A 59,881-nucleotide genomic window follows, 5' to 3' on the forward strand; every position below is an offset into this window, starting at 1 on the left:
GGTGGGGTGTGGCTGCTGAGGCGGTTGATAAGGTTAAGAGTATCCCTGCTGCGTGCATAACCTTGGCGGGTCCCAACAAGAGGGCGGTGGTGGCGAGTACAAATCTGTCTCGTAGGACGATGGTTGCTGACATGCAGTTTCCTGGCGCAGCCATGGCGGGTCCCAGGAAGTGGGTTGACGGGCTTGGTAGGGATGGTGTTGTGGGTGGAGTCTCCCATCCTGTGGATATGGATATGATGGTTGTTGATCTAACGCTCTGATCGGATGGAGCAGGGGTTGAGGTACGGGCTGCCATGGGTGGTAATCCGCCTGCCGGAGTTGATATCCGGTGTAGCCGTACGTCATGTAGTCAGCGATTCGGAGGAAGAGCTCACAATGAAAGCACCAATTGTTAAGGATAAAGTTCCTCAACGATAGGAAATCGCGTCGAACGTCGCGGGAGCTTTGCCCGTCGATCAATCCGGCGTCGAATTCTAGGGTTCGTGCTTTGTGCACGAGAGAAAAAAACGTTAAATTGCGTAAAAGAAGTATTTTATTTCTTGAATGAATAATATGAATAACAATGTCCACTATTTATAATAGTGGATACTAACTTAATGAGCAAGACAAAAGATATGGAAAAGATATGCAAATCTATAATTAACTAACTAAATAATAATAATAATAATAATAATATCATCGTGCCTCCTCTGTATATCCAACGATCTCTTCTTTATCCCTTGGAGATCGAAGTTCTTGCACACCCAGATGATATCCGCCACGTCAAATTCTCCGAAGATCTGCGTCACCTCGCGGACCACCGTCCTCGCCATCTCCCCCTCCGTCCTCGAGCACCTTATGCTCAACATCATGTTCGATATTACATTGCTGGTCAGCTTCACCAGCTCCTCCGTCAGGTTGAAGCTCTCCCCCGATATTCCTACTCGTCATCACACTGATTAGCGGATTTTATTATAGCCAAATTACATGCCTTCCCTTAACTATTCATTATTCTATTAGAAAAGAAAATTATAAAAAAAATTAATGCAATAAAATTAGGAAAATGTCAACATAATGACATAATTAAGTCAATACAATTATATATTTACATGTATAAGATTGACATTCACTTGATTATAAAAAATATTTAAATAAAATTATCAAATTTTATCATTTAAACATGTGTAATTAGAATCTCATTAGATTTTTTTTATAAAACTACCTTTAATTTTACATCCCGATTGACATTTTTTGCACTGAAGTTGACATCATGCAGAAATTGAATACTGACCACCGATTTTCAGATCCAACGGGATCAGGATTCGTTGTAGTTAGCACATTAAGAGATAGTATATGGTTATCATCCTAATAGGACTATATACATACAAATACTATGTAGTAGTATAAGGCAATAATATATGAAAACCACTACTTAAATGCATAACTAGACATTAAAACACGAGTTCACTATAATAGCGTTTTGGTTCACTTCGTATTTTTAAATATGTGTAGTTCAATTATAATGTAGGGGCGAGTGGGGTTCATGCCCCCTCTCGTCATGGCAGGACGAGAGGGGACGTGTTTTTTGGGCAGCATTGCGGATGCTCTAATCATAAGATGGACTGATTAAACGAAGGCGGTCGTACCCTTGCGCATAAGGATTTGCAGGAAGGAGTTGACCTCGAGGGCGCGGAGGGGCTGGAAGTGGAGGAGGTTGCGGGCGCCGAGGAGCTCGTAGGTGCAGAGCTTCTTGACGAATTTCCAGTAGGAGGTTATGGGGCCGAAGGCGAAGGAGGAGTAGTAGGTGATGATGTCGATGGCGGTAGATTGCTTGCGGGACGAGAACACCAGGTCCTGCGTCTTCAGGCATTCCTTCACCAGCTCCGGCGACGACACCACCACGAAGGTGGTGGAGCCCAGGCGGAGCTGCATCAGCGGCCCATAATGCTTCGACAGGTCGTGGAAGGTCTGGTGGAGGTGGAGGTGGCCGATCACAGGCAGGGGGAAGGGGCCCGGAGGGAACCGCTCCTTTTTCCTCAGGAAAATGCGGGTCAGAGCGGAGGAGATGAGGAAGATGGCGGCGAATACTGCGACTTCCACTTGCTCCATTGATGATAGATAGTAAGACTAGTTACTTTCTCTGCCTTTGCAACTCCTTTTATTTATATAAAAAAGCTAGTAATACCATTACTTTCTCTCATTTTCAATTCCTTTTGAATATGCGCACATGTTAAAGTTTTACTCCTTTTGGTGTAAGATAAAGCCACATATAGAATTGAATAAGAATTCAAAAGGTTACATTTGTGGGAGCAACCGACGTATATACGATTCGAAATTGATTTGTAGGAACAACCACCCACAGCACTACTAATTCGAAATATACTCTCCCTCGTGTAATACTACTCCCTCCGTCCCAAGGAAGATGACCCCTTCCTTGGACGATACGAGAATTTATGCAATTTTACTTTATGTGTAAAGTGAAGAGAGTAAAGTAAAAAAAAAAAGAATAATGTAGAGATAAATATGTTTCCATTTTTAGTAATGGATCGTCTTGGTTGAAACATACTAAAAATAAAAGTGAGTCATCTTCAATGGGACGGAGGCAATAATATATTACTACCACTTTTGTCATTTTAGTCCTCTATAAAAATAACAATTTTTGTTTTAGAATTTTTTTTCTAATGAGATAAACTCATTTTACATTAATACTAGTATTTTAACTGTTTTTCTTTCTCTTTTTTTACCATAGCAATTAAGTAGTACATATTAAAACTCATACTAATTTAAAAATAATCTATGGAATGCAATGAGTATTAGTATTATTTCATCTAAAAAAGATGTTTCCTTTTGTCGCAATATCATATGCTTCAATTACTAATTAGACTACGTCTTCAATCGCCCTCAGAGCAATTAAGGGTATGGTGTATGAGGGCACCCGCAACGCGTGCCGCCGGCGTTCCGCGTGCCGTTCCGCCGGAACGGTTTCGCCGCGGAACGTGTTGCGGCGCACCGTTCCGCTCCCATTCCGTTCTCATTCCGTTCCGCGTGCCGACGGCACGGAACGCGGCACGGCTTGTGCCGCCACGCGCTCGGGCGACGTGGCGCTCCCCGCTTCGTGCGTGCTTCCCACTCGCCGGCCCGCGAGTGGGACACGTCAGCGATGACGCAATAATTAATTTTTTTTTAAAATATATTTTTATAAATTTTTTTTTAAACGGTCATATTACCGTTTTTTTAACTTTTTTTAATTTTTTTAATTTTTATTTTATTTTCTTATTCTATAAATACACCTAATTTATTACATTTCACACACAACTACACATCTACTCTTCCTAAACCAACATCAATTCCTCTCCAATTTTCTATTTCAATCTCCTTCACAAAATGTCCGGCGACGGGAATTACGGCGGTGGTGGCTCCGGTGGGTGGGATCTCAACGCGTTCGGCGATTGGGAGACCATGTACAACACACTAGGTGGTTCCGGGTCGTCGACGCCGGGCACCCAGGGGTCGGCGACGCCGGGTGGGTACCAACCACCCACTTTCGATGTGGATGCCTACGCTCGACCACCCGGCTCGCGGCTTTCTCAGGGTTTGTCCCAGATTCGGGAGGATATCCCCGTAGAACCCACCCAGGGAGGAAGCCGAGGCGGTGGAAGCTCTAGGGCTGCGTCTGAGGCACCCGAGGAGGAGGAGGAGGAGGAGGAGGATCTGGGCCGGCATCCGTACAACAACGAAGAAACTAAGGCGGTGTACACCGCCTGGCTCACCGTCTCGTACGATCCCATCGTCGGGAACGAACAAGCCGCCAAGTGCTTCTGGGAAAAGGTCCGTGATGTCTACCACCAGACTAAGCCGAAAGGGGCCCGGAAGCGCAAATATACAATGCTCCGTGCTCACTTTGGCCGAGTCGACGCACAGGTCAAAAAATTTTGCGGCATCTACTCGGCCGAAGCGGCGAACTACCAAAGCGGAGCTGCGGGCGCCGACATTCTGAGGGCGGCTTTGCGCGTCTTCTACCAGGACACCGGTCTACAGTTCAAATATGTTGATATTTGGCAGCTCGTCAAGGACGAGGAAAGGTGGGCCGGCGGTGTCCGCTCGAGCTCGGGCTCAACCTCAAAGCGCACGAAGCACACGGCGAGCGGCCACTACTCGTCTGGTGACACCGGTGAGGCCAGCGAGGGTACACCGCAGGTGTTTGGGGGTACTGGGGATCCAACGCCCGACGAATACGGGGGATCCCGCCGTGGGCGCCGTCGGCCGCAAGGGACGAATGCGGCGAAGACGGCTAGAGCGAGGAAGGGCCGAGGCGAATCAAGCCAGTCGGCCTCGGGATCGGGCTCGCGGGGAGGCTCGGACACACTTACGGTGGCGTACATGACCGCCACAATGGCGGACACTTCCCGCTTCTCGTACGCCCAATTCACGGCCTGGTGGAACGGAATTGTGTATATGGCAGCACAACTTGGCCTTCCGACTCCCCCTCAACCTCGACCTCCTCCGGAGGATGATTCGCCGGCGGAGTAGTTTTTTTATTTTCCCACGTTTAATTGTGTGTTTTTTATTTTGTGTTTTTTATGTTTTTAGGATTTTAATTGTGTGCTTTTTTTATTTTTTTTAAGTTTAAGTTTAATTTTTTTTAATGTTGTGTGTTTTTTAATAAAGTGTGTTTGTTTTTTATTAAAGTGTGTTTATTTAAATTGAATTGGGTTGGAAATAAAAAAAATGAAATTGAATGAATAGTAATTTAAGGAACGGTTAAGGAACGGTTAAGGAACGAAAGGTTGCAGGTTCCGTTCCTTAGTTAAGGAATGGAGTAAAAAAGTACAGTGGGGCCCTCAAATAGTGGTTTAAGGAACGGTATAGGAACAACGTTGTGGATGGCCTGATAAGCGACATATATACTACTCTCCCAGTCCCATAATAATTGTCACTTTTATTGTGAACACAAATTGATTGGAAAAGTTAGTAAAATGTGAGACTCATTTTTTATATATTGATTTTATAATAAAATGTGAGTGAAGTGAGTTAGTGGAATGTGAACCTAATTATCATTTATGATAAAATTGAAGTGTGACAATTATTATGAGACGAACCAAAATAAAAAAGAGTGACAATTATTGTGGGACGGAAGAAGAGTATAAAGAGTGACAATTATATAAAGTGACTGCACTACTAATTAAATAGTCTTGAGTAGATATACTAATTAAAAACCGTACTATTTTAAAAGTACAATACAAATTTTACATTTGTGGAAACATCCACTGACTGCAGTACTAATTAAATAGTTTTGAGTAGATATACTACTAATTAAAAGCTGTACTATTTTAAAAGTAATCTATTTTTATAAGAAAAATAGAATGAAAGATATTTTCTACTGGTAAAGATCTTTTATTTTTGCACCTTATCATTTACTTCAGTTACTAGTTGGGCTACGCTTCAATAATCACATGGAGTACTTCAATTCATATCATAATTTAATTTAATTTAATTTTCAAATTCTTTTTAATTATCACTCACTTTGTAATTTAATAATACTATAAATAATAAAATACTTCATTCAAATTAATAAGACAAAATTAATTAAAATTTCTAAAAATAAAAAATTTTAATTCATACAAATAATAATCGAAGTTTAGTGTAGTAATTTTAATCAAATAAAAGTATCATCATTATTGTTTTTTAATCGCATTGACATTTTAATTTATGTTATTTGATTTCTAAATTAAAAAAGTAAAATATGAAAAATATTAAAATAAGAAGTGATTGATTTTAGCTCTGAAAATATAAAATAATTAAAAACGCTAATTTGTGTTCCTAGATATACTACCAACGCTTCAAAAAGCATCTTTATTGTTGGTGTCCCAACTAAAATTAGAGGACGCAAATGGAAACGTCATAAAAAACAAAAAGATTAAGTTAATTTATTCTTAATTTAGGGATGCTTTCTTTTGCGCGCTAAATTGTTGTTAAACTTTCCAACGCAAATGATTGCATCTCAATTTTTGTGTCCCTAAAAATAAATTTTTTGTAGTATATATATATATATATATATATATATATATATATATATATATATATATATATAATGTCCTGTTAGGTTGAGATTTTTTAGCTTAATTGAGAATTGAGATGCATTTTCAGCCATTCATCCACAATATTTTCGAAATGTCAACTACAAGTAGATTATGTCAACTCGGGGGTATTATCGTCAATAGCATGCACATCAAATATCAACAACTTATAGTTGACCGATTTTTTTATTGAATGTCATTATCCCCATGTTATAAAATTTTAATAATGTACCCAAACTATTGAATGAGAGTAAGTTGGTAGGATGGTTGGTTCAGAATTTGAATTTGAGTAAGTTGGTAGGATGGTTGTAGAGATGCCCACCGGTTCTGGTTCCGGTTCCGAACCGAAACCGTGGCGATTTCCTCGAACCGGAACCGTCGCAATTCGGGTCGCGGTCCGGTTCAGGTTCAAGATTTTTCGAACCGGAACCGTCACCGAACCGCCGGTTCGGGACGGTTCGGAACCGCCAGTTCGGGCGCGGAAACCAAGGCATCAGGTAGGACAGCTTTTCGAGCGTGAAAACCGGCCGGTTCCGGCGGTTTTTGGACCAGAAACCGGCGGTTAACCGCCGTTTAACCGTGAAATCCGGCGGTTAACCGGCGGTTTTCCGCCAAAGTCCGCCGGTTTTTTTTTTCATATTTCAAATTCGAATTCTTCCATTCCCCCCCCCCATTTTTATCTATAAATACTCCAATCTATCCTCATTTACATTTACCCCACTCGTGTGTTAATAAGAGTTTCTCTTTTCAATCCCTCAATTATCTCTCTTTGTCTCCAATTTATCATTTGTGCTATTGTGCTTCCATTTAATTACTCAAGTGCTACTCTTATTACGCATTGTTATACACTTATACTTGTTCCCGTAGTTCTATAAGTTGTCTTTCTTTCTCAATTGCTTAAACAAAAAAATATATATTGTTCCATATTTCTACATTTTTATTATATAATGTTGTATACTTGTATATGTATTGTAAATTGTAAAGTATCGTTGTCCGTTACAACTCAAATTCAATAAAATTGATATCATTTTCATCTTATTCATCTTATTTCAATTTAAATTATCCATTGTCTTGTTCCAATTTATTGTATAAGTCCAAATTTCAAATTTATATTACATTATTGTATGTTGTATACTTGTATATGTATTGTAAATTGTAATGTATCGTTGTCCGTTACAACTCAAATTCAATAAAATTGATATCATTTTCATCTTATTCGTCTTATTTCAACTTAAATTATCCATTGTCTTGTTCCAATTTATTGTATAAGTCCAAATTTCAAATTTATATTACATTATTGTATGTTGTATACTTGTATATGTATTGTAAATTGTAATGTGTCGTTGTCCGTTACAACTCAAATTCAATAAAATTGATATCATTTTCATCTTATTCGTCTTATTTCAACTTAAATTATCCATTGTCTTGTTCCAATTTATTGTATAAGTCCAAATTTCAAATTTATATTACATTATTGTATGTTGTATACTTGTATATGTATTGTAATTTGCAATGTATCGTTGTCCGTTACAACTCAAATTCAATAAAATTGATATCATTTTCATCTTATTTCAATTTAAATTATCCATTGTCTTGTTCCAATTTATTGTATAAGTCCAAATTTCAAATTTATATTACATTATTGTATGTTGTATACTTGTATATGTATTGTAAATTGTAATGTATCGTTGTCCGTTACAACTCAAATTCAATAAAATTGATATCATTTTCACCTTATTCGTCTTATTTCAATTTAAATTATCAATTGTCTTGTTCCAATTTATTGTATAAGTCCATATTTCTAATTTTTAAAAAAATCGAACCGCGAAACCGCAGGTTTTTGAACCGGAACCGTGTAAACCGCCGGAAAACCGGCGGTTCCAAACCGGAAAATGGAACCGGCGGTTTTCGAACCGGAACCGGAACCGTGAAATAGCCTCACGGTCCGGTTCCGGTTCCGACTTCGACCAAACCGGAACCAGCGGTTCCGAACTGGAACCGCCGGTTTTGGAACCGTGGGCAACACTACCATCGTTCAGACTCATCCATATGTCGTTACTAGTTACTACTACTAGTGATGTCGCCCTCAGAGCATCCATATCTGCGATTTTGCCAAAGAACACGGATGTGAGCCCAAACCCACTTTTATTACTTTTTTACTCCCTACTCTTTCCCAAGAGCACAACACCCACATCCATGCTCTTCCGAAAGGACATGTTCAAGGGTCTCACCATTCCATTATTTAATTTAAATACTTCAACTACTAAAAACATTTTCACAATATTAAAATGCATTAAAAATATCCGAAACCGTTACAAATTACTAAAAAATTAAAAATTACATAATTAAAATCCTAAAAATTAAAAATTACATAATTAAAATACTAAAAATTAAAAATTACATAATTAAATTCATAATATTAAAAAAACACACTACTCGTGGCTGAATTTCGCCCAAATGTGTTTGATTAGGTCTTCTTGTAGCTCAGTGTCGGTTCTGGTATCGCACATTGTGTGTCTTGTTTCGATCCTCTCGCCCACCGTCGTATGCACACCTCGGCGTGTGGGAGACCTCGCGGTTGAGCTTCCGGCTTCATCCTTATCGTAAAAGTTAGCCGCCCTCGGTCCTTCGTCAGCTATAATCATGTTGTGCAAGGTAATACACGTGTACATGATGTCGGCGATATTCTTAACGTACCACAGCCGAAATGGGGCCTTCACAATATTGAATCGGGCTTGAAGGACCCCAAAAGCTCTTTCGACGTCTTTCTGAGCAGACTCTTGACGCTGCGCAAAAAGAACCCGTCTCGAGTCTTGCGGATTGTTGAACGTCTTCACGAAAGTAGACCACCTTGGGTAGATACCATCGGCGAGATAGTAACCCATGTGGTATGCATTTTCGTTGACGGTGAAGTCGATCGCATACCGGGAAAACCGTGGACTGTTTCGTGAAGATGAAGCAGCCATTGACAATCTTCGGTGGTGGGTGCCCGAAGGAATTCCTCACCGAAAGCAGAACGAATGCCGTCGCAGAAATTTTTGAGGCATAGGATTCCTGTAGACTCACCCACATGAAAATACTCGTCGAAGAGGTAAGTCGTTTTCCCAGTAGCAAGTTGTCGGATGGCACAAGTACACTTCTGCAACGCCTAGAGACTTTGCCGACCGGTTGTGTCTCTACTTGATTGAAATTATTCAACACGGACGGACAATGTGTTGACAATATGCATAAACAACCGTTTTGACATGCGAAAACGCCGCCGGAAGTAATCTTCCGGAAACCGCGGCTGGTCGGATAAATAGTCGGCAATGAGCCTTTTGTTGGCTCCCTCCGGGTCACGAGGTATGTAGCGGCGAATTGATCTAGTTGGTCGAGGATGAGAGGCGGGGGTGGTTGCGGCGATATTGTTCATAGTATTCTTGTTCTTCGTGCTCCGCTTCAGCCATGATATCGGTGAAATCCATTTTTAGAGAGGGTTTGAGTGAGAGAGGAAGATGTAGATGAGTTGTATGAAAAATGATGAATGAGAGATAAATTTGATGTGAAAAATGGATGATGAATGTGTGTATTTATAGATGATTTTGGGGTTTTAAAAAATTTATAAAAAAATCAAAAAATTCCAAAAAATGGTTAAAAAAAATGGCTATATTTTGGGAATCTGAATATATATATATTTTTAAATTTTTGGTATTATTTTCGGTATTATTTTCGATTAAAAAAATTCCAACGGAAAATGGTGAATAGAAACGCGCCACGTCGCCTGCTCAGTGGCACAGATGAGCTCGATGCATCAAGCAGCGTCGTGCCAGCGGCGAGCAGGGAGGTGCTGCGCCATCAGCACGGACGTCGTCCGTCCCAGCGAGCACCGCTGCGGATGTTCTCAATGCAGCAAATTTAGGACCCATCATTGCATTACCTATGTGTTTTTACTAATATATTTCAAGTTTTACGTTTAAAACATATTTTAAATCGTAATTATATTTAGGGATGAACAAAAGTATCAAAATATTGAAATAGCGCTCTTATAGTATCAAAAGTAATTAATTTGTAGTATATCACATTTTCGGTAAGGTATGATACTTTATCAATTTATTTCAAATGATAATGGTATGAATTTTCATATATTGTGGTATACCAAAAATACAGTATATACCAAAAATAGAAATGTTCTACTCCCTCCGTCCCAAGATAAACGAAGCATTTCATCTGGGAACGGGATTTAAGGAATTGATAATTAAAGAGTTAAAGTAGAGAGAGTAAAGTATGAGAGGTGGAAAAGTAGAGAAGTAAAGAGAGAATAAAGTAGGTGAAGAATAAAGTGGGAGAGGTGATTTTTTGCTAAAAAAGAAAATGACTCACTTATAGTGGGACATTCAAAAAGAAATATGACTCGTTTATCTTGGGACGGAGGGAGTATTATTATTGGACGGATGAAAAAAAATTGAAAGAGTTTCTATTTTTATGAGATGGAGGAAGTATATGAGTTGAATACGTGCAGTTGTTAACAATATTAAAAAAGTGTTGGTATTTTATTAATTCGGATGTTCCCTAACTACTTTTAGTTCTTGAGCCACCTATTGATTTTCCACGTATTTAGCCATATGATCGTTTGAATTTTATTATAACATGTTTAAAGTATTTTAATTTTTAAGTTAGTGTAATTTTTTTTTGTAATTACTAAGGGTGTCTATCAGTGGACCCAGTGACTAATCACCGCGCTGATTTGTAGGCACCTCAATAGGTGTGACAGTTGACCAAAAGATTTAAAGCTGCTTCATACCCAAAGGCAGGGATCGATTCCATGACCATTAGTGTATTTTTTTAAATATAAAGTATATTTAATACTCACTTTGTCCTAACTAAGTTGAGTTATTCATTTTTTGACAAAATACAAAACTTCGAATCACCCTTACTTTATTCTATGTTTCTACTTTATTCTCTCTTTTCTCTTCTACTTTATTCATATCTCCTATTTTATGTTATCTACATTTATTTCATTTTACACAATTTCTTAATCTATGTGCGCAATAGAATTACCCCAACTTAATTGGGACAAGGGGAGTACATAAATATTTTAATAAGAAAAAATTATTTAATTAATTATTTTATATTATAAATTATTGATAAAGTGTTGTGGGATTAATGTGAAATGTATGTAGGTATAATTGAAAAAGTATAAAAGTATGTGAATATGGAATATTCTTTCGGATTGAGTTTGATGTAAATGAGTGGGATAAAATTATTTTTTGTTGTGACATATACTCATAAATGAGCTTGAGGTTAACCAATATGGTTGGCATGGTGGTCCAGCACCTCATCCTTTAGAGTGTCTCCAATAGGAAGGCCGCCGCGGCGCGCTATTGCTATGGACGAGGGAATCGCGGCGGGGTGGGGAGGAAAGAAGGTCGCAGGAAGGGACAGTGGGGTCTTGGCCGCGGCGGTCTATTGCACCGCGGCGGCGGCCGCGGCGCGCTATTGCTGTGGACGAGGGAGTCGCGGCGGGGTGGGGAGGAAAGGAGGTCGCAGGAAGGGACAGTGGGGTCTGGGCCTCGGCGGTCTATTGCACTGCACCGACTCATTTCTTTTTTAAAAAAAAATTTATTTCTTAATTTATTTCTATAAATTAACACATTTCTCTCATTATTTTTACACCATTCCAATCTTTGCTCTAAAATTTTATTCCACTTTCAAAAAAATGGATATCAACGATTATCAACAATTGATCAATGATGCGTTTGATGCGGTGGTTGAAGAGGTGGAGCGGGAAGCTGAGGAGGAAGCGGAGCGGAAGAAGGCGGCGGCGGTCCCTCTTCTGATCCATCGTCATCGGAAAATCCGACGTGACCATGCCGAGGCTAACCAGCGGCTGATGGATGACTACTTTGATGAAAACCTCCGTTATCCGCCAGAGCTTTTCCATCAGCGTTTCAGAATGTCGCAACGGCTCTTCCTCCATTTCTTGTTATTTTTTCCTCTTTCTTGCATGTTTTCCTCTTCATGCCTTCATTAAATAGCCTTCAAACCTAATGCTCCATCCCTGCCAAAAAGTATCTTCTTATACAAATATTCAACTAAATAGGGTGAAAAGTGATCAGATCTGATGGACGAAAACTAACCTATCATTTTTCTAAGACAAGAAGATTTGAGAAGTTTGCAAATAACAGTATCGAAAAGGTATTCATGTTGATCCAAAAGCTACTCTTTGTTTTTAATGTTAAACATGTTGTGAAAGCCATCTGCGTTCTGTTTCATGCTTCGTGAAAGCCATCGAAACATTGCGGAAAACAACATAAAAATGAAATCATCGTAGAGACATTATATGTGTATTACTCGAATGCTACAATGGCTTGATTATTCTATGCTACATATGAAATATAATCAAACACATTAAATTCTTGATATTTTCCTTTCTTAATTCAACTCTAATTATGGATGATATCACTATGATTTTTCAATCGATTCTTGCCTGGATTCCTTGATTTCTCTTAATTTATTTCTCCATTCTAACACTCCCTCTCAAGTTGGGTACCGAACTTTTCGATATTTAACTTCCACGATCTTCAGTTAGATAAATAGTTTATACTTATATTTAGGAGTCATTCAATTTTGATTGAATTTTAAGCTTGTATATCATGGAGCTTCTTCAATTCATCATTGATAGTTTAGATTTATTGTCATGACCGCCCTGTCTAAGGTTAATAAATGCGGGCAGTCGCAACTGATGGGACTTTTAAAAAAAAGGAATTTTCTAGGGTTTCAATAAAGAGTTTGACCCAAAGTTTAATATCCGAATAATATAGGAAAAAATCAGAGTAATGCTTAACATTTAAATCAAAGGTCAACAGTTATCATAATTAATAATCCAAGAGTAAATGGTGTTCAAAACATAGTTGTGAAAAATAGTATTATCTCAGCGGAAGCATTCAAGAGAAAGAGTGACATCATGTGTGAAGACATGTCGACCCTCGAAGTCCAAAATAAAAACCAACAAGACTTTCAGGTTCAACTCAACACCAACCAAAGCTCGCCGCCGCTCAACCTGCACATAAGGAAAACACATGCAGGGCTAGTACTATAAAATACTCAATGGACTTATGCCGAAAACACAGTTATCAAAATATTTATCATGCCATCATCAAGTAACCATCGGAGTTTTTGCTTTAGAAAGGTCCGAGACACCAAAGTATTTCATCATTCAAAATCACGGCCGTGCAGCCAATTTCCCTCAGATGTCAACCATATCTGCACATACATGACATAGACTGTGCCACAATCCAAGTCACTAGACCGGCAAATCCATAAGATGGCACACGGTCTACCATAGGTATACATTAATCCAAGTAGGGTTTGCGGTCTCATAAGGATCCGAATTTGATTTAAATAATACATGGCAAAATAAATTAAAAAGAGCAAGTCTAAGTTAATGGATCAATAAAAACAAATAAGTAAATAATAGAATTAAATACCAATGAACATATAATATTAAGAACAACCTAGCAATAACGGTGATTAAGGCCAGTAAAGTTTATCAAAAATGTTCTTAGAGCATCCACAACAAGTATAGGCTAGTAATAGCCTAGCAAAAAACTCATCCTGTCACATCATCATGCGCCTTTCCATAGCCTAGCAATAGGCTAACCAAACAACAGCCTAACAATAGGCTAGCAATAGCCTAGCCCAGCAAATAAATTGACAAATACGATTAATTCATTTTAATTGTTGGTGTTTATCAAATATTAAAAAAAATGAGGTGTAATGAATTGTAAATATAGAGTATAAACAAAAAAAATTAAAATAAATAAATTCTGCTAGCCTATCACTCATCGCGCAATAGGCGGCAAGCAATCGGCTAGCCGGTTAGTCCACGCCCTAGCGATCTAGGTCGTTGGTTTTCCGTCCGTCAGGCTAGCCTAACCCAATAGCGGATTAGCCGAGCGCCCTAGCTGCACGCTGGTGGCTAGCGTGAGGCTAGGGCGTCGGCTAGTCCGCTACTGTGGATGCTTTTAAAAAAATTAAGTTATGAGGGTTCGAACCTGGATCTGTGTTTGAACAAAATTGAGACTCTTTCCACAAGGCTACAAACGATAATTGCCGATTGAGGTACCAATATAGCATTAAACTTAAAGATTTTATGGGTACAGTTGTGCCATTTGTTCCTGTGTGCGCATCCGCCATCCGCCACACTAATGCATATCGATTCGAGATTAAACATATAGCCTTGAAAAAAACATAACCAAAGTTGCCCAATTCAGATTTATAGTCAAGTTGAAGCAAATTCATATAGGTTCGTCTGTGTATCGATACAAGTAGACAGTGAGCACTGAAAACCTCGATTCCTATTTTCTGCATGGGTTTAGGAAAGCAATTCTCGCACGATTGATTGAACAAAATCATACTCCTATCTATCAATCATGGATAAGCATGACAAAATCAAGAAATTTATAAATGAGCAGTAATTTGTATCGAATTCGTTTGGAAAAACTCAAAATCAATCAGATTATTATAGGGTACAATCTTCCATACCATAACTCAAAATATAAATTAAGTAATAATAACGAGAAATAAATGTCATTTAAATCAAGAATTTCTCTAAGTTTTTTTTTTCAAATTATGAATAATTATGTCAATTATTTTATACAATTAAAGGTTTCATTCACTTCTTATTCAAATTTTATTATAAAATCTATATATAAAAGAATAAATTTGTTTAAGGCTCATATTTTTTAAAACTCAAAGCCAAGTCAACTTAAGCCAATATGGCAGACAGTTGGATTGAGAAAGACTATCTATCAAATTCTATTGGAATTTTCTAATAAGAAACAATATTAAGAAAACAAAATCATTGCAATCGTGGAAACGGGTAAACAAGTTTGCAATTAACTGAAATTGAAGTTTGCGAAAGAAACCTAACAAAAGTAGAATAAAAAACTCCAAAATCCGTGCAAATTGAAAGTCTCATCGCTAATTAATTATTAAGAACAAAAAATGATAAAAAAAAAAAGAAGACGTTGGATCAATTCGGTGGCGGGAAAAAGATCTCTTCCGCCTTCCTCTTTGAGCTAAACTTCTCCTCCACATCCGCCGGAACATTAAAAGACGCCCTCAACACCTCCGGCGATAGAGCCTTCCACACCGAAGTCCTTCCCGCCAGATGCGTGAAAATAGGGCTGCAAACCAACCAACCAATCAATCCGGATTCAAAATCAACATTCACAGAGTTAATAATAATAATAATAATAATAATAATAATAATAATAATAATAATAATAATAATAATAATAATAATAATAATAATAATAATAATAATAATAATTGTGTGAGTTGATAGTTGATGTGCGATGCCAAAAATTTTGGATAACCTTTAAATTTATATTCATCTGCATATTAAAAGAAATACTACTATAATAATAAAGGTAAAATGAGGTTACTAACTTTGGAGTGGTGATAATGGAGAACCAGTCCATGCCATCGGGGTCTGAAATCTTGGAGACGACGAAAAACCTAGGAACGATAAAGAGGTCGCCGGCCTTGATGGTGATCTCGAGCACGCGCTTGCCGTCGACTCCGACGACCTGGACGCGGCCGCTGCCCCTAACAATGTAGGTGACCTGCAGCGCCGAGTCGCAGGAGAAGCCAGGGGAGCACATGGCTCCCCCGTTGAGCATCACGAGGTCGGCTCCGAGGCCGACCTCCCCGACAAGGGGCAGGTTCTTGGTGTTGAGCACCACGACCTTGCCTCCGCCCTTGATGTCAACATCAAGGGGCGCCTCAATGCAGTTGAGCGCCATTCCGGTGTAGTGATCCTTCTTTGGTTCAGGCATCTTGGCATCAGCGGGAAGCTTCACGATGCCCTTTCCCGACTGGCTGCCGACAAGGGTCTTGACGGTGGCCTCGTCCAGATCCCAGGCACGGCCCACGAACTCGGTGGAGAAGCCGGTGAAGATGCCGTTGGGGCCGGTGAGGAACATGTCCGTGAAGCAGCCGGCCTTGTGAGCGGTCTTGGTGTCGCCGAGGAAGAGGATGCCCAGCTCGGTATCCTCCTTGTTGTACCACCACGTCGTCACGCCGAAGGGGAGGGCGATGGCGTCGCCCTTCTTGATCGCCAGCACTTTCTCCTCCTTCTCCGGCAGGATGATCCCGGCAACTCCGCTGCCTTTTTTTTAATGAATAGAATAACACAATATCCAAACGTTTTATGCGACCTTTAAATTTATGTTCATTTATCAATTCAAAAAATGAATAATACCTTGAAGAACGTAGGCAACCTTGGCGGAATCGGAGTAGCGGGGCAGGGCGAAGCCGTTCTTCTCGAGGAAGAGCTTGGCGGCGCCGATGTTGCCCTCTTTGAGCATGGGGAGCTCACCGGGGCACCACGCGTGGTAGGCGCCACCATCTCCGCCGTAGATCTTCTTGGCCAACTTGGGTGTCAAATCGATCTCCATTGTTTGTGATGTAAAGGTAGAAACACAAGTGATGATTTGGAATTGTTGATTGAACGAATATATGGTTGATAAGTGGGGGTATATATATATAGGGGGATTTGAGCTTTTCAAACTACCGGTGTCAATGCATATCCATTAAATATAATTAGAGTACGCGTATTTTTCGATTTCATTGTAGAATAAGCCAAACAATTTTTTTGTTTTCAGCCAGCGATATAGATCAATCCTTATGGATGTTAATTAATTCAGATCATCTTGGATATTGTTTAATTAGTATGAAGATATATTATACGAGTTCAAAGAATTAACAGATAAAATTAGATCACATATGGCTATTTGTATCTTATACATACTACTACTATACAAGTATATTTAATTCATGTGGATTGAGCTTTTTGCAATATTAAAAGTGAAGATTAAACGTAAATTACTTTGCTAAGATAAACTTATCGGATTTTTTTTGTGTCAAACTTACAAAAGTATTATATTTATTTATCTTTTGGATACTTATTTGGTGGTTTTAAAAGAAAAAAATATACTATCATCTCAAACAAGAACAAAAGATATACTAGTATAATTTGCTTTTGTCATCCAACCAAGAAACTGCATTGGATAATTACAAGTTTGAGCCTAAATATCCCGGTTCTTAGCTACATTTAATTTAAGTACTAGATTTATCAATTAAATCAAATCCAAACCAAGTCCACTAACTTTAAGCCTAAAGCCCCAAATTGGCCCATGAGCACGAACCTGATCAGATTTTATAAAAGAATAAAGTCCAATTTTGGTCTCTTATATTTGCCCTAAAATTCTTTTTAGTCTTATACAACATATTGTTTTGGTAGATTTTGGTCCTAAATCTGAAAACACATTTTGGATAATGGTGTAGTTAGTGTAATATTTTTGGTGTTCACACACGAATTTGTATACGTGACGAAACAGTAGTAGATTTGTTGTCAAGTTTGTCAGTTTGCCATTTCTCACGCATTCATGTGGCTCCAAATCTCCGTACGTAATTGCAGTGGATAACACTAGACAATAATCAGAGGCCTCTGATTTTGCTCACACATAATATATTCAACCAATCTTAAAAGAAAAAAATAAAGTAGCGAAACTGAATAAGCTGCAGCAACATGGATTGCATTGCTCTTCAGCAATCATCGTTCCCTCACATCTTCATCACCTCCAAATCCCCACTCTCAACTCACAATCACCTCGCACCGATCCCGCCTCATAAAACTGCAGCTCCACCGTGTAAGCTTGCAGCACTTGGATCATCAGACACCTTCTCATCAAATGAAGAATCTATCCCTCCTCCCTTCGGAACTTTGGAAGCCCAAATTACTCAAGAAACCATTGATTTCTTCGTGAGCGATGCAGAGGGCGATCCTGACTGTCCATCTCCCGGCTACTCTCCCATTGACCAAGCTCTTTCTGCATTGCGCCAACAAAAGGTTTGATTTTCCGATTTTGTGATGCAACTTTTGTGACTCATCTTGTGCTGATTATTTGGTGTGGGAATTTTGTTTCAAGTTTGTGCTTGTTGTAGATGATTATGATGGTGATGATCATGTTGAAGGAAACCTTGTCATGGCGGCCTCTCATGTGAGCTCTGAGGCGGTCGCTTTCATGGTGAGGAACGGTTCGGGTATAATCTCAGTCGGCATGAAGGAAGAGGACCTTCAGAGGCTAGACCTCCCTTTGATGTCCCCTCAAAATGAAGATAATTCCTCTGCTCCTTCCTTCACTGTCACTGTGGTATAATTAATATATGTCTAGTCTTTCTCATTTTTAATGAGTTATTGCCATCTTATTGCTTATGACTTTAAGTAGATATTAAACACTTTTAGGAACATTGTGATTATATAGGATGCTAGAGTTGGAACATCTACTGGAGTGTCGGCTTCAGATAGGGCAAAAACAGTGCTTGCTCTGTCCTCTCCTGAGTCGAGGCCGGGGGATTTCAGAAGGCCGGGCCATGTATTCCCTCTCAAGTATAGGAAGGGGGGCGTTCTAAGTAGAGTTGGCCACACTGAAGCTTCTGTTGATTTGGTAACACTAGCTGGTTTGCAGCCGGTCTCAGTTCTATCGGCCGTAGTTGATTCAGATGATGGTTCCATGGCGTCGATTGCCACTTTGAGAAAGTTGGCCTTGGATTATGACATTCCAATTGTTTCAATCACTGATCTCATAAGGTAATGTATGCTCTCAATGTTGAGAAATGTTAGTTATCCAATGCTGCTTGTGACTTGATGATGAAATATTTGGATATCAGGTATAGGAGAAAGAGGGAAAAGCTTGTTGAAAGGACTGCAGTTTCGCGTTTGCCAACTAAATGGGGCTTGTTTGCGGTTCACAGTTATCGTTCAAAACTGGATGGGATAGAACATATAGCGCTTGTGAAGGTATAAAACAAGCATTCTCTTATCAAGAGAAAGAGTGTTATAGGTGAAAGTAAGTTTGAAGTTTTATGGTTTTGTTGATTCAGGGAGACATAGGGAATGGACAGGATGTTCTTGTGAGGGTTCATTCGGAGTGTTTGACAGGTGACATTTTTGGATCAAGGCGATGCGACTGTGGCAATCAATTGGAACTGGCAATGCAGTTGATAGAGCAAGCCGGTAGAGGCGTTGTAGTGTATCTACGAGGGCACGAGGGGCGTGGGATAGGGCTTGGTCACAAGCTTCAGGCCTACAACTTGCAGGATCAAGGCCATGACACAGTTGAAGCAAACCTCGAGCTTGGTTTTGCAGCTGATGCGCGCGAATATGGGATAGGCGCCCAGGTATCTTTCAAGCCTAAATTATTCATTTGATCACTTTTTTTGCAAGGAATAGGCTCACACTGAAAGTGGTTTTTTTGTGCTCTTAATCAGATGCTACGAGACGTTGGAGTTCATACCATGCGCCTGATGACGAACAATCCGGCCAAATTTACTGGTCTCAAGGGCTACGGTCTGGCAGTTGTGGGGCGTGTTCCTGTGCTGACCCCCATCACAGAGGATAACATGCGGTATTTGGAGACGAAACGCGTGAAGATGGGTCATGTTTATGGATCTGATGTACAAGGGCCACTGTCTGACTTCATCAAATCAACTACTGATAAACAAGATCCAACAGAGGGAAACAACAAAAACTGAAGATATCCTGCATGTGACCATGTATCCATTCACATTTTTGAACTACACCATGTATCCACTAATCAATATGCAAATTCATTCTTACATTGTATGAAATGGGAAAACACTATTGATTCAAATCTCATTGCACACTTTCCAACTAAGACTATCCTACAAAAACCACACCAGAATCAACCCTTTTGTAACTCTTAACAAATGGCCTTATGCTGTTACTCGTTGTGAAGGATCACGTCGTTCTTGGTAATGCTCTGATGTCTGTCGATGGAAGTCCTCCCTATTCAGAGCCTCCAGATAGATGTTGATGTTGATTGATGATTCACAAGGCGTATTGGGCTGGCATACATAAGATCTGCAGAGAGGGCAGCTGGAATGAGTCTGAAACCAAGTATCAATGCATGAGACATGAAACACATGAGAGCAAACAGGCAGATGCTTCACCCACTCCTCTTGTTCGAATTCACCCAAACAAACTGCACACACCGAATTCCTAGGATTCAACTCTCCATCTTTCAACTTCTTGATCTGAGTAATGGGAAGGGAGTGCATGACATAGGAGTCCAGACCCCTGCTCTGGAGCTGGGAGGAGAAGTCCTCAAGATGCTGATTAAGGCGCCTCCGTTGCTCTGGATTTCGCGATAAGCCTATTACACGAAATGTGGCGCAGTTCCTTTCCAGTATCTTGTAGTAACTGAATAGCAGGAAGATGCTGCAAACGAGGCCAACGATGCCGATAACCTCAGGATCCCACTTTGCAGAATCGGCGCCCACGGGAGACTCTGTTGGGGATGGAGACATGCTATTGCTATCCAATCAAATAAAAACCCAGGTTCAAAAGGAACTTGTCCTTCAGATAATCTCTCAACTGTTTCTCTTTGTGAGTATCAAAACTTAAGATCAAAATAAAATGTAGGCTGTAAGCTAGTGATGATAACAAAGAAGAAACAATTTCCAAATGGAAATACCAAGAAAAGGCCTTAGACAACTAACCTATCACACTGTTCTCTTCTTCTGTGTTATCGGATTCCCCTTTTATCCAATTGCATATAGTATTATAATAAAGACAGTAAAACATATACTCCAATCTTGCTTCTGATATTTGAGGTTCACACCATTTTTTATACATAAAAACAAAAGACACCAGTCTCCATGCTGCACACTAAATAAGTTAGTACTACAACATTATTTTGAATAAAAAAAATCAGTGTTACAAATACAAAGACTACATAAAGCAGCTAATGTAATACTTATTGCACATCCATAAGAGTTCAATTATTCTTTAAGCATGTTTAATGTTTATAGAGAGAAAAACAAAACTACTTCCTTATTGGCATAAAAATTGATTGAAGAAGTGAAAGCGAGTTGTTTTGTGATTTATCCACTGAATAATAATGTTAGGAGCAATGCTTGTATGTTGTGTGGTCAGCTGCTAACAAAGTTGGTTTCTCCGTATTTAATCTTCAAACTTCTAACTTATTCCTAATGTGACACTTTGTAGGACAACTAATAACAACTTGGTGCTAAACAAGGAGAGAGAAACGATGTGAAAAAAATCTTTGGAAATAATGAAATACAAGTAGAAATTTTGAAGTTTTTAGTTTCACAAAACAAGAACATCAAGTGCATAATTTTGTTGTATCGAACAAGTATTGACATTATTAACATTTCATATTATTATTATTATTAGCTAGGCATCACAAATAAATACTAAAACATAGTATCACGCAAAAACACAAAACAAGAACATCAAGTGCAGAATTTATTTTTAATATATTATTATAAGTTGTTCATTTGTGTATTAATATAAAAAATAAAACAAATTTTTTGTATTAAAAAATGAATTTTTATGATTTTTACATTAAATTAAAGATTTTTTATGACCTTTAATTTAAGATCTATATTTAATATTTTCTCATTACTCAAATTCATAATACTCCCGCCACAAGTAAAATTCATGACCTTTTTGCTTTCATTTTTTTTCCATTACTCAAATTCGTGACCTTTTAACTTCTACAAAAAATAGAGAGTGCGCCAAAGAGGCTGCTCAAAAAACTTTTAACACAAAGAAATAATCAAATTGAGGAGCACAAAGAAAACATGAAGGCAGCAAACTTCATGAATCCAAAAATCCTATTTAAAGTCACATCAACTACAAGGAAGCAAAGGCAGCATCAACTACAAGGAAGAGGCAATGGCGAAAATAGGGATTACAACATACCTGATGCTAGTGATGTGCACAAGCATGATTTTCTCCACTGCCCCGGCGCAATGCCAAGGCGACTTCCAAGGTCTCATCCAGCAATGCTCCAGATTCGTCCAGCAACCGGGCCCTCAACAGGCCCCGTCTCAGGGCTGCTGCTGCAACATCATTAGGAACGTCGATCTGCCATGCGTCTGCCAGCATGTCAATAGCCAAGTTGAGAAGATATTCAGCATGCAAAAGGCAGCTTTTGTTTCTGCATCGTGTGGCAAGCCACTAGCTCGTGGAACCAAATGTGGAAGTAAGACAATATATTAATACTATCTTTTTTTAACATTCATTCAATATTATTATATGTGCTTTGAGCTTTTCTAACTGTCTCTTGTTTTGCAGCCTATACTGTTCCATAAGAAATTGCAACTATTGATAGGCTGGAAGAAGAAGCGCTGCCCTTTGATATTTATAATAAAGCAGAGTTATTTGTTTTAGTTTTATGTAATAAGGGTTTGTTCAAAATTCTATATATACTGAAATTTTATCCACAAACTAAAGATGTTTGAGCTTAATTTTGTGGCTCTTTGGGTGGAGAAATTCCCATTATAGATCCTCTGTTAAGGACTGTCCTCCTTAACGTCGATTTCCACACAAAATCAAGAAACGAGATGTCGTCGTTGTCGAGCGCCCAACGTTGGGTCGTGACTTGGACGGCAAAAAAAGGAGCGGTTGAGCGCGAGATCAGCCTCGTCGGCAACCTTAGGAGATGTTTCTTGTTTACTACTCACTTGAGCCAAAAGAATGATAATTTCATATATTGATTGAATGAATAAAAAAGATAACAGTCTATCCTATTTATCATGCTACTGACTTAATGAACAAAAAAACAAAGATATAGAAAAAGATATGCTAAATCCCTATAATATCTAAACTAAATAATAATAATAGAGGTTCGTATCAACTCCCCCACGGTTAAAATCCACCTTGTCCTCAAGGTGGGAACCACGAAGCAAAAAGGAGAGTTGAAAGCAGAAGCTTCGGCGAGGCAACTCCTCCTGGATCAAACACACACCGAACAGATGAACGTCTCCCTTCTTCACTTCCACAAAAAATCAACAAAGGAGACCCAACTTTGTCGGAAAAAATTCCTTGCCAAATCGAAAAGCTTGTCCATGCCTCCCAGAATGCCCAAGCATGGGATGTCATTACTCGGAGGGATCAACCTTGCATCTTTGTCGAGCGATGTTGATCCATGATTCATACTTGGAACATCACCGACATTCAAATCCATATAGACACAAGCAATTACGGGCAAATCGGTGTAAGCACCATCTCCTTTCTTGCCCCAACAATTTACAACAACATTTTTGGATGACACTTGAACAACATTGAGTGAGGCGATTATCTTCTCCACTTCACCAATAGAACCATCCTCCTCTTTATCTTCTAGCAATGTCTCCTCCTTTTCACCAATCTTCTCATCATATACCCCAACGAGCACTTGCGGTGGCTCACTGTCGTTCTTGACAATCCCTTTGTTCTTGAGAAACTCTCCAGGGGACTCGTTGTTTTGAACATCAAGAGGAGCACCATCATTGTGAACATCGGTAATGTCATGTGGAACATCATCACCGAATACTATCGTGGGAGTATTATCAGTTTTCTCTTCGGCTAAATTCTCATCTTGAATGTTCTCCTCAAACTCTTCCCCATCATCCGCATAACAGAGAATGCGTTGTTTCTACACATGTCCCATCACCCATTTCTCGGGACAGTACCAGTAGAGACCCAACCTGGACCGTTCTGACTTCTCCGCCTGGGAGACTCGTATTAGCGGCAGGTGTGGCTGTTCCGGAGTTTGACTGGTCACACGTGCGGGCTGACTGTACAGGTCCCGCGTTGGCTTTTCGGTGGAGTAGCGGGGCTGGCGGGAGGTGGGTTGGACTCGCGCTCTCACCTCCTCCCGAGGGTGAGGTCGGTCCCAGCACGTCTCCGAGCGTCGAGGACGGTCAACGGTCAGGTAGCCGCGGTCCTGCTGTTGCGCCGGTGGGTCCCTGCACGTTGGCCGGTGCCGCTGCGTTGCGGTTGTCGGGTAGCGATCAAACCCTAATTGGGTCTGATGATCTCCGCGATCAGATAGGTGGCCACCCCTCTCGATGTAGCCACCACGGTGTCGGGGCCAAGCGTCTTGTGCTCGATCGCGGTACCCGATGGGCTGGTATCTCGGCCGTGGGCGACGATCAGGTGGATCCAAGTGGTGTGAGACGTAGGGTGATTCTGGATCAGGCCACGACGGCGGGCAGAGTACTTCCACCCGGCTGCTCGGAGGGTCCCAACTGGTTACACGACGAAGTTGGGCCGGCTGGTAGGGACGGAATGGCTGTGTGGCCTGAGGGAAGTCGTATTGACGACGGCGATAGCCGGCATAGTCGTATGACATGTTGACGTACTGAATCGTGGTTGCGGTAGAAATGGTGGTGATTTATTTGGGGATATGGATGAACGCAGACGGAGGATGATGAGCTCTCAATGAAAGCACCAGTTGTTAAGGACTGTCCTCCTTAACGTCGATTTCCACACAAAATCAAGAAACGAGATGTCGTCGTTGTCGAGCGCCCAACGTTGGGTCGTGACTTGGACGGCAAAAAAAGGAGCGGTTGAGCGCGAGATCAGCCTCGTCGGCAACCTTAGGAGATGTTTCTTGTTTACTACTCAATTGAGCCAAAAGAATGATAATTTCATATATTGATTGAATGAATAAAAAAGATAACAGTCTATCCTATTTATCATGCTACTGACTTAATGAACAAAAAAACAAAGATATAGAAAAAGATATGCTAAATCCCTATAATATCTAAACTAAATAATAATAATAGAGGTTCGTATCATCCTCACTCTCTTAATGAAGGTAAATATGGTGAAAGTAAATACTTATACCTTCATTAATTCTGGGACTGTAAAAAGGGAAAAACTAAAGTTGAATATGTGATAAAATTACAATGTTGGCAATTAGGCCTAAAATCAGAAGAAGTTCCAATGCACTAACTTATTGGGCCTACCTAATAAGTTTCGAATGGCAGTAGTCCTAATTTTTGACGTTGTCAAGGTTTATTTGGGCCGATATAATGGAAATACAAAAATAGACATTTGCATGATCATAAGTTTTTAAGCTTATGTGATCGTAATAGTTTTCTTTAGAGATAATTATATCATTTATATTAGACTCTTCGAGAACTTTTAGTCAATATAACCTTTGAAACTAAAATATAAGATCTTGACTATTTAATTTTTTTCAATTATCTCATAATTAATAAAATTGTAACTGATATGACAAAATCAAAATATAATATGACCACAAAACAATGTTATTTTTGACAAAATGATATAACGCATTTTGAATGTTAATACCATGTAGTTTTGGTGTTATCTCCGTCGCTCGTAGAAGTGTTTCTTTTGAGTTTGGGTTTAACAAAAGAGTGAACTGCATCAAATATCTCGAACTTTTGCACTTCTTGTACCAGTGACCCCTAACAAAAAAATAGCGTTAAAGGGGCATAACAAAATATATAATCACAAACGAGGTTTTTTCGGACGATAACACCCCCAGGCCCTTAAAGGACATTTTTGTCAAATTACCCACAATGATGAAGCCGCCCTGCAAGCAACCTGTAGCAGCATGCACTGTGACTGAATTGCACAAAACTTAAATTATACTAATAACGTAAATAGAATGTTATGATTTGACACTGTAAACTTCAAACTTTTCAACACAATGTCAACACAGTGTATAATTTCAAGATTTTTATGTCAACACAATGTCAATACAATATCAACACAATATCAACACAATGTCAATACAGTATCAACCTTGACACTGTGTTGATATTTTCTGATGCTATTATTTTGTAATATGTTGACATTTTTTAATAGTCCAGATCATAGTTTGGAGTTTATACAATATTTAGAGTTTGCATTTGATTACATTCCTATTATATACTCTCTCCGTTCTATAATAGATGACACAATTTGATAATGAGACCGGATTTTAGTAGATGTTATTTTGTGTGTTGAGTGGAGAGAAAAAATAATAATGTGAGAGAGAACTTTTTCTAAAAAAGAAAATGTGACATATTTTGTGAGATAAACTAAAAAGAAAAGTGTGACATCTATTATGGGACGGAGGGAGTACATAATTGGACTTTTAGATATTTTACATTAAAAAACAACTTATTGACCTTTTATACAATTTAGAAAAATATTAGTAGTAGTATTTTCAAATGAAATATATACATATATTTAAGAAAAGATTGACTTTTTTTATTGAATATTGCATAACTATTTTTAGATCATGCTCAAAAAAATTCATAAATCTTCCTTAACATTTCTTTTTATTTCTATAAAATAATATACCATCAATTAATAATAAAATATACTTAGGTTAATTTAAATTTGATTCATACTCATTTAATTTAAGTTACTCAATCATAACATTCTATTTGACAAAACTCTGCAGGTCTGTGAAGATGCAGAGTAGGTGTGCTGGTTTGGCGGTCATCAGACTGAATTGCCCTTCAAGTCATTTGGGCATTTTCGTCCGAAAAATGGCTAAAAAAACATCGTTTGTGATTATATATTTTGTTAGGCCCCTCTGATGCTATTTTTTGTTATGAGTCAATGGTGCAAGAAGTGCAAAAGTTAGGGATATTTGGTTCAGTTCACTCTTAAGAAAATTGTCATAAATGAGTTAAATAAATCGAGAATAAAGTAGAAAGAAAAAGTAAGAGAAATGAAGAGAGAACAAAGTAAGTGGAAGTAAAGTAAAAGAGAAGAAATGTATTAGTACTACTTTTTTCGAAAAAAAGAAATGACTCAGCTACAATCGGACAATCCAAAAAAGAATACAACTCAGCTAAGACGGAGGGAGTCATATCTAATCTTACTACTTTAAAAAGGTGCTATAATTTTATATTTCAGTTTTAATTCAAAGCAATGCAGAGTTAATTTAAATGGCAATTAATTAGTCTATATATTTTATGTGTTATACTATTAATGAGGCATCTGGATAACATATCTGGGTTCCACTTATTGGGATTTTTCACTAATTTGTAAAACAGAAATCAGGTGTGTGAACCCTTTAGAAAGAGTAAAAAAATAAATACAAATATTTGATTAAAGCATCGACAATAGTTATAGGCTAGCAATAGCCTAGCAAAAAACTTCTCATGTCACATCATCATGTCCTTCCCACAGTCTAGCAATAGGCTAACCAAACAACAGTGTAGCAATAGCCTAGTCAATGTCCTAACTCTCCCGAAAAAAATAACACCCAAAACAACAACAACGAAATGAATTGGAGAAAAAAAAAACATAGAAAAAAATGGGAATATGATATTTTAGAAAAAAAAAAATTTAAAAAGTAAAAAAATCGGCTAGCCGATCGCTTGTCCACTCAATAGTGGACTAGCGGTCAGCTAACCGTGCTAGTCCGCGCCCGACCTCTCGTCCGTCGAGTTAGCCTAATGCAATAGTGGACTAACGCTAGGCTGTGGCTAGGGCGGGCGTTAGTCCAATAACCAATACTCCCTCCGTCCCAACTTAATTGTCACTCTTGGAGTGGGCAAGAGTTTTAAGAAAGATAAAGAAAAGTTGATTGAAAAAGTTAGTGGAATGCGAGACTCACTCTTTTATATTGGTTTTGTAATAAAATGTGAGTGAAGTGAGTTAGTGGAATGTGAGACTTACTTACCTTTTATGATAAAAATGAAATGTGATAATTAAGTTGGGATGGACCGAAATGGAAAAGAATGATAATTAAGTTGAGACGGAGGGAGTAGTTTACATATACACCAGTTTGACCATGTTTTTATAAATCATTTAATAAACATACAGCTTTTTTAATTCATAGTAAAATAAACACGATCAAAATTTTACGGTGGCTAGAAAAAAATACACTCTAGTACTTTATTTGAATCGAACTGAATCATCCGAACTTTGAAGAAAAATAAACTCGATCTATTCCGAAAATCTAAAAAACTCCTAACCGAATTTAATATTTCAATTTGATTAAACTCTTTCATATTACAAATATTTTGTTCACCCCAAATTTATGTTTTAGCAGTTAACCCAGATTTAGTCAACTCATATGTAGAAGGTTAGAAAAAGTGTATTTCAATATTTATAATGTGATAAAATGTGATGGTATACTAGGCATGATGTATCTTTATTAGAGAAAAGGAAAATAAGGCTACCTACCTTAAAAGTATGCAGCAGCTAGCAAGATACAATTATAAATTTATCGGATTTGTTATATATGGAGGAGAATATTATCGTTTAAATAAAACATCACTTCTCCGCCTCTCTAATCTCTTTGTCTTAGCCGCCCAAAAACATAATTAAAAGATAAGATAAAGAATTAGAGAAAACTATATAACCATATAAACCAATTCCACTATTCGCCGACTATATATTATTCTAATCAAAGAACAACTCATTATCAAGAAGTTCCTTTCTTACTTTGTTGAATTAAAAATAATTAAGCATCATGCAATAAAAAGCATCTTAGCCTAATCAAGACGGAAAAAATATTAAAAAAACACGTTGATGTGTGTTGTTCATCTCACAAGATAAGTGGCGAAAACATTTTTTAAAAGGAACTTTAGTTATGGACTTTTCATTGTTTATCTTTAGTTTTAAAAGATTAATACTACTATTAAGAAAAGAAAAGAAGGTTTGTGGCTGCAATTTGATTGTAGTGTTTTTTTGGGAATGAATTAATTAAGTAAAATGACCAACCAAAACCGACCACAAGTCTGGTGTCACACTCGGCATTGACATTATTGTTTCATTTTTGTAAATATATATGTTAGAAATAATGGGAAGAAATTCCCAAGCCGTGTACAGGCGGTACTCTAACTATTACAATCGAAAGAAAACTTGCAACAAAAGAGGAATGAAAATTACAACGGAAATAAAGCAAACCAAATTTATAAGTCGAGTCGAGGAAAGCCCTCTTTCCGCAAGACAAATTACGCCCCGACTAGTGCTCACGGAATGGCGTATTGCCCCCAAAGATAAAACGACTTCCTCCTAGCGTGTAGAAGCACCTCAAACCCGCTAGGCACCGGCGAACTTGATGGAGTTCCGAGAATCGAGCTAGACAATGCTCCTAAGATGCACACTATGATGTAGAGACCCTGAGAGAAAAGAGAGAATGTTTGTTGTTGATAGAGGATGGTACTTGAAAAGCTTGGCATTCAAGATACAACATAAAGAAATTAGAGGTTTACACAACTTGAAAGGCCATAGGTCTAGGCCATGTGAAAAGCCTCCAAAATCCCTCATGTTTTACACGTTTCCAACAATCCCCCACATTGGTTAGAGCGCTGTCAGCTCAAACCAACATAAGACATGTATGCATGCTGACTCTTTGCTCAATTCTCGAGAAACAATATTGCATTTGGAATAGTAGCTTGGGGCTTTGAACTTTCCATAGTCAATACTATCGGGCATACCGGCGGCCTGGTGGACGTGATGCCTTGAACCATTCCTCCTTGGTGTATACCGAGACAATAATATTGACACAATATTATTTACAAACTCATCAGTTCTCACCTTTGTGTCCATTACTGGCCATGGAACACCACTTTGGATTCATAAGTGATTCACATGTTGAAGCGGCCCACACTTCTTCACTTACATAGGTGATTCTTTTCCAGGTATCCTGCAATACCCACCTCCTCGAGGTTTCTAAGAATCATTAAAAGTCAAACTTAGCCTCTTACCACATGCAGGTTACAACACTCAATGCTTTCTAAAGAATGGACGAAGATTAAAATCTTCTGAGTGTTACAGCTAGATTTGTATAGCTTCGTTTTCCCATTGAACCAATCCCATGGGATCTCCAATCGTATGGTTGGGTTACCACTATACTCATCTTTTAAGATGTGGTTTTCAGTCCCATTCCTTTTAGCAATTTATGCATTTGATCACGGTTTAAACCTTTTGTTAACGGATCCGCTAAGTTATCAACTGACCTTACATAGTCAACTGTGATAACACCACTTGTGATCAATTGTCTGACGGTATTATGTCGCCGACGAATATGTCGAGACTTACCGTTGTATAAGCCACTATGTGCTCTCCCTATAGCTGCTTGGCTATCACAGTATATCACTACTGTCGGCACTGGCTTCTTCCAACATGGAATACATTCTAGGAAATTCTGAGCCACTCGGCTTCTTCCCCTGCTTTATCCAATGCGATAAACTCAAATTCCATGGTGGAACGAGCAATACACGTCTGTTTCGTTGATTTCCACGAGACAGCACCACCCTCCACAATGAACACATACCCACTTGTCGAAAATGAGTCTTTTGAATCAGAGATCCAATTTGCATCACATTACCCTTCAAGTACTTGGGGATATCTTGTGTACTGCAGCTCAAAGTTAAGAGTATACTTCAAGTATCTCAAAACCCTACGCAGAGCTTTCCAATGTTCCTTGCTTGGGTTGCTTGTAAATCGGCTCAGCTTATTCACCGTACACGCAAGATCTGGTCGGGTGCAGTTTGTGATAAACATCAAACTCCCTATAATCCTTGCATATTCTTCTTGAGCTACAGGCTCACCCGTGTGCTTACTCAAATGCACGTTGGGTTCGAATGGAGTCTTAGCTGGCTCACAATCGAACGAGTGAAATTTCTTTAGCACTTTCTCAATATAATGAGACTGTGTCAGAGCAATTCCCTCATGATTCCTTTTAATTTTGATTTCGAGAATCACATCAGCTAAACTCATATCTTTCATGTCGAAATTTCTCTTCAACATATTTTTGGTTTCGTTGATAATGGCACTATTGCTGCCCATAATCAACATATCATCTACATAAAGACACACAATAACAAAACCGTTATCTGTGTTCTTAATGTAAACACACTTATCACACTCATTGATGGTGAACCTGTTTGCCAACATCACATTGTCAAATTTTAAATGCCATTTTAATGGTGCTTGCTTCAACCCATATATTGACTTTACCAGTTTGCATACTTTACGCTCTTGCCCAGGCACAACAAACCCTTCGGGTTGTTCCATATATATTTCTTCTTCCAGATCACCATTCAGAAACGCAGTTTTCACATCCATTTGGTGAATATCGAGATTGTGCAAAGCAGCAATCGCAAGAAGCACCCGAATGGAAGTGATTCTCGTAACAGGTGAATAGGTATCAAAAAAGTCATGCCCTTCTTTCTGCTTAAAGCCTTGGACAACTAGGCGAGCTTTGTACTTATCTATAGTACCATCGGGCTTATATTTCCTTTTCAGAATCCACTTGCACCCTAAAGCCTTACAGCCTTCAGGCAAGTCTACTAACACCCAAGTGTTATTTCTCATGATGGATTCAATTTCACTATTGATAGCTTCTTGCCACCACGCTGCGTCTGGGCCAGACAGAGCTTCCGCCAATGACTTTGGTTCGTCATCCAACATAAAAGTTATGAAGTCGGGACCAAATGTTTTAGCAACTTTAACTCTTTTACCACGTCTTGGTTCAACATCCTCAAGACTTGACCTCGTCCTTTTTGGAGGATTAGAACTAGTGGATTCATCCATCATTCTTTCACTAGAACGATCCTCTTGCCTCTTGCAAGGGTAGACATTCTCAAAGAATATAGCATTCCTTGACTCAATCGTTGTTCCTTCAGCCACGCCAGGCACAGCTGATCTATGGACTAGGAAACGATAGGCACTACTATTAAGTGCATGGCCAATAAAGATGCAATCGACTGTTTTAGGGCCTATTGCAACTTGTTTCGGAGGTGGTACTTCTACCTTCGCTAAACACCCCCACACTTTGAGGTATGAATACGATGGTTTCTTCCCTTTCCACAACTCATAAGGAGTCACATCCCTACTTTTTAGTGGAATTTTGTTCAGGATATGATTTGCTGTTAACACAGCCTCCCCCCACATGTTCTGGGGTAATCCTGAATTAATCAACAAGGCATTCATCATCTCTTTTAGTGTTCGATTTTTGCGTTCAGCAACACCATTTGATTGAGGAGAATATGGAGCTGTGGTTTGGTGAATTATACCACTTGCATGACATAATTATGTAAACGGAGCTAAATACTCACCACCTCTATCACTTCGAACACACTTAATTTGACAATTAAGTTGATTTTCAGCTTCATTTTTGAAGTCTTTAAACGCTTCAATTGCATCATCTTTACTTCTTAATAAGTAAAGGTAATAACACATTGTGCAATCATCTATAAATGTGATGAAGTACTTTTTACCACCTCTTGTTTGCACAAATTTTAAATCACATACGTCTGTATGGATCAATTCAAGAGGTTTTGTGCTTCGCTCTACCGAATGGAACGGCAGTTTAGCCATTTTGGCTTCAACACACACTTCACATCTTTCTTGTGAGTTAAACTTATCTACTTTTAGTAAATTAAGATTTACTAGTCTTTTTATAGCATTTAGATTTACATGTCACAATCTATTATGCCATAAATCAGAGCTCTCAAGCAAATAAGAGAACGTGTCATCTTCCTTATTGCTTATTCCTTTTCCACGGTGAATGACCGTAACATTCAGCTCAAAAAGTCCATTCACTAGGTGGCCTTCACCTATGAACTTTCCATACTTGGTCAATAAAACCTTTTCACACTCAAAATCTAGTGAAAATCCATGATTTACTAGAAGTGAGCCTGATACCAAATTATTTCGGATGTCTAGGACATGCAGTACATTCTTAAGGGTAAGAACTTTTCCAAATCCTAATTTTAGGAACACATTACCCACACCAACCACCTTAGAAGAGGCTTGGTTTCTCATACGTACTTTTCTACCTCCAACAGATTTGTAGGTAGAAAAAACGCTTCTCTCGGAGCACACATGACATGTGGCACCCGTATCAACAAACCATTCATTTGTATTATTACCATGGTCCACGTCGGAGACCATTGCGATCACCTCGTGATCTTTGTTGTTTATAACAACACGTTCAAATAATTTGCACAATATTGTCTCCAACAATAAGTACACAATTATATCGAACCATATGTGCATTCGTATATTCAACGCCACAAGCATCCCAATTATTACTACCAAGTCTAAATTGGTCTTGCTTGTCAACTGACAAACGATAAACACAATTCTCAAAAGAATTGATCTCAGGGAATTAACCATTTCGTAGCCCATGAACATTGCGACTGTTCGTTTCTTCATTCCAGCTTTGGTGCTCATGTTTCCTCCAACTTCAATTGGTATAACCCTGTCTTAGAAGAGTACAATAATTTGTCTTGCGATTGTTAGAAATAATGGAAAGAAATTCCCAAGCCGTGTACAGGCGGTACTCTAACTATTACAATCGAAAGAAAACTTGCAACAAAAGAGGAATGAAAATTACAACGGAAATAAAGCAAACCAAATTTATAAGTCGAGTCGAGGAAAGCCCTCTTTCCGCAAGACAAATTACGCCCCGGCTAGTGCTCACGGAATGGCGTATTGCCCCCAAAGATAAAACGACTTCCTCCTAGCGTGTAGAAGCACCTCAAACCCGCTAGGCACCGGCGAACTTGATGGAGTTCCGAGAATCGAGCTAGACAATGCTCCTAAGATGCACACTATGATGTAGAGACCCTGAGAGAAAAGAGAGAATGTTTGTTGTTGGTGTCTTTCATATCCCTCAAATCCACCTATTTATAAGATAGAGGATGGTACTTGAAAAGCTTGGCATTCAAGATACAACATAAAGAAATTAGAGGTTTACACAAGTTGAAAGGCCATAGGTCTAGGCCATGTGAAAAGCCTCCAAAATCCCTCATGTTTTACACGTTTCCAACAATATATATGAGCTTCATCACTAGACCCTCTGTTTTGCCTTCCTATAATTTTCTGAATAAATTGGTATTCTCGGCGTACGCGAAGCGTCGAATTAAGTTTATAATTAGTCAATCAATCGAAATTATAAAATATATGTATATGAAAAACTTTTTTTAGTTTTTAAGATATCCTTGCCGTTGCCAATAACCAGATGACCAATCTCTCATCCCAATAGCTAATTTACTCGTTTCATATGAATAAGGAACGAATCACGCACCGATCATTGGTTTGAAAGGCCTAGATTCTACATTATCGCAAACGCTTTAGTTATTATACGGTGACAGCGACGGGTAGTCATCAGGAGAAATTGAAAATTAATAGATACTCATTTGCTATTCTTTTTGGGGTATATTTAATAATAAAAATATGTAATCCTCTCATTTGTTGACCCTTCCCTCCTCATGGTCGGCTATAGTATTAATGGATGATCGTGCTTGTGTGTATTATTGTATATAATGGATAATCGTGCATAGTTTAAGATTTCAAGTGATTGGAGCCTATTAGCATGTTGCATATACTCGATAATATTCATTAAGTTAAAAAATGGATTGATACGGTAACAAGGAATGCCCCCAAACGTCTGAATATTGAGCCCACACTGATCATTTCAGTTTCGTGCTTTTTTCCCAATCTGTCATGCTTTAACAAGTCATTGTTAATTATCAAATGCTATCCTTATATGCAAAACTAAATAAAAAGTCAACCAAAACCCAAAGGGTCCATTTGATTGGGTTTACCATAAATAGCATATGTAAAATTGGGGTTTTTAGATATCGACAAAAATAAAATGTAAGGATATGTTTGGTATTATAAATACAAATCAAAATGATTGTTTTACCCTTAATTCGAAATTTTCTTGTATTTAATTAGCTATTGATTAATTCAGGTAAACTTGTAATTAAATTACTTATGAGGAGATTGACCAAGCAATTAACTGATCGGCTAAAATTGTGATGGTTTTTTAGGGCACTCAATAAATAAAGCCTAGTATATTGGGGATAATTAATGATTAAATATGTGTTTAATATTTAACTAAACTTTTCTCTAGTTAGGCTAAACTTTTGGCTTATGCTATTATTTTTTCTTTTACTCGGTAAGTTCACGATTAAATTCGCGACCAACCATATTCAGACCAAATCCACAATATTAAAAGAGCAATTCACAATTAGACATGGAGTATTTTTTTTTAGTAACATATTCTTGTTTGTGAACTATGGTATAAAAATGAAAGAATAAATATTTTTTATCTACTTTGTAATATTGATGTTTAAATGAATATTTTCATTTTTGAAAAAAAAATTGATAAAAGTCATTTATGTGGAGTATCACTACACTCCACGAAAATGACACGTGGCAAGATGAGAAGAAATTGGAGGCGGTGTTTTACAGAGTGAGCATATATAAATAGAGTGGATGCACATATCACATACCACAAAACCATAATTTAGAAGCACAGCAAAGCATCAGATCAGCGTCAGACAATGCCGCTGGCTAGAATCACTCTCGGATCTCTGGCTGAGGCCAGCCAGCCCGACGGCATCAAGGCCGCCATTGCTGAGTTCATTTCCATGCTCATCTTCGTCTTCGCCGGCCAAGGCTCCGGCATGGCTTTCGGTACTAATCCCATTTAGTATAATACTATATTCATGCATCATCACCACCTAATTTTGCTTATTCAATTTCCTTCCCTCAACAGCCAAACTCACAGACGGCGGAGCAGCCACCCCGGCCGGCCTCATCTCCGCCTCCATAGCCCACGCCTTCGCCCTCTTCGTCGCGGTCTCCGTCGGCGCCAACATCTCCGGCGGCCACGTCAACCCTGCCGTCACCTTTGGTGCCTTCATCGGCGGCCACATCTCCCTCTTCCGTGGCCTCGTCTACTGGATCGCCCAATTGCTCGGATCCGTCGTCGCATGCTTGCTCCTCAACTTCGCCACCGGTGGATTGGTGAGCACATTATTCACTATTTGTAATTGATTCATCGATCTGATTCTGATCGTTGGTCATATGAATGCAGGAGACATCGGCTTTCGCGCTCTCATCCGGCGTGTCGGAGTGGAACGCCGTGATCTTCGAGATAGTGATGACCTTCGGCCTCGTGTACACCGTGTATGCAACCGCGGTGGACCCCAAGAAGGGCGACATTGGGACCATTGCCCCCATCGCCATCGGTCTCATTGTGGGCGCCAACATCCTTGCTGGAGGCGCATTCGACGGCGCCTCCATGAACCCGGCAGTCTCGTTTGGCCCGGCTGTCGTAAGCTGGACCTGGAACAGCCACTGGGTGTACTGGCTCGGCCCCTTGGCTGGCGCCGCCATCGCTGCTCTTGTCTATGAGCTCCTCTTCATCAACCAGAGCCCCCATGACCAGCTCCCTACCACAGATTACTAATTTATTTCTTCTCTTTCCTTTTTTTTTCCCTTTGTGCAGTGTCTGTTGTTTCCATTTTCCTCCAACTGTCTTGTATTATCATGTATGCTATCACTTGTCTTATTTCTTCGGAATCAATTCTCGAGTTTTTTCCTTGTTTATTCAATCATCATGTGTGATCAAGGGTGAATGCAAAATAATCTCCAGTGGGGATTATGTTTTCTAAAATTTTCTTCAATGACATGATTTAGAACAACAAATTCAAATGATATACTAGTGATATCCTAAATGGACTAAGAACAACAAATTCAAATGGATTTATAACGATCTATTTGTTCACTCTGTTTGAGTGTCAGGATAAGCAAGAGGAAATAAACACTAACGCTACCTTTTTTGAGGCAGCAGATTGATTAATAATGATCTATTCTCAGCTTCGCTTCTTCTTTTCTTGTTTTCCAAGTTTGGATCGACGTTGCTTGAATAAGTGAAGGTAAAGTTTCAACCACAAAAATGGATAGCAGAAAAGAAGAAGCTGCACAAAGAGTTCAATCATGAGTTTTGAGTAGGCTGGTTCAGGTAAAGAAACTATACTATCTATGAAGTAATCTTCTTTTTGAGGAAGTGAGACGTACCAGCACGAAGTTGTAGTAGCTGAATGGATGGCTATATGCATATAGATTTTCCTTCTTTATGAAGGGAAGCGCTTGGTACATAAGCCACACTGCAGCAACCATGGGCTCTCATTTTAGACCAGATATGTGAAACCACAACATTAAATACATATACTATTATTGAATGTTTAGAATGAGAACTAAGTAGCTGATAAGCTTACTTTCACCAGGAAAAACTCCAATAGGGTACAAGACTATGAATGCATTGTACCTAACAAAGCAAAGATTTACAATCAAATAAATGGGGGACTATATTTCCTCAACCTGCAAAAAGCTAATCAGAACATGTACCTGATTAAAGTGATCCATTTTGGTGAACTGCCGATGCAGTAGAGTGCATAATGTGAGTACCTGATCACCTACATCAGGAGACGTGATGTAAATGCCTTATATATGCAGCATAAATGACCATCAAGAAAGATAATGGAGGACATAACGTGATTTGGACTATTAATCAGATAAATTTTCCTTGACCACAAAACAGAAGTATCATAACTTCTAGAACCAGGCTCGTAAAATGCACACGGTTGAGTTTGTGAGGCCAACCAGAAACGGAAATCTGCAACCTTTTTCTCTATTCATTTGAAGTTCAGCAAAATACTAATCATGCTAGATTTTTGTGATTGAAACAGTGAGATGAGTAAACAGAAACGAATGCATATAAATAAGATAAAGGCTGAAGTAGATTTATGCTTATATTACTCACAGCTCCATGACTAACTTCAACATAGAATATGACATTAGCTTGTATTTCTGGGATAGGGAAATCAACTCAACGTCATAAGTCTGCGAACTACATGCAGGTAGGAGAAGATATCTGGTGTTTTCATTCGGTGCGTGAAATTGTTATACCTTTATCAAACCAGACATTACACCTTTTTCATTTCACTCATCAAAAATCTTGACTATTGCTTGCAGTATGTATAGTGCATTAGCAATTTCATACAGAAAACAAGACGATGAACTACCGACATATAAAGAGCTATTCATATCTTGATCTCATGTTAATTTTGAGTTCATTTTCACTTACATAAACATAATGAGGAATCAATAGAACTCCCAACTCACCTCAGATACACCCCAAGCAACAAATGTGATGAAAACCGACGGTAGTTCCTGCACCTACATCGGCACAATAAATTCCTGTCATTTTCTATCCCCACTTTAACTATTTTATACTACCAGTATTGTTTTTCCAGAACAAGTGCAAAATTGAAGCGTTTCGCTTATGGTGGGCCGGGGGGAGTACTACTAAAAGGGAAATACATCGGTTTGTGGCTGTTTTAACCTAATATTACTGCATTGCTCAAACTTTTTCCACAGTTTATATCGATACATATGCGACTTTAATGCAGTAACAACATTATAAAGTCGAGAGCCCAAACCTCTGAAATTCGACGAACAATAGCAAACAAAAAGTGAGTCCTTCCTCCCCATTGCATCAGAGGAAGCAACACACCACTCGGCACAATTCCTCAAATATTAAAATAGAGTACCGAAATTTAGATAAGTGTGGAACTTGGGTGTGACTAAAAATAGCAATATCATCAAATCTGAAACTCACCAACAGCCCCATGAATAACTTCCAAGAAGGCAAGACTTTGCAAAATGCCTTGACACCAAAAATCAAGAACAAAAACAGAAACTCATAATAATTACTCCCAATCTGCAAAAATAAAAATAAAAATAAAAAATTGTTGGTGGGCACTTACAGATTAGTTGACCGGCAGAAGAGAAGGCGCCATTGGTTGACTTGGAGGAAGACAAGTTGCTCAAAATTCTGAACAGAGATAAAGCCCTGTGAATTGAGACATAAGGGTCAGTGTGTGTGCTAATGAGGGTTGAGAAATGAGAAAGTAGGGGGAAGGAATCATACCATCCCAATGCTTGGGCGAGATTGTAGAAGAAGAGATATGCGCTCCGCAGTAGTGACATTTCCAATGTGTGGAGATGGAATTCTGTGTCTCTCAGTGTGGTTGGTTTCAACTACATAATTTATTTCATTCTATTATAATTTTTTAGGTAAAATCTCTATTTTTTGTGTACATACGTGATTTTTATTTTTGTCATATGAAATTTGTCATCAACAGGGAAATTTTGTTGCTGAACTCAAATTCAACTTTGAGGATGAATATACATCAATCGAATTTCTTTTGGCCAGTATGGTTGTCATTTTTAGCATAAAATCATAATCTGAATCTACTTTTAAATGGAACTATACTTATATGGTGAAACATACTACTCCAGTACTCCCTCAAACATCAATTGCCAATGATTAGACTTCCAAAAATTTGTGCAGACTTTTTCGAATTTAAACATTAAAATATATGGAGTGTAATTTATACATATCCAGGCTTTTAACAAGGAGTACTCAAATAAGCGATTTCCTATTCCGTATCCCTATCTATAAAAGGATATAAATGGCTTAATTATTTTGGGTTAATAAATATGGATGATATAATTGACTTTATATTTATTTTCTCAATAACAATTCTGGATTATAGATTTCATATTTTATAGAGTATATGATTAAAAAAATTAACTGCGTTTTATAATTCATTTATATTTTTGTGTACTACTAGTTGTATTTAATTTTCTACTGATATTAACAAAATTTTAGTGCTTACCTTTCCAATCCCAATTTGAAAAAGTATGGCCTAAGCATATGAAGGGTATTCTGGTAAATCTTGAAATATAAAAGAAAAGAAAATTTGACAGCGAAATTCATTTATAAGCCAAAACCCTAATCCTAAAACAACACTGCTCTCAACAGAAGAAAATAATCTTGCCCGGTGCAGCGGCGGCCTCTTCCTCCTCTTCCTTGTCCAGGTTATCCTTCGTCATCTATATCGCTAATTGCGCTAAATTTTATCGCAGCTCACTTTTTGTGTTGGTGAATTTAATCTTTCGTTCCTAAATGTTGGATCTATTGTTTTCACTTATACGTTTGTTTTGGGTAAAGGTATGAACTGCTTATCATTGTAATCGTAGTTGTGCGATATTTGGAGAGATTCGGTATTTCAAATTTTGGTTTCTTTTGGATGTTTTACGAGGTTTAACTCCTGTTCAATGTCGCTTCCGATTATCATGGGTTAAATCGAAGATTTAAACAGAATGGGGGACCAAGTTTATCTTTTTTTTAAGATGATAGTCTGCAATACTCGATGGTATCCGGGTAGAGTCCTTGGTTGAGAATGTTTTACAGTCTAGAGATACATCTGAAATATCTAAGCTGGGCAGAATTTGTCAAAAGCTTGATCATATGTTTGGTTTTATGATTGTGTCAATTGTTTTTTGATAGCATACTTGTTTTTTGCATCTTGTCTTCTCTCTAGACATAAAAGTTTCAGCTGTAGGCTTGATTTTTTCATTTTCAGAAGATTATGCGACAGTGCAATTCATTACAATTATGTCAGTTAATATGTTGATGCACATATTCAATATATGAAACTGTGCATTAGTTGCATTCTGTTGAATGCAATTTCTAGCTGGATCAGTGAAGTATATATGCAGATATTTATGTCGGATTACTGTATACTTTTATTCATGATGCACCCTCTATGCAAAACTATTTAGTTTGGCAGGAACTTTTATCTGGAATGTTGCAATGCATTGCACCTAGTCAACTCAAGTATTCTGTGCTTATAATTGGGATCATAAAATTATTTTTATGCCTACTCATTTTTGTCATTGTCTTTAATCAGGTAAGGCCGCTTCACAAGATGGTGAGAGTCAGCGTTCTGAATGATGCTCTCAAGAGCATGTACAATGCTGAAAAAAGGGGCAAACGTCAGGTTATGATCAGGCCTTCATCAAAGGTCATCGTCAAGTTTCTTTTGGTCATGCAGAAGCATGGTATAACTATTTTCCCAGAACCAGTCTTTATTTGGATGATTTCCTATCGCATGCATTGAACCTTATGTGTATGTCATTTCAGGATACATAGGCGAGTTTGAGTTTGTTGATGACCATAGGTCTGGAAAGATTGTGGTTGAATTGAACGGAAGGCTAAACAAGTGTGGTGTTATTAGCCCTCGTTTTGATGTTGGTGTGAAAGAAATTGAGCCTTGGACTGCTAGACTCCTTCCGTCAAGACAGGTAGAAAATGTTTTCTTGAATTTTTCTTTATCATAGCCGTAGACTATTAAGATTAGTAGTGCATTAAGCACAAAATATCATTTTGTATTGGTTCTGTTCTAGTTGTCAAACATTCATCTGTCTGTGAATAAGATTAGGAAAATGGTTTAACATTATTCATTACTTTTGATGCAGTTTGGTTATATTGTGTTGACTACCTCTGCTGGTATCATGGATCATGAGGAAGCTCGGAGGAAAAATGTTGGAGGTAAAGTACTGGGCTTCTTCTATTAAGCTGGCCATGATGTCTGTAGCCGTCATACAGTTGCGTGCCTGGCCCGTTTTTCTTCTCTATTGGTAGTGAATTCTATGTTAAGGTTGCAATGGCTTAGGTGCAGCTCTTTTTGGCTTCATGAACTGAGACATTAAGGATTGTTGTCGTTATAAATTTTGGTGAACTGAGACTATTGTTTTGTCTTGCGAGTTAATGCCTCATTTCTAAAACCACTTTTTATATTCATAAAACATGGTAGAACTTCTATGCTTTATAAATGCCGAGGTTTTATCATGATATATATGATTGATAAAATATATGATTGCATATTCTTATTTGTATTTCTATTGCTATGAAACTCGATGTTTTAATAGGTTATGAAGTAAGTCAACTTAGTTCAAACGATGGAAATTATCAGGGCTTGGGCTTGGGCTTGGGCTTGGGCTTGGGCTTATCTCAAAATTTAAACTATTTAGCGAACAATGGATAAGCATGTAGCCATATGCTACTACTTTTATTCATCTATGTTGATCCTTAAAAATCTGATCCACTGGCAAACTATGGATTAGTTTATTCTATTGCTTATTTGGGAGGTCCTATTAAACTTACATATTTCTAAAATTGTAATATCACTCACGCTCTATTTTATTTTTATTTTTATTTTTATTTTTATTTTTGTGTACTTTATTACACTATTTAACACACTAAACAAAATTGTAAACAAAATCATGTGTAAAAAAATGCTTTCATGTGAATCCTTTTTTATCTAAGCTAATTCTTAAAATCAATTTCTTTGAGTTTCTGTGTAATACTCTATCCCTATCTAATAAAAGAGTAGTTTGGGATGTATTTCCCAATAATAAATAGTGTCTGTGGCATTGTAAAGAAGGCTTAAAAATGAAATTTGTTAAGCTATGTTGGGATAGGATGGCGGTGGTGAGATGGGCAATCTGCTTAAATTACCTGATCTGTACAACATTCATCTACATCCCATAAATATTCGTTTGCATCTTATTCCGTATGGATTGGATATTCGCCCAAATTCCCGTCGTCTCATTTTATAATTGTAACATGCAGACACGTATGTATATATATATATAAATTAAAGAATATAATTAGTGTCGACGAAATTGAGATTGGTGAGGAAAGATGGTGTGATGGCTAGTGAATTACACGAAAGATTAAAAAAATGAAGTAGAAAGTGCGTGAAAGCAAACCCATGAATAGCACTATATATGAATTATCTGTTGTGGATTGCACCTTTATCATTATTTAAATTCGACTGTGTAATAATATGATAGCGATGCGCTCTATCCATGGCTCACAATCACCCAACAAACAGCCGTCTACCTTGACTTTTTTGTATATTTGAATTACTTGAATCTTCTCAGCTCCTCTGTTGGAAAAGTATCTTCTTGATTCCATTAAATTATGATTACCATCATGAAGCACACCATCCAACTCATTGAACAAGACATAAAGCATACATATTTATATCAGAACATGTAGCTAGACAGATAGGTACAAATTAAGAGAGGTTATTAGAAGCTAGCTCTCTCGTCTATTATTAGAAACATTCAAACCAAACTACCTGTGATTAACGACATGATAAGTAACTGCTGGAGCCCTAAACCTATACAAAAAGTTAGCACCTGCCAGCTTATACCTGAAAACGACACATATCAACAAATCTTCTTAATTACTATATTTATACCTTAAAAAATGAATGTTAGCCAGTCATATGGTGATTGTAAAAAGGGAAAGAATCGTAGTTGAGCATCTTGCTCTCTTCCTCATTAATGGACCACATAGCTTTGAGATCATTTGTGGGGAAATCCCATACTGTGATTGGTTGGGCTGTCAAGTTGCTGCTCTGCTCTATGTCCTTCCATATCTCATCCATGGAGTAGACATCCTCAGCAGCCGGCTTCTTGCTGACAAAGTCCTCCATCCCACCGGTGTCGTAGAAGCTGGGGCCTTTGGTTGTGGTGGAAGAGGAGGAAGTGAGGGAGGAGGTCGGAGATTGGGGAATGGTGGACTTCTTCTTCTTCTTCTGTTCCTGAGCCTTCTTCCTCATGTGGGTGCGCCAGTAGTTCTTGATCTCGTTGTCAGTGCGACCAGGTATTTTGCGGGCGATTCTCGACCATCTACCAGATAAATTCAGTTTAGCCACTACGACGGATTAGAGAAGGTAAACATATCACAAGCTAACCTGTTTCCCCATTTGGAGTGAAGTTGGAGAACGAGGCGCTCTTCGTGGGGGGTCATCTTGCCCCTCTTGAGGCCAGGGTGGAGGTAGTTGACCCAGCGGAGACGGCAGCTCTTGCCGGTTCTTTTGAGACCTAGGAATGGAAAGAAAGAAAGAAAGAAAGAAAGAAGGGTTTAAGCGAAGGGCGATGGAAGAAGGGAATCCATGCCCCAAACAAGCCTACCTATTTCGCGTCTCCCGCCACCTTCAAACCTGAAACTTGGGCTATGAAATCCCAGCGCCGGTCCCCGAATAAGTTCGCGTAGAACACCAACTGAACGTCCTCTTCTTCTGTCCATGGCCCCTTTCTCATTGACTCATCTTCTTTCCCCATCATCCTTTCTTTACTTCTTCTCTTTGATTTCTCTAGCTTGATTGTTTGTCGATGTGAGAGTGTATATATATATATATATATATATGGTAGTAGTACTACTATATTAATACTAGTAGTGGTGGGTGTGAGAGTGGGGTAGTGATGAGTGTATAGTAAATTATATTGTGGGGTGATATGTGAAGATGGTTATGGAAGGCAATATATATAAAGGTGGTGGGTGTGGATGGGTTTTTGTTTGCTTTTCTTCTAGATAAGTGGTTGATATGTTGACGTAACATTCATAAGTGGCCTTCCATTTGCATTTGCACCCGCGGTTTCATTCTCTTCCTCCCATTCCCATCCAATGCTCTACTATTTAACCACAAAAATATACCATATGTTATGCCATGTTTTATGGGGACTCAACTATTCACCTTATTTTATACTCCCACTCCACATAAAAGAGTACTATTAATTGCTTGGGATGCTTGAATTTGGATTATCTAGCTTAAGACAAATGAACAAAGGGACATTGTATGAGAAGTCAGACTGTGATGAAGAGATTTAAGCGACTCCCTTGATGATTACTATGCATAATCATGAATATGATTATGATTTCTTCGTCGATCAGAATTGGATCCTAACAATATTAGCTTAAAATATAGCGTAGATTTTAATTCCATAGAGATTTTTTAGTCGAACTTAAAAACATCACAAATATAGTTGTTTACTTAAGAGTCTGAGTCACAAATTCGAATAGTTTTAGACCAAAAAAAGCATTTCAAGAGGTTATTTGTAGGAATTTTTGTATGAGAGAAAACACATGCTGAAGCTTGTAGTTGCATCAAGTTATTATTGATCAACAATACGTCCAACAAAGCACAGCCAAAGCAAAAACTACCCAACATCATAGCCAAAACAGCCTACACAGAAACATAAACATCGAGTCCTAAACCCTCAAGGAGAAAAGCTAGTAGAGAGAGTACAAGACCCAAGAGAGACGCACAATGTTTAAACCACTTAGGAGCGTCTTGGTATGATGGAATGAAATAAAGAGGGAATGGAATGGAGATGTGAATGGCATGTGGATTCCTTTCCATTCTTGTGCTTGGTGAATGTAAGGAATACAAATGGAATGGAATTGTATAGTGTGTATAAATTATGTGTGGTGTGCGCAATGTGTGTAGTGTGTATAGAGTGCATAGCGTGTGTATAGTGTGTGTATAGTGTGCATAGTGTGTGAAGTGTGTGCGCACAATGTGTGCAGTGTGTGGATTTTTTTAATAATTAAAAATTTTAAAATATTTATTTTATTATAAAATTTAGAAATTATAAAATTAAGTGATATTGAATTTAAATATAATATAATATAATATAATATGTTTCATAATTTTGTTAAAATCTAAATAAAAAGAAAGAGAATGAAATGGAATGGAATGGTCATTCCTTAGCAAAATGGAAGGAATGACTATTCCCATGTGGAATGGAATGATGATTCCAAATGGAATTGTGATTCCTTACGAAAAAAATATTAAGAAAATGAATGAAATGGAGGGTGGAATGTCATTCTATTCAACCATAGTAAGTAGGAGTATCTCGTTAGAGAAAGGTACCATGACCAAAACACGATCAAGCACAAAATAAGGTTAATCAAATTAGGGAGAGACCCCCCTCGCTCATTTTCTTGAATTCTGATTTGACTGTCAACCTACCGTCAAGAGCTCTCGTCTCTTCGTTGATTCTTGGGCCAACTAAAGGAATACTACTTTCAAAATATATACTACAAACCATATACTTATTTGTTAAGAAATTGTATAAATTAGAAAATCGAATATATTGTCATTTTTGGGTCCGAAGTCTGGGCCATGTATTCATCCAATAAGATGAATCCACTATAGATTTTCATGATATAAACATTGATTTTTTTTCATAATTTATAGTCTAACAGAAATTTCTAGAATGCCTTATATACATATTATATATATGTAAACTCTAAATATTGTACAAATTCTAAAATATGATCTGTATCGTTAAAAAATGTTAACAGATGACAAAATAACATCAACAAAAAATATCAACACGGTTTCAACGGTTGACATTGTGTTGACATTGTGTTGATATCAAAATCTTGAAATTTTACACTGGGTTGACATTGTGTTGTTGTTGTGTTGAAACTATCTTAAAAAGTTTAGAGTTTATATAATATAGTTTGCATTTTATCACTACCCTCTGCTATACATATAACGTATATGTGCATATTATCTGATGATCATTAGTATATTCACAAATTCGTTCTCTAATATTGAGCATCAAAATATTTCGTTGAGTAATAATATTACAATATACCCATCTGTAGTAACAGTTAATAATACTCCTACGGCCCCAACTTCGGAACCAACCACCATATCCCACGCCGGTAAATTAATTAACTTTTATTTGAGCGCTTAATAAATATATAAGTAATACCATATTACCTTATTTATTCGATTAGAAGTCTATTTTGTAAATTTAAACCATCATGAATGAACTCATCAAACAATTTCATCGCCAAACCAAAGTGGCATATAAAAAAGGCGTATAGTTTCGTTAACAAATGCTTCATTCATCCCACAAAGTTTGTCTCAATTTGATCCAGCGCGGATTTTAAGAAATTATTTGATTTTGTATTAAATGGAGGTGTGTAATGGAATAAGAGTCTCATATTGAGGAGATTGAGCGATATTTAATGTCTATTTTTGAAAAAAATCTAATTGGGACAAACTTTGTGGGGCGAGGGAGTAGCATAGATAATCTTCTTATCTTGGCTTAATCCAAACTTTTTCTCATAATCATAGATGTTTAATTAGTTAATTAAATAGACAGAAAACTTGGTACTACTAATGAACAACCGCCATTAGGCAGCTGCACAGCAAAGCAACATAGTCGAGAAGGAAGGATGACAGCCACTAATTACTTGGAGTAATATTTTTTTATAAAAAGGATTAAATATTTAAAGAGGTTGAGCAAATCCATAACAGAATCTTATAATTTGAAGTACTAAGTTATGTAGGAGTATATGTTTGGTTGCAATTGGTAGGATTCTGCAACTTTTTAAACTTGTCATTCATGCAATATTCACTAATAGAAACACTATTGAATATTATGTTTAATGGTCCTGAATAATTTTCAGCAATTTCAGATATGCTTCGAATTCATGATTCGTAATTTATATTGTATAAATAATTTTCTTATTAATCGCTCCTACGTAGATGTGATTAATAAGTTGTTAACTCTGTTAACTAATCAATGCAATGTATTAAAAATGTCAACATATAATACGGTTGACATTTTAATATATTGTGTTGATATATGTGTTGACATTTTAATGTTATCGTGTTGACATTTTTAATATACTGCGTTGATTAGTTAGCAGAGTTAGCAACTTAAAAAGTTAGCAATATAATACACCCCTCCTATATTCATATATTTTCATGCTAGAGTTGGAGAAAGAGTCGATGAGGCTTAATAGAAGAAAAGTGTGATATAAAAAAAAATTAAATATATGAATAAACAAGAAATTATATTGGTTTTGTAGTATTTAATACTAGTGTAGTATGAAAATGTAGAAAATAGAATGATTATACGTATTTACTCAATTTCGTCAACCATTCATCAAATATCTTATGTTTATGTAGTACGCATATTATTGATGAATAGATGAAGTGAAAGGATAGGAAGGGAATGGTGTTGAGCATACAATTGAATATTAATATGATTTGAATACTATTCATACCACTATGTATCCTACAATATGACAAACACAGATAATATGAGATGGAATATTGCATCATCCAATTCGTTTCTGGTGTGACCATCCATACCTCAGTTTTTTAGGCAAACCTTAGCTTTTATTAAACATGAATCATTCATCACCACACGCTAATAGGAGTATTATTTAATTGACGTCTCAAACATATAATCTATATTTCTAAATGTTCTTTCATTTTCAAGACAGAGTGATATAGTATCTTTTTGTTATTAACCACTTTCATTTATACAAGAAAAATATCATCGATGGACTTTTTATGGCAAAAATTACTTTTAACGAATTCATCGACAAATATTGACAGATTTTGACGAGGAAACTATACGCCAAAATCATTGTTGAATTTTCATGCCTTTGGAAATATTACGAACGAACTTATATGTCGATAACCACTATATTAATTTCACTTATTGTAAAATAAAATACTAATATTACCCCTACATATGCCATTGTCGTGTTAGTATGAAGTGTATATAGTACTCCCATGTCCCACTCAAATAAATACTGTACATCTGATAATATATTTTTAAAATAAAAATATTACTCTTTTAATTCTATTCTGCTTCTACTTTATTTATTTCATATCTAATTTACAAAACAACGTTATGTAAATTCTTACACAATACAAAATGCAAAATTTAAGTAATAGTCCGTTTGTAATTGGATGTAAGAAAAAAATGCATTGTAACTTAAGAAGATGAACAAATAATATTGAATTCTATTATTCTTTTATCGAGTATCGAATTCTATTTATTCTTTCGCAGAAAAAGAGAGAGGTCAGAGCTGGAATGTTATCAAATAATATTCAATCAATTAATTATGTAAAATTTAGTAATAATTTTTTTTAAATGGAAGGGAGTAGAAAAGTGTGGCACCTTAATTGCAGCGGAATTAATATGTAATAAGTCATTCGAATTGGTTAGATGATACAGTACATCTTATTTTGTTACATATACAGTACGTAAATATTTAGACTAAAAAATATCATAAAAAAATTAATTAAAATAAATGTTTGGGCAAACTCTTGTTTTCTACGCGGCAAGCCATATTTTGTACCCCCCATAATTAGCTCAATTGTTTTATTGTTGATTTAATATACGTCTATTTTCAAAGCCATTACATTTATAGAGATATTTTGATTCCCATATGTTTGTCCGCTTATTTTCCTTCAACTTCTAGATCTACATTTAACATTTTAATGGAGCACTACATGACTACATCTACATGTGACAAATGACAATATATGATGACTTGCCCGGTCGAGCAGGATTAGTCGGATTCCACCAAAAGGCGAATTCGGTACATATGTGGTTAAATAAAAAAAATAGAATATTTTCCTACCTTTGTAAGGCCATTATCAACTCTTGAAAGAAACAACAAATTCCCTAAATTTATCAACTTAATTAGCCATATATGCAAGTGTATATTTCCCTTCTAATAAATCCGGATTTGGATCAAACTCCTTGGGAAAACGTAGGTAGTGGACTTTATCTACTTCCTTCGTCCCTGAAAACAGAAACTTTTAAAACGACACGTGTTTTAATATAAAATTAATAAAGTAAGAGAGAGATAGAAATAAAAGTGTTAGCGAAAAAATGAGTTCCACCTCATTAGTAGAAAGAAATTTCCTTCAATAAAATTTTTTTATTTTTAGGCAACGAACTAAAAAGGAAAGAATTTCTACTTTTAGAATACAGAGGGTATTTGAGAATAATACAACACTCATCAATCATTAAAATTTAAACTAAAATTTAATCCACACTTCATTATAGTCTTCCGAACTTATGAAGTTAAATTGTTTTATTAATATAACATTCGAGACGCTTCTCTTTTCAATATTTTCTTACTCCTTCCGTTTCATGGTATTGGAGACATTTCTGTTCGACATGCGATTTAAGAAAATTTATGTTAAGTGAGTTAAGTAAATGAAGAATAAGGTAGAAAATAAAAAAGGTAGAGAGATGAAGAGTGAATAAAGTAAGAGAAAAAATGTGTTGATTTTTACTAAAAATGAAAATGACTCTACTATTATGGAACACATGTATATATAATAGGAATACTTCCTCCGTCCTAGCCTCTTAGGGAAGATGACTCTTTTTGGAACGACATGAAATCTTATGTATTTTTATTTTAAAGAGTTTCATTCATTTTTATTTTAAAGAGTTTAATTCATCTTTGTTGAAAAAGGGGAATGAGTCAAACCTTAGTTGTTAGTTGACTAGAGAGAGCTAATACAAGTATACAACTAATATAGTTCGTGTATAGTCGAGCCCAATTAATTGGTAATCGAATCGAACCATAAACCATAGTACACGATTTGAATGGAGTCATGGGGTTTCATATTATCAATTTTGCACATGAATTCGCTCATTGAGAAGTGAGCATCCAAATAACGCACATATTTATTAAGATAATTACAAGTACAATATAATGTTCCAATTTAAATTTGAAAAATCATACGATTATGGAGCCCACAAAAATCATATTTTCACAATATATGAAATATATTGCACTCCACATGGTATAGAAATAGTGTAGCACACCAAAAATTAAGAAGATATTAGCAATGAGTTATGACATGGGAGGAAAAAAACAATCAAAAGCAAGTGCGATAAGTAGTAATATCTCTGATACAAGCTGAAGATAAGATATTAAATTGATTCCAATATCCAGACATTTTTTCCTTGTTAAATTCTTTTAAGTACATTTGTCAGTGGAAAGAATTTCGTGGCATGAAAAATGAGGATTGATTGAGCACTAGCGTTAGTGGTCGTTGTAAATTGTCCGTTTCTATTCCAAAAAATATGACATCAATCAAAGTTGACAAACGTTACATCGCCATCGGAAATAAGATGTCTAACATTTTTTTATTTATGCGATTTTAAGGACCGTTAATCACTACTTAATATAGTAATCACTACTTTTTTCCCTCCATGATGGTATATGGAGTATGTTCAATCATATATCTCAATAAAAAAATTAGATGAGCAATCGAGGTTAAGGAATTTAATTTTAGGAGATGTATTTTGATATGATTTTCAGGATAAATTTGAAAGTTGCTTGTAAACCCAAGATCTTTTCTGTTTTCTCCCATTTGCATATGGTGGAGGTCCAAAAATATATAAATAAAAATAAAGATTTAATTTAGCTTACTAATAATTAAGAACATGTAGAAATATACGTTAATTCACATAAATTACTACTACTATACAAATTGACCATGCAAAGAAAAGGAAAAATATATGAATCTCAAAAATTTATTTTCTCTATTATATTCGAGTATCCAAGCACCGGATACAAATTGTGTATTAATACTAAAAGAAGAAGAAAAGAACAAAAACAATTACTATCATATTTGTAAAAATAAGAACTTTATAATCTAGAACCGTGAATAATTGTGCGACATGCATCACGAAAGTGAGCAGCGCAACAAAAAAAATGATCGAGACGGGTTAATTATTGTTGGCCACTAACATATTTTGTCGGACTTAATTATTACAATTCCATAAGACAAACTAGTGGCCCTTAATTAGTATCATAAGGATTATGAAAGTGAATTTTCTTTAAGTAGAAAATTTTATTCTTTTAATAGGAGTATCATCACTTATACTTAGCCATTATTCTTAAATTCTCAAGTCTAGTAGTAACTTTTAAGTAACATTTAGCACCGTAAAAGGTCATTTTTATCATATAAAGTCATTACCTTTGTAATAAGAATAATTACTCTTTAAAAAAGTACTCTTTGTGATTATAACAACTGGAAACTAAATTACATCTCGAATTTAAGATTGGCTTTTCTAAACTAAAGTCCATATAGTTGAACTTGACTTATTAATTCATGCCTTTAGTATCTGTTATCAATTTATATCGACAGGATTGCCAATTTCGCTTCCATCGCTGCCTCCTCATCATCTTAGATAGCTCTTCCAAAATAAATACTAAAATGATGCACAGGATATTAATAAATTTGAGATGATGAAATTAAGAAGATTTATCATTAATAATGATAAAATTAAACAGTAGAATAAAAAATTGAAAAACTTAAGATTATTTGATTAATGCTTCAACAAGATGGATTTACATAGAAATGAGAGAGAGCAATGATTTTGTCAAAACAAATTTGGGTGCCCTCCACTATATCAAATTCGTGTCTCTTCAGCTCCTAAGCTCCTAGGTTACAGTCAAGCCATCATGGCACACACATACGCATGGGTGCATCGTGTCTCTTCAGCGGGACATGACGCGGGAGTCAAAAGGTCCCCGCTGGACCCCGACTCACAACGCATGTCCAGGTGCGTCGTGTCTAGAACAGCCCAAGGCACGGGACACGTCGAGACACGGTGCACAGCTCGCGGGCAGGCGGCGGCGCACGTGTGCGCGCGTATGGGCTCTGTCACCCGTCTTATTCCACGATAATTATTACACATGATAATTCATCTGATTAAATACTTCATCAAATAAGTTTATCATCCCCGATGTGGGATAATTAACACCTAGTTAATTAATCCCTTAGTCTTTTCACATAGCTCATTTCTAGCTTTATTGAGACCAACTTTTATATATTATTTCTCACTCACCGAGAATCGGTTTTGAGAAAATGAATATACTACGGTCATCTACTCAGAACGTAGATCGACGTTATTGCATTTAATTTTACAAAATTAAATGTCTTGTAACATTTATTATTAGTCAAAATTTATTTGACCGAGCACGATTCCAACATGATTCCCTTAAGATAACACTGATTTGAGTCATTTGACTGCATCCTTATCTGAAAGCAAGAATTGTTTGAATAATTCTTATCTTTCTTTGAGCTTCAACGATGAGATGAGATGAGATCAGTTCGTCTTTGAACCTTTTCATTTTCTAATTTGATACCAAAAAAATTAATCTCTTTCAATTTGAGTGCATAGGAGAATTTTTAACTCTCTCGTTCTCAAGGTATTTCTTGAGACGTAGTTTTTAGAAGTCAAAATAAGGTAAGGATAAGCAGTTTCAGTGGACACTGGATCTCCTGATTTTAATCTTGTACAACTACATGAATTTTGGGATGAAATTATAGCACCAATGAACTTATACTCCCTCCATATGTCCATACATGTTTGATGTCTTGTTTGTAATTTACATCTTTTCGCAATTCCTTTGTCTCGTTTCACTTTTACATCTATATATTCATGTGTCTCATTTGATATTTTAGTCTTTTCACAACTATTTAATTTATTTCACTTTTATAGGAATATGCAGTAAGCATGTCTTATACTCCTATGCATTTACATATTTTATAAAATCTAAATATGTAAGTGGGGAATCAAGGTTTCACTTAACTTTTTCAATTAGGGGCGATTGGCCGCCAAAAGATAATAGTACTATGAAATAAAGAATGGCTTCATATGCAATTGTTTTATATTTACTACTAATGGATAAGCATTTTTTTTTATTTCATACAATTAGTTTGATATAATCTTATCTAGTCTAATGACTATGCATAGTGTCACTATGTCCTTAAATTTCATGAAAATTTTTTAAAAAAATATTTCAATCATTACAGTACTTAACAAGATTTCATATTACATTTAAATAATGTACCATTGAAACAATAAATTTTCTTAAAAGGATTTTATAGTACAATCATTATAATGCTTTTGAATAATGTACCGTTGAAATAAATTTACTTAACAGGATTTTATATACTAAAATGGGATGGTGTACATTAAGTTTAATTATATACAGTATATAATTAGTGTGTGCATACAGAATTGGGTTTAAATATTTTTTTTGTTATTATCATAAAATACTTGCATTAAATATTGTATTTATAAAATAATTGTATCAAAGTAAATAAAAAGAGCATTGAATAAATTAAAGTTTTCACTCCCTCCAAGATTCCGTCACTGGTTTGCATTCATCCCTCAAGTTTTGTTACTTAACACAAACCAGATATTAGTATTACGACAATTTGAAAAGACATGTCGTTTAATTAGTTTCACATTGATCTTGTTCTATTTCAATACTGTTATTTCGATTCAGTAATACTACTAATTTCTGTCGAAAAATCGACATACGAAGCAATTGGATGCTCTGTCTACTCACGTGTGTTACTATTTCAAGAGAGAGAATCATGATTCCTTGGATTGAGGGGGAAATAAAAATAGTAGTCCTATAAAAATAAAGAGATATGTTCTAGTTCTACTATAATCATTGATAATCTATGAAATATGCAGTACACTCATTAAATTATGTTATGGCCATATGATGGTAAGAATAGGGCCTGCATTGTCAATGTGGTACACTTTTTGTTTATCTCATTTTTTACGATAAAATTGCAAAGTTACTCCAACATCTATGTGTTCTAAACTTCTAATTAAATCATAGACGTAACTAATTAAATCATAACTATAAATAAATCAATCCTAATTTAATCATTAACTTTTTTACGTTAATATTTTTAATTCTCGTCTCTTGTAATGCTGCAATAAAATACTCCGTCTGTTATTCTCGATTTTAAGTCAATTGAAAGTTAAAATAATGGCATTTCTTCCAGAAATCTCCTTTTCTTATTCCAAAATTGTGCTGATTGGACCCACTCGTGATTCGTAATGGAAAATTTTGCACCTCTTCTATTTTCCCAAATTGGAATTTATCCCATATTTATTTTGTTTATTTTTTCTTCCTTTGTTGTTTTATTAACTCTTTCCTAATCCGATTGTATTTGCTTGTCTTGTCTGAACACAAATAGAATTTCTACAGAGAGAGAGAGAGAGAGGGGTTAGTGGTTACATGTGAGAGCTTTGAAACAGTAAAAATTAGAAGTGAAAGAGTTATAATTTCCTGATAGCCTTATATTAGAGGTAAATTTAGGCCAGATGTCATTATAGCCAACTGATACAACGATTGACATTCCACCAATCTTTTCGAATATATAATAAGTTGGACACACTATTTAAGTTATTTAAGAATCTTCATTTAGATATACTGGGATGGGAGTATTACTCAGTTACTAGGTTTAGGTATTTTGCGATATAATTCTTGATTGCTTGTTTAAGGAACTACGAAGAATCAGACGGATGGGCTTATAAATGTGGATGAATATTGATGCCACGACAAGTATGAAGGAACCATTGATAAGTCTGTGATAATGAAAACTCACACGACACACGATAAATCATGCAGAATTTTTTTTTAAAAAAAGAGTTAAGGCCAAAATTGGTCCTAAATATATGACCATTTTACGATTTTGATCATAAACTTTATCTTTTGAATTTTTTGGTCTTGTACATTTCAAATCGGATCACATTTGGTCTTGAACTAATAGTTCCGTTAAAAACTAACGGTCAACGGATTTAATCCCTATTTTGACCAAATTAGACTTTTAATTCTGATTTTTTTACTCCCTAATTAATTCCCTAATTATTTTAGTAAATATTCAATTAAAATATCATAAATAAATTAATAGATTAGGGCTCCCACAGTAAATCCACCAGCATTCCGTCCACAAAAATCGTCTGATTCCCCCTGAAATTCCACTGCACCTTCCTCACCTTATATTCAGGACCAAAAAATCCAAAAGATAAAGTATATGACCAACATCGTAAAATGACCATATATTCAGGACCAATTTTGGCCTTTACTCAAAAAAATAAAGGGCTTAAGAGCATCCACATCCGTGCTCTTGCCAACGAGCACGGATGTGGGCCCGGCCCCACTTTTTCTGCCTGCTCTTAGGCAAGAGCACAACATCCACATCCGTGCTCTTCCACAAGGACGAGCACAAGGGTCCCACCATTCCATTATTCAATTTAAATAAAAATATTTCCACAAAATTAAAATGCATTAAAAATACCCGGAATAATATTACAAAATACATTAAAATTAAAAATTACATAATTAAAATCCTAAAAATTAAAAATTACATAATTAAAACCCTAAAAATTAAAAATTACATAATTAAATTCCTAAAAATTAATAATTACATAATTAAATTCATAAAATTTAAAAACACACTACTCGTGGCCGAATTTCGCCCACATGTGTTTGATTAGGTCTTCTTGTAGCTCAACGTGGGTTCGGGTATCGCGCATTGTGTGCCTTGTTTCGATCCTCTCACCCACCGTCGTATGCACACCTCGGCGTGGGAGAGACCTCGCGTTTGAGCTTCCGGCTTCATCCTCGTCGTAAAAGCTAGCCGCCCTCGGTCCTTCGTCGGCTATATCATATTGTGTAAGATAATACATGTGTACATGATGTCAGTGATATTTTTCACGTACCACAGCCGAGACGGGGCCTTCACAATGTTGAATCGGGCTTGAAGGACTCCAAAGGCTCCTTCGACGTCTTTCCGCGCGGACTCTTGACGCTGCCAAAAAGAACCCATCTCGGGTCTTGCGGGTTGCTGAGCGTCTTCACGAAAGTCGACCACCTTGGGTAGATACCATCGGCGAGATAGTAACTCATGTGGTATACATTTCCGATGTTGCTCGTAGTATTCATGTTCTTCGCGCTCCGCTTCCGCAATGAGATGGGTGAAATCCATTTGAGGTTTTGAATGAGAGATGAAGGTGTAGATAAGTTGTATGAAAAATATGAATGAGAGATGAATGAGAGATGATTTGACGTGAAAAATGGATGATGAATGTGTGTATTTATATATGATTTTGGGGAAAAAATTTAAAAAAATTCAAAAAAATACAGAAAAACGGGCAAAAAACCGGCCATTTTTTTGGGATTGTGAATTTTTTTTTCGGTATTATTTTCAATTTTTTTGAAAAATGATTTTCCAACGGATATGTCGTTGGCCAATCAGAACGCGTCACGTCGCCTGCTCGCTGGCACGGACGTGCTCGATGCATCGAGCAGCGCCGTGCCAACAGCAAGAGCGCAGCGGCGGACAGCGGTACCTCGCCGCTGGCACGAACGGACGAGCAATTGCTCACCGCTGTGGATGCTCTAAATACGCATACATTGATAAGTAACAATAGTGGATGCAATGAATACCAATGTGGTTGTATAGAGATGAGATTGAGTTATAGTAGTAGACCAGAAGGATGGCAAACAGAGGATAGCGACACGCAAATCACAATGATTAAGAACAGGTTGCAGTAATTTGCATTTACTTTTTTTCATCCCATAAAAATTGAATACTTGAAGTGTACTTTAACCACTTCAGTCCTGTCTTATAAAAATTGACAATTCTATTTTTAATAATTTTTTTCTCTAATAAAGTCGATCTCATTTTTCATTAATAATATGTTAAGCATTTTTTATCTCTCACTAATTTTATTATTATTTTAAAGATATGTTACTTTATAGGAAGAATAGATTATAATTAAATTATTAATAGTAAAGTAAGAAAGAGATAGAAAAAAAAGTAAGAGAAATGATAAAGTAAGAAAAAAAAAGAGAGAATAAAGTAAGATTTATGAAAAAGTAAGATTCATAAAAGAGAGAATAAAATAAGAGAGAAAATAAAGTAAGAGAGATGAAAAAGTAGGAGAGTGGAGTGAGTTGATTATTGTCAAAAAAGAAAACGTCTTACTTGGGTTGGGATGTGCTAAAAAGAAAAATATCTCACTTAGCTGGGACGGGGAGTACTAGTAAGTTGTTGTTATGATTAATTTATGTGATGTGTGATAACTGATGGAACAATTCCTGTGACCGCGGGAGGCTCATAAATTTTGTACGCCGGTAGTTTCCATTAAATTTCGATTAATTAATATTTTCTGAATCAATTCACCATTTGTATTCCAACGACTGAGTGGGTGTTCCGCATAACTGATTTTATTAAAAACTACTCCCTCTGCCACTATCCTATTGAATAAGACTCATTTTTCTTTTTGATTTATTCTAATTAAAATAATTTATTATCAGAAAAAACCTTTATTTCTATTTTATTTTCTTGTGATTCACTTTCCTTTGTGATTTATCATAATCAAGATGACTTATTATCAAAATTAGAAACACTCTTATCTCTACTTTATTCTCCTCACTTACTTTACTCTCTCCACTTAACATACAAAATAAACTGCATAAATCTTGTACTGTCTAAGGAATTGGACATCTTCCTTGGGACGGAGGGAGTACAAGTTATGTAAAAAAATTATAATAAAGTAAATTTTGAAATAGCAAATTAAGTAAGTTTTCATAAAAATAAGCTTCAATCCAAAACTAATTTACTCCACCTTAATTTTTTTTGTTAATCTTATATAATTAAGTAACACTAGTAATTTGTTATTTTCAATACATACAATTTTAATATCATCCCACATCCATTATTTCTCCCTAACTTCATATTTTCCCTCTCTAATTTATAAATTTTCTTCTTACTTCAATTAACGCTTTCTAGATATTGCATCTCATAAGCTCTTTAAAAATAAGCTTAGTCAAACCTTCTTGAATTTATATACATGGATCTAGAAAATAAATTGTATAGTAGTACTAAACTAATCACAAAATTTAAAAGAAGTATCACTTCAGAAAAAATTAATACAAATTCTCGCGCAAGCCTCATTTTGTGTTTTGTAAAATTACTTCCAAAGTTTGTGCCAAATGGAGTACTAAATTCACCTAAAATTAAGTTTTATGGAGTAAGATCAATATCCGTGAAGAAATGAAGAAATGATGACTCCCGGTTATAGTTATAAAAAAAATACTCCGTCCATCCAGCAATAGTAGTCCCATTTCTAAAGGGCACGGGTTTTAAGAAAGTCGTAAAGTGTGTAATAAATAGTGTGTGATAGTGGAATTTGTGACCCACCTCAATTATGTTAAAAGTTTTGCTTCCATGCTGGACGTTTAATTGCATAGTGAATAAGCTGCAATTTTTTTTATTCATTGCTAGACATTTCAATGTCATTAATAAGAATGACATTTTTAATTTCCTGTTTTCAACATATTCATGGACATAAATTAAAAACTGAATTTAAACAGAACACTCAACTTAAACAGAATGCATTCAATTACTAATTCATCAAATTAAGTTCAAATCTGCTCAAAATACAAAGGAGAATTGAAAATTTCAAATTTCCATCTACAAAGAGGGACATTTGAACTCCAAAAAGTACAACACCAAATCTGCTATAAATACATCACCTACATTTATTTAAGACATCTCCTACCAACCTCAAATCTGAAAATCTCCCAAAAAAACTCCCAACACTTGTGTAAATTTAAATCCCTCAGAAAAATTTCATCCTAGGGATGGATAATGGGCAGAGGTAAACCCTACACTTGAGCAGCAGCATCAAGAACAATGTGGTGCAGTTTCTACTCAAGCACAACCATGATGGAGTGCTCGCAAGAGGGGCTGTAATGGAGGCAGCAGACACATTTAGCATCAGTAGGAAGACAGTATACAGGCTATGGAAGGCAGCCAAGGAGCAGATGCAAAGGGGGGGAACCTGCGATCATGGAAGGAAAGATTAGAGGCTACCATCATGTTGACAGATTAGATCTTGATGAAGAAAAGGTTAGAAACTTATCTACTCTTGAATGATCTTCCCTGAGAAAAAATGGCAGTAAAATTGAATGTGAGCAAGAGCACATTAGGTCAGTGGGTGAAGCAAGGTAACGGTCACATACAAATGCAATCAAACCTGCCCTCACCAATATGAATAAGGTAGCAAGAGCTAGATGGAGTCTTAGTCAACTTCAGCCACAGATTACTCAAGGTAGAGTTCAATATCAAAACATGCACAATGTAGTGCATATAGATGAAAAATGGTTCTATATGACCAAGGTATCAGACAGGTACTACCTCTTGCCAGATGAGGATGAGCCATATAGGTCATGCAAATGCAAGAGATACATCATCAAAGTGATGTTTATGTGTGCTGTCAGTAGACCACAGTTTGGAATGGATGGGCAGGCAACTTATGATGGTAAGGTGGGAATATTTCCCTTTACTGAAGTACTGCCAGCACAGAGGAAGTCAAAGAACAGGGCTAGAGGGACCATGGAAACCAAAGCAATCAATTCAGTCACAAAGGCAGTGATGAGGGACTGCCTTATCAACAAGATATGCAACTTTTTTCATTCTATCAGATCTTAATAACTCAATAAAGATCATCATGTAGCTATGTTATTCTTCTTTATGCCAGATTATACCTGCAATTAAGGCCAAGTGGCCTGTTTGGGCAAGTAAAGACATTTACATTCAGCAAGATAATGCAACCCCACACATAACTGCCATGGATGCAGATTTTCAGGTTGTTGCCAATTCAGATGGATTTAAAATCAAACTGATTTGTCAACCACCTAATTCCCCTGACTCTAACATCTTAGACCTGGGCTTTTTTTTAGAGCAATTCAGTCACTGCAGCATGAGAAACCATGCAAGACTGTGGATGAACTTGTGGGGAATGTGTGTAGCTCATTTGCAGAGCTATCACCACAAACTCTCAACAT

At 36.8% G+C, this 59,881-nt stretch overlaps 9 protein-coding genes across 11 annotated transcripts in view; 4 read left to right on the forward strand and 5 right to left on the reverse strand.

Moving 5' to 3' along the window:
- LOC121740953 (cytochrome P450 93B16-like) overlaps positions 1 to 2,088 on the reverse strand; it is an 8,207-nt gene extending 6,119 nt beyond the window's left edge. Inside the window, exon 1 of the mRNA XM_042133617.1 lies at positions 1,626 to 2,088. Within this exon, the coding sequence (XP_041989551.1) occupies positions 1,626 to 2,088 (463 nt within the window). The remainder of the gene's footprint in view (positions 1 to 1,625) is intronic.
- Positions 2,089 to 14,911: 12,823 nt separating this feature from the next.
- LOC121740886 (glutelin type-D 1-like) lies at positions 14,912 to 16,534 on the reverse strand. Its single transcript, XM_042133535.1, has 3 exons — positions 16,303 to 16,534; positions 15,489 to 16,209; positions 14,912 to 15,223 (listed from the first exon to the last, which is right to left on the reverse strand). Exons 1-3 carry the CDS (start codon positions 16,496 to 16,498, stop codon positions 15,070 to 15,072), a joined length of 1,071 nt encoding a protein of 356 aa, XP_041989469.1. The 5' UTR covers positions 16,499 to 16,534; the 3' UTR covers positions 14,912 to 15,069.
- Positions 16,535 to 17,576: 1,042 nt separating this feature from the next.
- LOC121742244 (monofunctional riboflavin biosynthesis protein RIBA 3, chloroplastic-like) lies at positions 17,577 to 19,780 on the forward strand. 2 transcript variants are annotated; one of them, XM_042135330.1, is made up of 6 exons: positions 17,577 to 17,952; positions 18,032 to 18,256; positions 18,368 to 18,693; positions 18,774 to 18,903; positions 18,987 to 19,283; positions 19,374 to 19,780. In XM_042135330.1, the coding sequence occupies exons 1-6, from the start codon at positions 17,632 to 17,634 to the stop codon at positions 19,635 to 19,637; spliced, it is 1,563 nt and encodes a 520-aa protein (XP_041991264.1). In that variant the 5' UTR covers positions 17,577 to 17,631; the 3' UTR covers positions 19,638 to 19,780. The 2 variants fall into 2 exon arrangements, with proteins under 2 accessions (XP_041991264.1, XP_041991265.1); XM_042135331.1 differs by having other exon boundaries at positions 17,813 to 17,952; positions 18,048 to 18,256.
- A 58-nt stretch (positions 19,781 to 19,838) lies between these two features.
- On the reverse strand, positions 19,839 to 20,432 carry LOC121810357 (RING-H2 finger protein ATL16-like). Its single transcript, XM_042211149.1, has one exon. It carries the CDS (start codon positions 20,430 to 20,432, stop codon positions 19,839 to 19,841), a length of 594 nt encoding a protein of 197 aa, XP_042067083.1.
- A 1,380-nt stretch (positions 20,433 to 21,812) lies between these two features.
- LOC121741302 lies at positions 21,813 to 22,507 on the forward strand. Its single transcript, XM_042134019.1, has 2 exons — positions 21,813 to 22,135; positions 22,228 to 22,507. Exons 1-2 carry the CDS (start codon positions 21,826 to 21,828, stop codon positions 22,242 to 22,244), a joined length of 327 nt encoding a protein of 108 aa, XP_041989953.1. The 5' UTR covers positions 21,813 to 21,825; the 3' UTR covers positions 22,245 to 22,507.
- A 12,569-nt stretch (positions 22,508 to 35,076) lies between these two features.
- LOC121740918 (probable aquaporin TIP1-2) lies at positions 35,077 to 36,250 on the forward strand. Its single transcript, XM_042133580.1, has 3 exons — positions 35,077 to 35,337; positions 35,420 to 35,670; positions 35,741 to 36,250. Exons 1-3 carry the CDS (start codon positions 35,205 to 35,207, stop codon positions 36,113 to 36,115), a joined length of 759 nt encoding a protein of 252 aa, XP_041989514.1. The 5' UTR covers positions 35,077 to 35,204; the 3' UTR covers positions 36,116 to 36,250.
- A 133-nt stretch (positions 36,251 to 36,383) lies between these two features.
- Positions 36,384 to 38,768, reverse strand: LOC121740919 (very-long-chain (3R)-3-hydroxyacyl-CoA dehydratase 2). Its single transcript, XM_042133581.1, has 9 exons — positions 38,642 to 38,768; positions 38,478 to 38,563; positions 38,330 to 38,377; positions 38,151 to 38,239; positions 37,834 to 37,887; positions 37,057 to 37,124; positions 36,927 to 36,976; positions 36,727 to 36,815; positions 36,384 to 36,626 (listed from the first exon to the last, which is right to left on the reverse strand). Exons 1-9 carry the CDS (start codon positions 38,698 to 38,700, stop codon positions 36,522 to 36,524), a joined length of 648 nt encoding a protein of 215 aa, XP_041989515.1. The 5' UTR covers positions 38,701 to 38,768; the 3' UTR covers positions 36,384 to 36,521.
- Positions 38,769 to 39,508: 740 nt separating this feature from the next.
- On the forward strand, positions 39,509 to 41,367 carry LOC121810868 (40S ribosomal protein S15a-like). Its single transcript, XM_042211591.1, has 4 exons — positions 39,509 to 39,594; positions 40,470 to 40,620; positions 40,703 to 40,863; positions 41,038 to 41,367. Exons 2-4 carry the CDS (start codon positions 40,488 to 40,490, stop codon positions 41,134 to 41,136), a joined length of 393 nt encoding a protein of 130 aa, XP_042067525.1. The 5' UTR covers positions 39,509 to 39,594; positions 40,470 to 40,487; the 3' UTR covers positions 41,137 to 41,367.
- Positions 41,368 to 42,578: 1,211 nt separating this feature from the next.
- On the reverse strand, positions 42,579 to 44,011 carry LOC121742277 (transcription factor MYB48-like). 2 transcript variants are annotated; one of them, XM_042135374.1, is made up of 3 exons: positions 43,578 to 44,011; positions 43,329 to 43,458; positions 42,579 to 43,263 (listed from the first exon to the last, which is right to left on the reverse strand). In XM_042135374.1, the coding sequence occupies exons 1-3, from the start codon at positions 43,699 to 43,701 to the stop codon at positions 42,846 to 42,848; spliced, it is 672 nt and encodes a 223-aa protein (XP_041991308.1). In that variant the 5' UTR covers positions 43,702 to 44,011; the 3' UTR covers positions 42,579 to 42,845. The 2 variants fall into 2 exon arrangements, with proteins under 2 accessions (XP_041991308.1, XP_041991309.1); XM_042135375.1 differs by having other exon boundaries at positions 43,549 to 44,008.
- Positions 44,012 to 59,881: the final 15,870 nt, after the last annotated feature.

Source organism: Salvia splendens, chromosome 7 (assembly GCF_004379255.2).
Source record: "Salvia splendens isolate huo1 chromosome 7, SspV2, whole genome shotgun sequence".
Lineage (NCBI taxonomy): Eukaryota > Viridiplantae > Streptophyta > Magnoliopsida > Lamiales > Lamiaceae > Salvia > Salvia splendens.

Coding starts and splice junctions, on each gene's coding strand:
- LOC121742277 (XM_042135374.1), bottom strand. CDS start 43,701: ATGATGGGGAAAGAAGATGAGTCAATGAGAAAGGGGCCATGGACAGAA. Junction 43,459..43,577: donor TTTCATAGCCCAAGTTTCAG/GTTTGAAGGTGG, acceptor TTCCATTCCTAG/GTCTCAAAAGAACCGGCAAG. Junction 43,264..43,328: donor CACTCCAAATGGGGAAACAG/GTTAGCTTGTGA, acceptor TTTATCTGGTAG/ATGGTCGAGAATCGCCCGCA.
- LOC121741302 (XM_042134019.1), top strand. CDS start 21,826: ATGGCGAAAATAGGGATTACAACATACCTGATGCTAGTGATGTGCACA.
- LOC121810868 (XM_042211591.1), top strand. CDS start 40,488: ATGGTGAGAGTCAGCGTTCTGAATGATGCTCTCAAGAGCATGTACAAT. Junction 40,621..40,702: donor TTTGGTCATGCAGAAGCATG/GTATAACTATTT, acceptor ATGTCATTTCAG/GATACATAGGCGAGTTTGAG. Junction 40,864..41,037: donor GACTCCTTCCGTCAAGACAG/GTAGAAAATGTT, acceptor CTTTTGATGCAG/TTTGGTTATATTGTGTTGAC.
- LOC121740918 (XM_042133580.1), top strand. CDS start 35,205: ATGCCGCTGGCTAGAATCACTCTCGGATCTCTGGCTGAGGCCAGCCAG. Junction 35,338..35,419: donor AGGCTCCGGCATGGCTTTCG/GTACTAATCCCA, acceptor TTCCCTCAACAG/CCAAACTCACAGACGGCGGA. Junction 35,671..35,740: donor ACTTCGCCACCGGTGGATTG/GTGAGCACATTA, acceptor ATATGAATGCAG/GAGACATCGGCTTTCGCGCT.
- LOC121810357 (XM_042211149.1), bottom strand. CDS start 20,432: ATGTCTCCATCCCCAACAGAGTCTCCCGTGGGCGCCGATTCTGCAAAG.
- LOC121740886 (XM_042133535.1), bottom strand. CDS start 16,498: ATGGAGATCGATTTGACACCCAAGTTGGCCAAGAAGATCTACGGCGGA. Junction 16,210..16,302: donor GGTTGCCTACGTTCTTCAAG/GTATTATTCATT, acceptor ATTAAAAAAAAG/GCAGCGGAGTTGCCGGGATC. Junction 15,224..15,488: donor TCCATTATCACCACTCCAAA/GTTAGTAACCTC, acceptor GTTGGTTTGCAG/CCCTATTTTCACGCATCTGG.
- LOC121740919 (XM_042133581.1), bottom strand. CDS start 38,700: ATGTCACTACTGCGGAGCGCATATCTCTTCTTCTACAATCTCGCCCAA. Junction 38,564..38,641: donor CTCGCCCAAGCATTGGGATG/GTATGATTCCTT, acceptor CTCAATTCACAG/GGCTTTATCTCTGTTCAGAA. Junction 36,816..36,926: donor TGGAGTTTTTCCTGGTGAAA/GTAAGCTTATCA, acceptor TGGTTGCTGCAG/TGTGGCTTATGTACCAAGCG.
- LOC121742244 (XM_042135330.1), top strand. CDS start 17,632: ATGGATTGCATTGCTCTTCAGCAATCATCGTTCCCTCACATCTTCATC. Junction 18,694..18,773: donor TCAATCACTGATCTCATAAG/GTAATGTATGCT, acceptor TTTGGATATCAG/GTATAGGAGAAAGAGGGAAA. Junction 19,284..19,373: donor AATATGGGATAGGCGCCCAG/GTATCTTTCAAG, acceptor GCTCTTAATCAG/ATGCTACGAGACGTTGGAGT.